Below are 72,089 nucleotides of genomic sequence, written 5' to 3'. Positions count from 1 at the left end.
CTTTATGATATAACTGGTGAAAATACAGTACAGTAGTCTACCTGGTAACAATTCCCAAAGTTAAATTTGCCAAAACAAAGGGAGCACATACTTTCTCTAAAGGGGTAAAATTCACTTGGCAATCTTTCATGCTTAATATTTTTTTATACCAAGTTTACTCAAACTGAAAATGGTTAATGAGACTCATCATCATCATGTTTGAGAGGTTAGCCGTGATTACCTGACGACAGTTATCTATGCTACGCAGTCCCTTGCAGTTTGCCAGGTTCTTACCTTGGATGTCATCTCTTGCAACTCCTCCCCCTCCACATTTAGGTTCATGCACCTCTTGACCCAATTGGTCTCATCCTATCTCCCCACATACCCAAACCACTTTAGTCTGCCTCTACTCAGAACCTTGGCAATATTCTAAAGACCCAGCCACACTCTTGGGTCTGAATGGTGTCTCCTGTCTTTCAGCATCACATTGCATATCCACCTCATTATATCAGCTTGCTCAAGCTTCCTTATGCCATCCTCTTTAACTGACCATGTTTCACTACCATACAACACACTTCTCACGCCAGCTACGCACGTCCTTCTTTTTATGCAAAGGGAAGTTCCTCTTACCATCAATAGTGGCAGGCACCCACTGCAATTGAGCAGACTTCAGCATCCACACCAGCACTACAGTAATTGTGTTTATCCAGGCTTGCTGTGGACACCCATCAAACAAGAACACCCCTATCTTATAATGCAGACAGTACCCTGGGCAAGGCAGCTCTGTCAGGGGAAGTATAATGCTAAGTTAATCACACAGATTACTGTATTGGTGAACTGACTTGTAGGCCATAAAATTGTGTACCCGTCAAGTTTAATTTTGCTACATGACAAGAATAATTGTAAATTCTACAATGCTTTTAAATATAGCACTCAATGTAAAGAAATCTAACAATACAATGAAACAGATTTATTAACAAAGCATGTGTATAATATGGTGAAAAATGAATTAGTGATGCAGAGTATATACTTAAGAACTAAAACATACAATGTGTCAATATATCAAAGCTCAGTAAAACAAATGGGTTGAAAGGTTATGGCATGTAATGACTGAAGGAGAGTCCAAGATCAAAAACTATAATTAAAGAAAGTAAAAATGATGAGGAATATGAATCACAAAATATATATACCCAGAATATAACAAGTAAGAGACAATCCTTATGGTAACAGTAATTAACACTCATATTTATATAAGCTTATAAAATTTACATCCAGTACAATGTGTCATACTGCATTAATGTACAAACTAACTTTTTATTTAGGGCAAACAAATTATTAGTTTTTATACTGTACTGTACATAAATTTGAGCATGTTACATACATTTTTTTAGGACCTCGTGTATGGGGTCTCTCTGTGCTGAACAATATAATTGTCAGTCAATTGCCAAATAAAACTATAGAAATGGAGTACTGTACAGCACTGGGGACTTGTTGTAAATAGGGAACACAATATCAGAAGACAAAAGTAATAGCAGTTCAAATGAATGAATATTAGAGAGGCCGTGTTGATCTTGATTCCAGCTGCTCTTTGCCAAACCTGGAAAGAACTGGAGTTAATGAAAAAAAAAATAATATGCAGTACAATATTAGCAGGCAACAGAAAATGCCTCTGTACTGCAGAATGTGATGAGCAACCAAACCAAGAATGAAAAATATAGATAAACTATTTCCTAATAATATATCATTCAACGTGAGGAAAGACATAATGTACAAGATTCTATTAATAGAGGTGTGCACAGGGACAGATCTACCAGCAGTGTATTAGTTTCATATGGACTCTCAAATTTAAGTTCAGTGGTGTATACTGTCATATGCTGCCATCACTTATATAACACTGTGAAAATGCCCAGGTAGAAATATTCTTTAAACAAATCCATTTGAGTATCATACAGATCAGTGGCATACTGTGGTTGCACTGATGAGTCAGTTATAAATCATTAAATAATGGGTGCAAAAATACTTACGGCAAAAGAATATTAAGCTTTCAGTGTGATCCACAGTAATTTAGATTTAAAATAGTAGTTAAAAAAATGACTAGGCATCATGCACAATGCTGGCCCTCTGTAAAGTTGTCAATGATTGTATTGCTCTATATTTGAATAACAAGTAAATATTTAATATATATCATCCGATTATTATTTCAAGTAAAACAAAAAACTGAGTAACTTTCCCAAGTGAAAAAAACTAACTGAAAGTGGACTGTTGGGTTATTTAGAAATAGCAAAAATAATAATGTGGACCAGTTTTGTCCAGCTGACGGAGAGCCACCGCCTCTTGACAAGTGAATGCAGTTTTAAAATTGCAGGCATTGGTACCCATTACATTTACAGAAACATCATTAAATAGCCACCGTATAACATAAGACTTCATGCTTATTAAGGGAAAACAGTATTAAATTTGACTAAAATGACTCAAATTCCTTATGTTCCAACACAATAAAGTTCATTTTAGAATGTTATTGTTAGGATGGTTATGTCTATATGTCCATTGAGGGCATGTGGCTTATCCTTCTGCATGCATTGAGTGATGCTGAGTCTCCTCGACTTTCCTGAGTGAAAACTGTTAACTCTAAATTAAATCTGTATTATTGAAGATCCTATTTTAAAATATATTTTGCTTTCTACTAGGCATGCAATGCCTGCCTTGCATTCATTAAGAATATGCCACTGATACACATACTTTCCAAACTTCTTAAATAGCAGCCATCATCAGTAGATGTTTCGTGTTCCTTGGTTTTCATTTCTGTGCTTGGGGAAGAGTAGAGAATCCTTAGCCACCAATTTAAGGGTTAAATAAAGATCCATACCTACTGTACATACTCAGTACATAAATATGGTGAATATCCTGTAGTGCTGAGAATAATCAACACAACCATGGCCACAGGAAATCTTTGAATGCTTGGCTAGTGCAACTTTAGAAATGCTGTTAGGTTAATGAGAAGGTTCCTTTGATGTCAATTTTCTTCACTAAATAACTCCATGATTACAATTAACTGATTTTGTGATGGATTGCCTTTAGTGACAATCACATCAATTTTGGTAGGAAAGACTAAAAACAATAACTTGCTAGCATTGTAGAAAAAATCTCAAATGAACTAAACTACAGGCACTTTATTCCCAGATCTTAGCTTATATTGCATCATAGAACTCAATCACACTTCAAGAGACAAGTGATACCTACTGTACCTGGAGCAAATCACCCACTGATCAATTTTGGTTGAAGCCTCACAAGTCGAGTACTATAGATAAACTAAGTGCTGGTTAAGTACAGTAAGTCCTCGCTTAGCGTCGGCCCGCTTAACTTTGTTTCGGTCCTAACATTAAGAGACCAAAAATTCGTTTAATGTCTCGGTACAACGTCGTTTGAGTCTTCACGGACTACTTTTTACCTTTTTCACAATATTTAAATGAGTAAAAATAAATGAAGAAAGTTACTATATCTACCGAAATATAAGTTGAAAAAACATGTACAGTACTTGAATGTACTTAAGGGACTAAAATTTTTATCTCTTGTGCAAAATATATGATGTCTATATTCACATTATTCACTATCTTGCAAGAATCCAGCAATTTAATTTATATTCTGCTAACTTTAGTCTGTGCCATTTTATAAGATAAAAAATTTAAGCCTAAACCACCTTCAATCTTGCCGGAAGTGCGGAGGGTGAGTTGATGAATTATGACAGCTGGTACCAGCCTGCCGGCCAACCAAGGTTACCTAGTGGTATTTATTTATCTGTCATGTAGAGGAGTTTTGAGTTTTTCTCTAATAAAATCTCAATGAATGTGACTTTATAGTACTGTAATGCACACAAGCACCTCACCAGGCATCACACAAGGAGTTTTGAATTTATGTATATGTAATGTATTTCATGGGGCAGAGAGGCTCAGGAACCTAACTCCCATATTTTATCTATTTCTTATGGGGAAAATTGATCCGCTTAACATTGTTTCGTATAAAGTCACATTTTCAGGAACGTAACCCTGATGTTAAGAGAGGACTTACTGTACACACATCCACGGAGTTCATCATAAATGCAAGGAATATCTTAAGCTTGATAACATATCTTACTCAGTAATCTGAATCACTATCATCACTATCTCCATTCCTTCCGCCCCTTATTGTCTTCTTCTGATGTACGTCCATTTTCTGTCCACCACTAGAGCCCAAAGTGGGAGGGCACATAAGGTCTCCATGATACTCTAATACATCTGCACGTCCAATTCTCCACTCCAGTGTGTCTGTGGAGAACTCATCGGTGTTTCCCAGGTCAGTGAAGCCAACAATGTAGTCTTTAGTTTTGCCATTCTTAACCAGACAGAGTGTGGGAAGCACACGGATGCTGAGTCGTTCTGAAAATACAACCATACTGTATACCATGCATTATGTGGGTGAATAAACTGTTCTATACACCGAAACCTCTATTTAATGGAATATATGGAGAGGAAAGTCCATTATGTAGTGGGTCTGTTGGATGTGAAACCCCATCTAACGGATGAAATGGAGAGAAAAGTCCATCATATAGAGGTTTCACTGTAGAAAGCAAAGTAATACACATAATAATGTCTTTTAAATAACCAAAACTCTTATACCAGTGTGACATTCATAACCCAATGATAGTACAGTACAGGTGTCTCATTTTTAGTGCAGTTTGTGTTCCTGAAAAACACTATGTTAATAAATATAACATCTGGTCTTTTGTTTTTCAAAAGCACCAGTTCTCCTGAAGAATTCACTAGTGCTCGAAACATTCCAAAATGAAAGACTTTGGGGAGAAAGAAAAAAAAAACTACTGTAGTGGTTGAAAGAGTTATGGAAAGAAAGTTTAAAAACATGACCTACAGTACCATAATAAATATACTTAAATGCTGAATTTGCAATATAAGACAATCACCTTCTGACTCATGATGGTTAAGTACAGTTAGTTTCACCTCTAAATCAACAGCCTTCCTCTTAGCAGCAGTGTTGATGACAATTTTCACTTAGGCACAATCAGGGTTAAAATTAATAATGCATATGAATCACAATTACTTCACAATACAGTGAGTTCTGCTATAACGCGTGTTTTGATAACGCGAATTTGCTCTAACGCGATTTATGAATTAGGAACGATATTTGTATAACGCGAACGCTTGTTTGCTATAACGCGATTTTTGCTTACTATTTCTCCAATATTGTGGTACAGTATTAACTGTGAATAGAGTAAAGAAGAATATCAACAAGAAGCGTTCTGGTGATAGAATTCCCGGTGATGATCGTAAAAGAAAGGATATAACACTTGAAGAGAAGCTCGATTTTATCAACCTCAAAATCACCCTTCTCCCCCATCAAGTAAAGTGTTACATTTACTGTATGATTTCATTATTAGATATGAATGTAACATTTATTTAGACTGTGCTATCCTTTGTGTTAGGCTAACTACTAAATTTTTTCGACTTCGAGTAATCTGCACCTAACCCTATTTTCTCCATAAGCTCTGTTATTTCTATTACGCGATTTTCTATAACACGATATTTTACAAGAACACAATTATCGCGTTATAGCAGAACTACCTGTACAGGTATCAATAATTTAACAAACGTTCACTTAACAATTTAAAATTTATAACACCCTTTCTCATTTAACACTCATCAATTTTCAGTTTAGCATTTTTCAACTCGCTGAGAAAAATTTGGGGGCTAATTGGAAAAACTGGCAATTCTGTGCACCAAGTGTGCATCATTACAATACTGTAATGTGGCTTAGAAATAAAGAAAATATTGTTTGTATACTATGTAACCATAAAAGAAGAAAAATGAAGAGCGTGGGTGTGAACTTCTGTAGTGAGGTAGTGAGCTGTAACAGTAGCCAGCCACTCTCTCTCTCTCTCTCTCCTCCTTATGTGATGTCACAGCATACAGGCAGCAGCCACACACACCTCTTGAGTTAGCTGGGTGACTGTCTGGATGAACTGTTACATGTACAGTGACCCCTCGGTTAACGAACTCAATCCGTTCCAAAAGGTCGTTCATTAACCGAAACCATTGTTTCAATGGGTTTTTGGGTAATTGGTTCCAGCTCACCGAAAATTTCCTAAATTCAACAAAAATGGTAGAAAAGTTCACTTACTTTGAGGTGTGTATGTAGAGGGCTCCTGGATGATGATGATGATGGGAATTAGAATGGGGGTGGAGGAGAAGGAAGAAGAGAAGGCATTGGGGTGGAAGAGAAGTCACCCCATGGCACCATTTCACCCATAAAATTTTAGTTCTCTTGGTGTATTTCAAGATTATTTTCTTTAAATCAACACTGCACTGCATTATATATTGTCAATATGTAAAATATATTTCAAAATGACCAATAATTTGCTTGGAAACACCGAAAAAAAGCGTTTAGCTGAAGAGAGTCTCAAGCAAGATGTTACCTCCACTGAAAACAGAGAGAGACTAACGCCTGTCTTGTGTGTTAACAGGCTGGATGGCGCGCCAGAAACTAGTTTCTTTACTTTCAATTATGTTCAATAATTGATAAAATGACTAGAAAAGTTAATATTAAACTTTTAAAATTATTGAATAGTATAAACTTCTTGATATTTACTAAAATAGTAAGGAATTTAAGCCCTAGAACCGATTAATGTATTGGCGGACTGATACTAAAGCTGGTTGCCCGGTCAGTGCAAGCGAAAACATGTTGAGGTCGGTTCGTAAGAAATTCGTTAACCGAATTGAAGATCCTTATGGAAGGCAGTTCGTTAACCGAAATTTCGTTAACTGAGGCGTTCATTAAACGAGGGGTCACTGTATACTGTACCAGTAAATGTGAGGAATGAAAATAATAATACAGTACATAATAAAATAAAATAAAAAATACTGTATTGCCACTTGACAATCATTTCATGGGACACAAGACACAGAACAGCCGAGAGAGATCCCCCCCCCCCCTTCCCTGTGGGCTAACTGCTGAGTACATAATAAATGTTTATTACCTTTATGTTTTTGACCTTGTAATTATTTTTTGAGGCACATTCTGTATGGTGTGTGCATGTAACATTGTAAAAGAAGATGAAAAAATTACGTACAGTGATCCCTCAATTCCTTACGAATTTTTCCCAACATGTTTTCGCCTGCTCACCAGCTATAGTATTAGTCCGCCAATACAGTAATCGGTTCTAGGGCTTAAATTCGTTACCATTTGAGTAAATATCAAGAAGGTTGTACTATTCAATAATTTTCCAAGTCTTATATTAAAGTTTTTAGTCATTTTAACAATTATTTAACATCATTGAAGTACAGTGGCCCCTCGGTTAACGAACTCAATCCGTTCCAGAAGGTCGTTCGTTAACCGAAACGTTCGTTAACCGAAACCATTGTTTCAATGGGTTTTTGGGTAATTGGTTCCAGCTCACCGAAAATTTCCTAAATTCAACAAAAATGGTAGAAAAGTTCACTTACTTTGAGGTGTGTATGTAGAGGGCACCTGGTTGATGATGATGATGATGGGATTTAGAATCGGGGTGGAGGAGAAGGAAGAAGAGAAGGCATTGGGGTGGAAGAGAAGTCACCCCATGGTGCCATTTCACCCATAAAATTTTAGCTCTCTGGTTTAATTCAAGATTATTTTCTTTAAATCAACGCTGCACTGCATTATATATTGTCAATATATAAAATATATTTCAAAATGACCAATAATTTGCTTGGAAACACAGAAAAAAAGCGTTTAGTTGAAGGGAGTCTCAAGCAAGATGTTACCTCCACTGAAAACAGAGAGAGACTGACGCCTGTTTGCTGTGTTAAGAGGCTGGATGCCGCGCATTAAACTAGTCACTTTACCTACAATTTTGTTCAATAATTGTTAAAATGACTAAAAAATTGAATATTAAACTTTTAAAATTATTGAATAGTATAAACTTCTTGATATTTACAAAAATAGTAAGGAATTTAAGCCCTAGAACCGATTAATGTATTTGGGGACTGATACTAAAGCTGGTTGCCCGGTCAGTGCAAGCGAAAACATGTTGAGGTCGGTTCGTAAGAAGTTCGTTAAGCGAATTTTTTTTCGTTAACTGAATTGAAGATCCTTATGGAAGGCAGTTCGTTAATCGAAATTACGTTAACCGAGGTGTTCGTTAAACGAGGGGTCACTGTACAGGGAACTAGTTTTTAGCGCGCCAAACAGCCACTCAACACACCCAAAATGGCGTCAGTGTGTCTCCCTACTCAGTGGAGGAAGCTTCTTTCTTGAGACTCTCTTGAACATAACTATTTTTACGCTTTTATAGTACAATTATTGGTCATTCTGAAGTTTATTTTACATATTGACAATATATAATGCAGTGCAGTGTTGATTTAAAGAAAATAATCTTGAATTACACCAAGAGAACAAAAATTTTAAGGGTGAAATGGCAGCATGGGGTGACATCTCTTCCACCCCAATGCCTTCTCTTCTCCCTTCTCCTCCACCCCCATTCTAATTCCCATCATCATCATCATCAACCAGGTGCCTTCTACATGCACACCTCAAAATTAGTGTACTTTACTGCATTTATTTTTAGTTTGCATGTAATTTTTGGTGAGCCGGAACCAATTACCCAAAATCCCATTGAAACAATGTTTTCGGTTAACGAACGACCTTCTGGAACGAATTGTGTTCGTTAACCGAGGGACTACTGTATATCTAACTGAAATTACGAGTCGAACAATAACACAGTTCAGCCTCACCCACTCTGTGTGTTACTGGGTGGGGAGTCAGCTACTTGGCAACACATTTACTTGCCATCTCCACAAATACTATTTCTCGTTATCCCTCGTTTAGTGATCCTTTTGCTTAACATACGTGTTTTTCAGGAATACATCCCAATTGTTAAACAAGGGACACCTGTACCAGTAGTAAACATATTCAACACAGGGCTTATTGAACCCTCTCAGCCTTGCATGACGCCATTGTGGAGCAGCATATTAAAAAGGCAAAAAAACTTACGCTCGGCCACGCGACGCCAACACGTCCAATGGGCTATATTTTAAAATAACTCAAAAACTATTCAGTGAAACTGACTACATGCTTTGTTCTTTATTTTGGTACATAGTACATATCAATGAACACCATAATACTGTACAAGGAAAATATGAAAGGAAATCAAGATGCTACTAAATATTTTCCTTCTTTTCAACTTATACTCGAAAAAGTGGCAATTTTTATTTTTATTTTATTTTATGGTTTCATACAATTTTTCATACAATTTTAAGCTAGAATAGATCCCATTATAATTAATAAAACAATTCCATGGCAGTGAAATCAGCCCCCCAAATAATAATAATTAAGATTTTTTGGCATATACCTCAGAGGCAGAGAGGGTTAATGTTTGCTTGCTATTATTTTGTCCTACAGGTTTTTATTAATACTGCACACTATACAGAATATTATTACTGTACCGTATTCATAACATAAATTATTTTGTCTGTTCTAGTCTCTCGATGAAAAGTTGCGACTGCTCTAAAAAGAGGGAAGTACAGTACAGTATCTAGAATGAAATAATTTTAAAATTAAAATGCATTACTCAAAATACTCAACATAACACTGAATCTCATCTCGGCTCTGAAAATTTTTTAAAGATCAGATCGTAGTTGTTGATGCCCATAGTATGTTGACTTCCACTGATCTATGACTTTGATCTTACCCCCAACAGAGTTGGTGCTTATGAGGCAACCGTTTTAAATGAGGTAAAAAAGTATGGTTCTCGATACGTAGAAGCCCTTTACAGTTTAAAATGTAATCTGCTACATCTTATAAACATGTCTTTTCTCATTTACATACAATCCCTCTCCATAGAAACAACACAAGCTGTCAAGCACATGAACACCTGATATGTGCAGTAATGTACAGTATATACAGTAGAAGAAAATCATATGATGATTTATATTAAATTAAAAGCATAAGATTAATATAAACCATTTCCCTTTCCTAAAATAAGAGGGAATTAATTTTTTTTTAATTTGCTTAAAATAATATTAAGAGAAACTCAGCTGTACCTGTTAAAAATGGTGCCTTCTCAGCATTAATTTTACAAAATTTAGTTTCAATATGCTTCTTTGCTAGAATCTCCAAATGCTTGTCAGCAATCTTGCATCGAACAAACTGGTCCCGGTAAAAGTGACACACAACATTCTCTGATTTCTTGGTGGTTTCAAAAAATTCCTTTTCATCAGACAGTTCAGAATAGTCTCCATGACCCTGCATGAGAAAGAGTTTTATTTTGGGAATTAAAGATATAATGAGTTAGTTTAACAGTTCACTAATTCTATTTCCAAGAAGATAAAGAGAATACTGTACTGTATATTGTATTGTTTTAGTTTCAATTAACAAAAGACTCAGGAAGTGTGAGTACCTGACGACACACTGTATCACGTTCTGAAGTTGAAAGACAACTTCTGATCATTAAAAGATTTATAATCAATACACTGGGATAAAAAAGTAGCCTGAAGATTGCTGTATAATAAGCCTCAAAAATCCATTACTAAAACCATAGGTTATCCATTTCACAACTCCACACACTAAGTAACAAGTTCATGCTTTTCTTGTTACAATACCTTACATTAAAGAAAGAATATTATACAAATGAATAAAAATCCAATATATAGTAGTAATCAGATTTTTTGTACCCCTAAAGATGAGGCAAAATTATGTCGTGGCGATTATTAAAAATCAAGAGGATAATTATTCACACTCGGATTCATTTATTGTTTTTAACTTTCTGATATGCTTCCAGCAGAACTATGCACAGAATCTACCAGAACCTCTTGATAAATCTCTTGGCCTGCTTGGCCCAGACACACATGAGAAGGGAATTTTTATTTGAAATTCTTGTGATACAGATGCCCCACAGGAAGAAAATCTTCTCCTAAAGCCACTAACCCAGATGCAACCTGAAAATTTTGTTTAACAGGAGTGAGAGGGGATGACACCAGGGTAATAATTAATCAAGAACAAAACAAATGAAGACAGACACAGAGAATGTGATATAATATTCACCAACCATATGATGACTTACGTTATTGATCCAATCTTGTTTCTTCTTCTGTCGCTCCTTCATGGCAGCTAAGCGCTCTCGTCGGATGGCATCCAAGTCATCTGATTCCAAGTTGTCCAATCTGTTTATTTCTGCATCTAGTTGTCGTTCAATGATCTGTGTAGCAGCAGTCAACTGTTTTTCCACTAGAGCTTGTGCATTCAATCCTGCCATTTTACTGAAGAGGATTAAAATTGTTCATATGAAGTGTGGGGGCAACAACAAACCTGAGACTTTTCCTTACCTCGTTTACAAAACAAAGGAAGAATATCATATACTGTATAGATACTCTACTGCAGTATGTTTGAAATTCAAGACTTGCAGAAAATGAGCGTCATATACAAGGTGATGGACGTCACAAAACCTGCCATGTCATTAAGTTGGGGTAACTAGTAGTAGTTGACAAAAGTATAAATACATGGTAAATATTTACAAAGAATTCAAAATACATTTGTCCAACAAAATATTGTAAATCAAAACATAACATGAAAGGGACAATTTCAAACTTAACTATAGATTCCAAGTACCTCATATACATACTGTAATTACATAATTTGGGCACATATACTTTTTCATTTAAGAGTTAACTGATACTGGAGAAAGTCAGCATATACCTTTCACGACACCATGCAGAGAGCGGAAAATCGATCAGCACTTGCCGTTCACTATGTACATGACTGTCGTCTCATTGATATACTCTCAACTCTGCTGGTGTGCGACTCCACCTGCCTGTCTCTACTTTAAGGTTGTGTGACATTAGTCACTCGCGCTGAAAATCCGGGATAAATTTCTTACCTACCGTAGGTATACCTCTATGCACTATCATAAAAGGGTTCAGGTAAGATAAGTATGTAACAAAATTTTTAGCGCCAGCTGACCTCTCCGTTACCAGATTCGCCACTTTGTTTCATGGGTTTGTGTTAGTCTAAGGTAATTGCTCTCGCAATGAATCTAAATCCTGGTGTATTTGCTATCCTACATAAATCATATACAAAATGAAGAGGTTGTTCCATGTTCCTAATCTCGTTTTTTGATTTCATAAACTTGTATCTCCTTTTTGTGATAATTTCTTGCACTGGGGGAATACCCGACTCGATCATGCACAGTTTCATACTGTACTCGTGTTTTTCCTCATGTACAGTACCGTACACTACAGTATTGTAAAGGTGATCCTCTGTTTCCAATCATTCAATCTTACACTGGAGCGGGTTCAGGTACAGTCAGGAGCCGGTGCATGCCCAGTACTTGCCAATAGTGCGTAACGGAGACGTGACCGATAGCCCAAGCGGCTAACGAGCCGATCAATAGTGAAGAGGATAAAAGTAAAAGTCAAGTAAAAAAGTAAAGTGGTATTATACAAAATACATTTATATTCCTCCTGCTCTTTCTGTCAGTGTCAACAGTATGAATTATTCCATGGAGAAAATTCCTCAAGTTGGTGGTAAGGGCATGACATAGTCTAGTATTATACTATACAGTATAGGTTGGATGCTCATATGAGCAATAGGGGTTGGGTGTAAACGGGACTGCCCAGTATGGGCCAATAGGCCCGCTGCAGTTTCCTCCATTCTTATGTTATTATGTTCTTATACAGTACCATGATGCTTTATGACAACACCACTAGAAGGAGTTGGTCAATTTCATTAATTTTTTCCAAAAATTTTATCATTATAGTAAGAATTATAAAAGAGGCGACATATACTAGCACATAATAGAACCTGACCTAACCAACCAAAGAAAAATACCAAACATTACCTAACTTCCTAGCCGGGGGAATTTGCCCTCGGACCCCCCCCCACCAAATTGGTAAATGTCCTCATTAACACCCAACTCCTTTTGAAACCCAAAATTGTCTTTTTCCTCAAGTTTGTAGTGTGACATTTGATTCTAACATCAATTTCTGTCATATACAGTATATATATATATATATTTTAATAGCCATTCCCCCCCATCTAACGAAATATGGTAAATTTGCACTTCCACCTCCCCATCTGTTAGAAAGTTAAAATTATATTTTTCTGGTGTATTTATGTGTGTTTCAACCGAATATGACCTTCATTTCCTTCAGAAATTGGCAGGGTTTTTTTTATCTATTTTTTGTCGAAAAAATTAATCGCAAATCGTATAAAAAATACACCAAAACACTAGAAAAACCTAACCTAACCTGACTCTCACCATATGATGGAATCACCTATTTCTTGCCTTAGTTGGCCTGGAGACCAGGCTCTTGTTCGTCATTGGATTCTGAGATTCTTACCCAACGCCACATATGTTGGTCTTTGCGATATTTACATTCAGTCTTGCTCTTAGTACACTTTACTGAGGTTGGAAGAACACTATGCGATAGAAAAAATGCTATTGTTTCTACGTTTTTTTCCCCAAAAACTCGCAATCAGCTCCATATACTTGAAGTAAAACCCATCGCAGACTTCCATGGTTGGAACTGAACTTGAATTTCTAAACATGAGACCCAAAATAAAAATCGGTTTTGATTGGTCCAAAAATACTGCAAATTAAACCCAAAATCATTTTAATTGGTTGCAAAAAAAAAAAGGGCTCTTGATTGGTCGCGTAACGTGTACGGGAACGCATGCGCGTGATGATTTATGATGGAGACACACAGTGTTGGAGGTGAAGTACGTGTTAAATGGCCGATGATTATAGACAAAATCGAGAAAATTTTTTATTTCCTATCTCCATTAATATACATTTCCGGCGGATATGCAAAAGATGAAAATGTTCTTATAATTAGACGTCTTATTAGAATATGATAATAGATTAGCGGTAGTAAGTGGGAATGTTTAAACGCAATAATACCCGAAATATGTCCAAATAACATACCAACCAACAAAACAAAACCTAACCTAACCTGGACCCCCCTTTGTTCATGCCCCCACATCTTGGTCATTGTTGGGGTGGGAATAACAAAAAAGAAAAGAAAAAAAAAAAAAAAAAAAAAAAAAGTAATTTGCCCCAAAGATAAATGTCAGAATCAACGATGATAAGCTGACGTTTCCTGACCATCTAGCTGAGAAAATCAACAAGGCTAATAAAATAGTGGGCATTATTAGAAGAACTTTTGTTCATCTGGATGCACCTGTATTCAAGGCTCTGTACACTGCTCTGGTTAGGCCACACCTTGAGTATGCTAATCAAATTTGGTGCCCATATCTCATTAAGGATATTGAAGCAGTAGAGAATGTACCAAACTAGTACCACAGATCAAGGATTTATCTTATGAGGAAAGACTAAGGAAATTACAGTTACCGACACTGGCCTACAGAAGATCTCGTGGGGACTAAGTGGAAACATACTAGATAGTGTGTGGCATTTATGACCAGGCATGTACAGCAGGAATGTTCCAGATGAGGGAGGCTGACACTACCCGGGGGAACTCAAAGAAGATCTACAAAACAAGAGCGAGGCTAAATCTCAGAAGACGCTCGTTCACGAGTAGGATTGTTAGCAACTGGAATAGTTTACCTGAGTGGGTAGTGAATGTGGAGATGATGGAAAAATTGAAGCAAAATTAGATAAATACTGGAAAAATCAACAAGTATATAATTATAGGGCACAATTATCCGCCACACACAGCCACAGTCTGAGTAGAGAAGAGGCTATTGAGCTGGAGTCACAGGCGTGAGCCTCTTCCAGAAGATCATCTGTGAGTATCTGTGAGTGAGAACATGATGAATTAAAAGGAAAATATCCATGAAAATCCCAGCCACCACAATGTATACAGTACGTAACTGCATATGTATCACGAAATAAGCAGCGACCCCCTATTTTTTCTTCACTTTCACATTATGCCATGACTTACGAAGAACATCAGATCAATCAAGCACAGATGATCTATTAAATTCACATATTCTTCTAAATAAATCTTCTCTATTATATACTTGACGTACGAATTACATTGTATGAGTCACTCGTCTCTAGTATTGATAATCCCAACTGGTACATTTCTACATTAATAAAGAATACTAACTCACAAGATAGCTAGTATACGCTTACCATAACACTAGACAATCTAAAACTACCAAATACTACTTATATGAATCACAATAAACCATTATATTCAACATTTTACCTGATGTATAAGTACAGTACACCCCTCAGCGCTGCCTCTGCTCAAGTATATGTCGCCTCTACTCGCCTTGGCCTTGCGTTTACTGGAAAATGACAATGCAGATTATAAATAAATCCAAATATTAGTTTCAATCCAATGTTTATATAATCCTAAAAGTATAAATATATTTTTTATTGCCGATAAAAGCCCGTAATTATTGTAGAAATCTTTGAACATATTGTGGTAATTCATTTACGAACGTTGTCCCTTTACTTATCCTCTTCACCGCTGATCGGCTCGTTAGCCGCTTTGGCGATCGGTCACGTCTCTGTTACGCACTGCCCCATTATTGTTTTCATAAAAAGTTACAGATATATTGTAATCAAACTATTCTAAGACATTTTATTCTCTGGCATTCCCGTGGGAAATTTATAATTTTCAAGTAATTTAATAGATAAATTTGCCAACAATATTACTTGTTTAAAGTGGGCGGAGCATTGAAGTCGAGAGAAATGTGGGGTATAATACTAAAAATAACACCAAACAAACCTAAGAAAACCTGACCTAGCGTTTCCTAACTCCCAAAAATCGTAAAACTATAAAAAGTTGACCTTATTCATGTTTTCGGTGTTTATTGGTAATGGTGTTGTTTTCGGTTAAGAATGTGTTATTGTTTTCGGTGTTCAGATAAGGAGGAATTCATGAACTCTAAAATGATTCTTTAGTTTTTTTTAGTTTAACAAATTTATTGGCAAAGCTTGTAGTACAGTTTGCCTATTCTGAGTAATTCCGTCAGGTCTTGACACTGAGGGTGGTATCACTTCTCACTGCCAGGCAGGACAGAGGTTCATACACAAAGAAATACATCATATTCATTAACAGCTATAAATGTATAGAGGTCAGATTCATATGGGTAATGTCACTGTTCACTGCCATGCGGGACAGAGGTTCGTACACAGAGACGCATCATATTCATTGACAGTACATATACGTACACACACACATATACATACACATATACATGTACATATATATACACATATGCACACATACATACATATACGTCGGTCAGATTCATGTGGGTAATGCCACTGTTCACTGCCATGCAGGACAGAGGTTCGTACACAAAGAAGGATTCTCAAAATTTTTACAAGTTAAAAAAGATTAGGGAAGTAGAAACATATATCTATATACTTTCAACTTCCCTGACTCCAGAAATTTGCTGCATGACATTAAAAATCCTATTATAAAATTAGACTCATATCTCGCAATTTCTAGGAATGCGCTGAAGAAAACTTAAGAGAATGCCAAAAAATATTTCCTAAAAGGACATTATACTACAGTACCTTGATCTAAAAATGGTCGATGTTATAAACGTAACAAGCCACGCATAACCAAAATTTAGTTATATTTCACATATAAAATTAAAGGATAACTATCAAACCTCATAAATATTACTTAATGATCATTTAATTAATTTAAAATGGTGATTAATTTGTAGTTTTCTACCTAAAACAAACAATACGAAAAACGGTCGTGGTAGTTTTTAAACATTGATCATCCTCAAGGTAAAGTTTTCCCCCTGATATAATATATAAACATTTACTCAGTAAAATCGGCATACAAGTTTACAATCGGTCTTTTATCTTATTTGCGTGTATAACTTATTTTAGGTGTTATTTTATTACTGTGCAGGGTAGTAATATATTTATGTGAGTGTTTCTATTTATATTGTACACGTGTAGTGGATTCCTTCCCTACAAACGCTGAAACTCCACACACGACCAAGATAAAACAATATTGATGGATTTTAAGTTCGCTAACACATTTTCATGGAGCGTAACCTAACATAACGAGTGATGTGTCTGTTTTATCTAAACCATTATGTATTTCCAGAAAACTTCTTGGCCAACCATCATTTAGAAACCAACAACGTTCACTCGGAAGTGATGTTTGTGTCGAGAGTCTACATAATAAGCCACAACAAACTACCTTCATTAAAATGTACATAATCAGCCACAACAACTACCTTCATTAAAATGGACGGCAGTATAAGTAGTCAGCTCAGCCAGTATTGTAAGTAATTTCTTGCCCTAATTATGTAACTTTTCAATGATGATTTTGGGTGTTTTTCTGTTATTCTGGATGCACTGTGATAAAATATATAACAATATTATATCCAAAGTCCTAGAGAAAACGTGTTATAATCCCCGAAGCTCTCTTGATGTCACCTTATAACCAATCAATACGTAAGGGCTGGCAACCACTCTACAGTACACCCAACTTTATAACACCAAATGATTAAACGGTTAAACACCCTAACATTACCTTAACCCCACTTCACTCCCAGGTAGCATTAGGGTCTTTAATCCTCAAGGGTTCACTTTACATCACAGTCTGTCTACTACTATATTGTACAGTGTAAGTGCTGCTCATCTCTCCTGGAAGCTGATTATTGAGGATGGCCACAGCTACCCCCCACGCCTTAATATTAATAAATAATCTTGCACTTTCTTTATTCTGCTTGACCCTTCCTGTCAACTGTACTCTTATATTTCCTTACTTGTTATACAGTATATATTATGTAACCTTTTTTAACATTTCTCATTACAGTTGATCAGTTGTTGGGAGATGCATCAGTAAATTGCCAAACCAATTCATCAAAAAGAACTGAAATTAAGAGGAACACTAAAGAGAAAAATGTTGGGGATGGTAGGGTGGAAATTGAGTATCAAGAACCTTTAATTCCAAGTGAAAAGAAGATGAAAGAAGACGCGATGGGTGGTATTTCCGGAAGAAACAGAAAAATACAAACAAACATCTTAGCGTTAGTGGAAGCTCCAGATATTACACTCGTGAAGAAATTACCCAAAGGAAGAGAAAACCAAAGAAATAACAATGGTACAAAGAAAATTGAGAGAACACACAATACCCGCAAAGCACAGAAAAAGCGTAAAGAAGATCGAGAGCAGACAAACACCGTGGCTGAAAAAAGAGCGACAGACGACGGCTTTAAGATCGTGTCCGAGATCCCCGATGACGACTCCGATATATCAGATGCTTTTGAATATAACAGTGAGGAGGGTGAAGGAAACACAGATATTAATTACAATCAAGATAGTCAAAAAGGGAAAAGAGATGATGTTCATACTAACTCAAGTAAGACAAAAACAACTGAAGATGGATTCAAAGTAGTTACAGAAATTCCCTCCGATGACAGCGATGTTAGTGATGCTTTTGATGATGAAGACTTTGAAGATACAAACCAAGACTTGGTGGTCAAAGGAACACATTTCAATGGACAGAAAAGTATTAAAAAACCCATTCTTCAAATAATGGATGATTTTGGTAAGTTGTTGTTAATTGTGTATGATTTTGTTAGGTTAACCTTATCTAACTTTACCTAACCTTCCCAAATAGCATTAATGTGTTTAAGTGATATAAACCCAAGAAATGTCCAACTAACTCCATCAGCTTTAATCTCTCTCTACATATATTGTTGTTTTGGGTTTTTTATGCTTTTTTAATCTCTCTATATACCGTATTGATTATTTTTTATATTTCAGGCTTTGACGGCAATATTCTGTTCGAGAAATGGAAGCAAACCCCAAAAGAAACAAATAAGTGCTGTAAAAAGGTAAAATATAAGAAAGGAGCTTCAATCACCTTGGCTGAGGCAGCCAGAAGGAACCAGCCAAAAGAGGACTTGGTAATACTGGACTATGCCAAAAAAAGAGGAACAAACAAAAGGAAAAAAGTTGAACCCAAGGAAGAGGAGGAAGAAGATAACAACACCATTGACCAAGTTAATCAACTACCATCTCAAGTGAGGATTTTTTCTTATCTTGAAAGTTCACTCCTCATAAATAACCAAACGAGGTGACAGTGTGTGTGTGTGTGTGTGTGTGTGTGTGTGTGTGTGTAGTTTAGGTTCTGGGTAATACTATAGGAAAGGTTGTCATGGATGCGAAAAACTAATACTGTATTATTATTGTTATTAAGAGTCAGGTGAGTAAGTATTATTGTATATTATTTTTGGGAAAGTTTTTTGTAAAATTTGGACCATAGTCTCTTCTTATGCTCGTGACAGTGAAGTGTTTCATATACAAACTAAAGCAGAGAGGAGTCCATAGATATACCAACAACGATGATGCAATGACTCAGAAATATTACCCCATACATTCACTAACAGCAACACTCGACCCCTCAGAAATTTATCCTCATTGCTTTATGGCCATTTATCACTGCCTGGTTTACTGCCATGTGTCTTTGAATACTGAAACATAGGCGGTCACTGTTTATGATCTTAAATATTTGTAGTGTGGCAAAAATAGTCTCAGATCACCTTCTTCCAGGGGAATTAATGCTGTCGGCTGCTCACTGATTGTTATGTGGTTAAACTGGAAGCCATGTTTAAGTTTTATTCCCTCATTTTAATTTTTCAGATAATTCAACATAGAATCCATTCCATATATTGTACTGTATGATAAAGTAGTTTGACTAAATAAGAAGTTTATTTTCTGATATTTTAGTCTCTGAGAAGGAATATTTTGTTGGAACTTATGATTATTGTAATTTTTCATCTCATTTTTGCAACCTCTTTATCTACAATGATTTAGGATGTCTGGAATCATGAATAAAGAATGTTATGTATCATTTTTCTTCAGAAAGTTCTTGATGAGAAGGAGTTAAAACGTGTAAGGTATGACGTCTTCAAGTTGGGGATGAGCGGCTTTAACAAAGAGAAGATACAGGACACAAGACTGGCTCTGGCTATTAAACTGGGAGCTAAACCGCCAAAGAATAAGGTAGTGAACTTTTTGAGCATTAGGATCCCATGTTTATATCACCCTATGTTGCACCTCCCTCATGCTAACCAAATCTGAAATGCATAATAAGGATCACAGTATGAGCATTTATACACTGAAAGAGATAGATACAGTCTCTTCCCCGACGGGACGGGATTAGGGTTCCAAATCCGGGTCGTAATTCGAAAATGCAAAAAATTATACATAGAAAATCTAAAATGAAATACAGTACAGTAAAAGTAATCAATAATGAAGAATGAATACAGTGTTTCTGTGCACTTACCTTTAATGTAGTCAGCTGAATGCACACAAGGCACCCATAATTTTCGAATTAAACATGGAGACTACATTAATTGGATGAAGCAGAGGAGGAGATAGGGCTGGGTGGGTCATCAATGTCACTTTCTTCAAACAGGTTAACATACAGAGGATACTTGCTTGTTGAAGGTATTGGATCATCTTTAGGGAGTGAAGAGGCAGCACTGTTGGGGCATGAAGAGACAGCAATGGGGGACTTTTTAAAATATATATCCAATTTAGACTGCACAGTTTGCCTTTTCTTTTCATTGTAAATTTCCCTGTAGCAAGCAAGTACCGGTAAGTGCATCTTGGATCTTTCGGTCAACTTTTGTAAAACGCTCAACATTTTGATCCATTCCGTCAAACATTTGCATCCCCTTATTAATAGTAGCAAATGCCTCTGCCATTTGCTTCACTGAAATTTTTTGGGGGGTGCAGGTTCTTCTCATTTTGACTCTTCCTCTGCAATTTTCTGTGCCTCCAATTCAATAAGATCCTCGTTACTTATTTCTTCTGCTACACTTTTCACCAACTGCTCAACATCTTCATTATCAATTTCTAACTCCAGCTGTTTACCCAACTCCACTATCTTGTTACTAATCTCAGAAATTACGTCATCTTCATTAAATCCTTTGAAACTGTTCACATATCTTTTCGGGACTTTCTTCCATATTCCATTCATGCACTGACCTGTAACCTCATCCCATGCTCCACTAATGTTCTTTATACATTTCAAAATGTTGTCATCTTTTCAAAATTCTCTGAGCGTTTTCTCACCTTCAGTAGCAGCAACAGCCTGAGCGAAGGTCGTTCGTAAATAATTCGCTTTAAAAGCAGCAATAGCACCTTGATCCATGGGTTGGATGATAGAGGTAGTGTTAGGTGGAATGTAGACTACCTTAACATCAGGGTGCAGGTCATCCGGGTGTGGTGGGTGTCCCGGAGCATTATCTAAAATTAATAAAATCTTGAATGCAATCCCTTGTTGCAGACAATACTCCTTGGCTCGTGGAATGAAACAAGTCGGGAACCAATCCTCAAACAGTACTAGGGTCATCCATGCTTTCTTATTACTGTACTGTAATAAAACACTGGCAGTGTGTGCTTGCTTACATTTTTAAAAGCCCTTGGGTTTTCTGAATGATATGTCATGAAAGGTTTTACCTTGAAACCAGCTACCGTACATTCCCTCCCAACAGAAGTGTGATTCGGTCCTTGAATCCCGGCATGGTTTTCTCCTCTTTGTGGATGTATGTCCATTCTGGCATGCGTTTCCAGAATAAGCCAGTTTCATCCACATTAAATATTTGCTCAGGCAAATAATTTCCCTCCACGATGACACGAACTAGCTCCTCCTTAAAAGCTTCAGCAGCACCCACATCAGCACTTGCTGCCTCTCCACTCACCTTTACAATATGCAAACTGTAACGGTTCTTAAACCTTTGGAACCACCCATGACTTGCTGTGAAGTTTTGGTCGCACTGATCTCCTTCCTGCTCCTTCAGGCTTAAGGGTACACGCTTTTGTATCTGATCTTCCTTCCATATCACAAGTAATTTCTCCATCTCATGAATAGGACCTTGTTTTTTTTTCGTTATTATTGTTCCCTTTATAGGCGCTGATCTTTTCAGTACCTCACGAATTCGTTCCCTGTCATTCAGAATTGTCGAGATCGTTGAGCGAGAGAAGCCAAGGTCGCGTGAAATGGTTGCTACCGTTTTCCCATTTTCATATTGCATTATTATCTTCATTTTCATCTCAAAAGTAATTGAAAGTCTCCTTTTCTTCTAACCACCACCAGAACTCTCACTTCTACACTTGCCAGTCATTCTAAAGTGAATTAGAAACGAAAATATTATCAGTACACAGCGCTATCACTATCGACAACAATGACAGCCAAACACCAACTGAGCGCTCTACAGCGTGGATGTTGTAGCCACGAGACGACCCAGCCCACCCGATGCTCTCGTTTGGGAAGGAAACGTTTTGGTCTAGAAAATACGCGCGTCGTTTGAATAGATTTTGGTACCTACTGCGGCTGTCGTATATGCGGGTGGTCGTGTGTCGAGTAGGTTGTAAGTCGAGGAGTAGCTGTATTGCATACATTTAGAGTTAAGTAGACATTCTTCCCTTAAGCCATGGATAATTTGTGAACCAGTTGGGATGTTACAAGAAACGGGTTAAGGTATTATTAACTAACCGCCCAAATAACTAGCAAGCTGATGAGTGGTTAAGTGATAAATTAAAATTATATTCCTGTACTGATACTGACTCATCATATACAAGGTATTGCCAACAAATGGTTAAGCCAGTACAGTAAAATAACCAGCCAACACCCTCCACCAGACAAATAAATTTAGTTGGTATGTTTTTCCAATATTGTGAACTGTAATTTAAAAATTTTACTTTACAGGCAATAAATTATAAGGATCTTCTTAAAATGAAAAAAGAAGAAAAACAAAAGATGTTGGAGGAAGAAGCAATGACTGGGCGGACAGGACAGAAGGTATGGGTTAATAAATAGCTTACAATATAGCAAAAAATTTATTCTTGTAGGATCTTGAGAAACTAGTGGACATACAGTCTGCCTTCGGTTTACATAGTTTCCATTTGAACAGTATTTTTTATTTCAATGATATAACCTTTTGTGTCAGATGAAGGTTGGCTGTATTATGGTAAGGGTGTGTGTATGTGTGTAAACTTATCCTTGTTTAATGTAACTTGTATTGCCGTAGATATTATGTAAAGCCAACAAATTCAAATGTATGTGCCAACATTATGGTCAGAGGTGACACTTTTTCCCATCATAATGAAACTTAACATGGCTTATTAATGGCTTTAGTGTAGAACTCTTTTAGGTCAGGTATCTTGTCCAAAACCACATCCAAAGTATAATTTTTGTATCATAATTTGATGAAACTCTGCATGAATAAAGACAAATAAGGTGACTTCACTCCTGAGCAGTTGCTTCAAGTATATAAGGGATTCATTCGTCCTAACTAGGAGTACTGCTCTCATATCTGGGGTGGTTCTTCTTCTGTCCAACTGTTAGATAGGGTGGAATTAAAGGCATTTTGTCTTGTTAACTCTCCTCCTTTAGTTGACAATCTTTCTTCCCTTTCACTTCACCGCAATGTTGCTTCACTCTCTCTCTTTTACAGGTACTTTAACGGGCAATGTTCGGTGGATTTGCCATCCTGTGCACCGCCGGCAGGGCAGTGGGCTCGTAATACTCGTCTTGCCCGCGGTGCCCACCGTTTCTCTGTGGATGTCGGTCACACTAGAATAACCCGTTATAGTACCTCCTTCTTTCCTCACACAGCCAAACTGTGGAATGCTCTGCCTTCTGTGTTTCCACACATACAATGTCTCACTTTAAAAAACTGGTTTTCCAGCATCTTCGTGGTGTAGATTAATATAACCTTTTCCTTTTCTTTCTTTAATTTCTTTCTATTCTTATTTTTGCCCCCTAGGCCCCGTTGTGGGTCATTGACCTGTGTCCGGGTGGGCTAATCCCTGTAAAAAATAAAATAAAAAAATAAATAAGAAAAAATAAAAACAAACGATGCACATAATGTTTGCTGTGTTCGTCCCTTTTGAATTTATGTTTCAGCACTAATGTACTATATGTAAATAATGATGTGTTTTTGCAGATAATGAAACCTACAAAGAAAAAATCGAGAGATACTAACAGTGACAGAGGCTTCACTCCACAAGTTGGCACCTTCAAGAATGGTGTTCAGGTGCTGTCAAAAAAAGATTTGGCCAAAATCAATGCTTCATAAGTAATTTTTATCTAATACTTTATTATGTTTAAATAAAATGGTAGTTGAGTATCTGGTAATGTTTATCCTGTGTGTGTGTTATACAACTTGTCTCAGCTTGATGTATGGCAAAGATATTGTGTGTAGTTACACCAACAATGTATGAAGACATGTAATGACTTGGTCAAAGTTAATTACAGTAGTTTTACAACACTACTTACTCACCTCTTTTAATTCTTTTTTAATGAATTTTTGTGTCATTCTGTATTTGCTAAAGTAGTTAAAAAACACAATAATTTCTAATTCTGTTTGTAAAAGTGTTTTGACCAAGAGAAGTGAAAATGTAATGTTGCTCAAAATCTCATTATTGGTAATAATCAACACCAGTTGTGTGGCATAAAGGTTAGGGTTGCCATACGTCCATATTTTCCCGGACATGTCCTCCATTTAGGTCTCGAAATCTCCATCCGGAAGGAATTTTTAAAATTCTTCAAAAGTCCGGAATTTCAGCATCCATCATTTTCTCCACAGAAAAAAAAACATGAAACTGTAATGACGGGAGAGAGAGAGAGGGAAGGTGGGAACCGTAGAGATCTCGTTCAGTTTTCGTCAGCTGATAAGTCACTTGTATGCCTGTACGGTGTTGTCAACTAAGCTGTCAAATATTTGACCAAGTTAGTAACCTGAAACAGTTTGTGGAAAATTACAAGTGATGAAGAATTTAGTAATCTGCCAACACAAAAAGTAGACCAGATACTTTGAAAAATCAAAGAACATTGAATGCCACTCAGAATTGCTAAGAATTGCACAATTCTTCTTTGCTATATCATCTCACAATGCAAACGTAGAAAGAGTTTTTTCACTGATGCAAAGTCAATGGACAAAGGAAAGAAACAAATTGAGTGTTGAAACAATGAAAGGCATTCTGACTGTACAGTACAACTTCGAGAAACACCTTGCAGTGACTTTTATACCCCTTTATAAAAAAGCAATCAGCCAATACTGAAAAAGTTCCGATCTACAGAAAAGTATGCATGGGCACATCGTCACACACAGTGGGGGAGACTGCAGCGAAGGGAATGAAGATGTTCAGCCTTAAGCAAAGGTAATTTTTGTTTTATTTAAGATTTCAATACCATGTATGTTGTATATTAGCCTGTGTGTGCCGGGCGGGGGGGGGATGTCTTCGGGAGCGTCCTCTTTTTGGAGTGTTCAGATTTGGCAACCCTAATAAAGGTAAGCAATGTGGTCATTTGTCATCAGTGCTGAAGAATGATTAAGTAAACAAAAAGTGACAGATGCCAGGAATCTGGAAAACTATAAACAAAACAGTGTTATTCTTCACAACATGACACACCACTACTATACCTGACTCAAAAGAAAGCTTACTGTATACCAGCAGCTTTATATTTAGTACAATATTCTTTGAATAATAATAAATACAAAATTGCCACAAGGCTTATAAACAATTATGACAATAGAGGAAAGGAAGTAAAATTTATTCTATAACAGAACAGCCATAAGCTGTACCAAACTGTTTAGGGGTGAAAGTTACAGTACAGGGAATACTTGGCATTGTTTAAGAAGTGTGTAACAGACAAGAATCAAACTTGGTTAAAGAAACTAACAAAACATAATACTATACTGTACACACCATCTCTGGTGTAAAGCAGCAACAGCATGGGAAGAAGTAGCACCAGCAGCATGGGTAGAAGCAGCAGCAAGGGCATAAGCAGGTACAAGAGAAATGGGTAGAGGCAGCAGCAGCAACATGGGTAGAAGCAGCACCAGCAGCATGGGAAGAAGCAGCACCAGCAGCATGGGTAGAAGCAGCAGCAGGGGCATAAGCAGGTACAAGAGAAATGGGTAGAGGCAGCAGCAGCAACATGGGTAGAAGCAGCAACAGCATGGGCAGAAGCAGCACCAGCAGCATGGGTAGAAGCAGCAGCAGGGGCATATGCAGGTACAAGAGAAATGAGTAGAGGCAGCAGCAGCAACATGGGTAGAAGCAGCAACAGCATGGGAAGAAGCAGCACCAGCAGCATGGGTAGAAGCAGCAGCAGGGGCATATGCAGGTACAAGAGAAATGAGTAGAGGCAGCAGCAGCAACATGGGTAGAAGCAGCAACAGCATGGGAAGAAGTAGCACCAGCAGCATGGGTAGAAGCAGCACCAGCAGCATGGGTAGAAGCAGCACCAGCAGCATGGGTAGAAGCAGCAGCAAGGGCATAAGCAGGTACAAGAGAAATGAGTAGAGGCAGCAGCAGCAACATGGGTAGAAGCAGCAACAGCATGGGAAGAAGCAGCATGGGTAGAAGCAGCAGCAGCATGGGAAAAAGCGACAGCAGCTTCCAATGTTTTTACCGTCATATAAACTTATTGTTACAGTCGTCGGCGTTTGGAATTCATGCTTCCTGACTTGGCCGTATCATCTTCAGAACTTTCCAATCTTGCATGGGTCGGCTGTGATTACCTGAGGGCAGCCCTACAGGTTGCACTCCATGGAATCTTGCAGTCTCTTGTCAGATTCTTATGTCTTGAGTTCATGTCTTATAGCCTTTCCTCGTGTCATTCTTGACTTTTCAATTCTATTATTAATTGGTTTAAGTCATCTTTTACACGAGTTTGACTTAAAAACATAATTACTTAAGTTTCACGTATTTTTAAAACCAGGTGAAGCCTCGATGTTGTCCACTCGGGCATTATACATTGTTAGTATACAAGTTGCAGTTCATACTGTCAATACTAAGACACCAGCAACTCTAAAGTTACCAGTACATGGATAATAAGCCAACACAAATGCTTCATCATTATATTTATTCCAGTCAGGTGGATACTGAATAGTGGTGACAACAGTGGGATTGATAAATATTACTTACTCATTCAGTAGAATATTTCACTCCACTCTTATCGTCCTAGTAACTGATGGAAAGTGGTTCCTTTATATCCTATTTCTGATGATGGTTTGTCAAAGAACTGGATGTACATTCTGAAAGTAAAAAAAATGCAAAATCAATTAAGTAATGCGAGTATATTCAGATCACTAGAAAATTACCCCCCCAAGTTTATTTCACCTGATGATTAAACACCCTAACAGTACCTGGGGGTTAAAAATACACAAGACTCCATAATATCATATTCAATGTCACAAAGTGTAAGGCTGCACCCGGGTCAAACCAATGGTAAGGAGACGTATCATATGTCCCAATGGGACGAAGAAACTGCATTAATAGAGACCGAAAGCGAAAAGGAACTGGGTGTGTATGTTGACAATGAACTGAAGTTGTCGAGCCATTGTGAGAAGAAGGTGAATCGAGTAACTAAACTAGTAGGTCTTATAAGAAGGTCGTTCAGATAACTAGACGGTCCGTCCCTCTTAACGATCTTCAAGAGTGTGGTGTTTCCCCGTCTAGAGTACTGTCTGGTCCCCAAGATATGCTAGGGACTCAGTTAATTGAAAATGTTCAATGGAGGGCCACCAGACTGGTGCCTGCACTTCGGCACCTCAGTTATCCAGAGATTAGAGCACCTGCAATTGCCTAGCTTTATACTACAGACAGGCAAGGGGTGACCTAAATGAGATGTATAAACCAGGCAAGGGGTGACCTAAATGAGGTATAAACATCTCAAAGGGCACTACTCAGTCGAGTGTCAATACCTGGAGCGGGCAGACACTTGCTCCACAAGGGGTCACAGCACAAAGTAAAGAAGCCACAAGTCCAGAAAATTGTGATGGCAAACTTTTTCGGAGTGAGAGTTGTGAACTCTTGGGACAATCTACCAGAAAGTGTTGTGACGGCACCGAGTGTGAGTTCTTTCAAGACCGATCGGCCAAGGAGAAACGAGCCGATGAGTGGTGAAGAGGATAAAGGTAAAAGTAATAATTAATTCTAATCACAAATGAAATATCCTCTTCAACACGCAGGACAGTATATAAAGTCAGTGCAAGTTATGCAGAGATTGACTGTATCCTGACTGGTTTATAAATAGAATAAAGTATATTTATAATCTGTTAACCACTCAGTGTAGTATTACAAGCTGAAGAAAGTAACACAGGCTGGGTGAGAACTAAATGATATACTGTATTTTAAACTTGGGTAAAATTCATGAACAACATCCTATGTGAAATTCAGAATATTCCACTTGAAACTTTCCCAGGAGTGACAAACAATTAGCTGTTAGAATACAAGCAGTGATTGGTGGGAAAGGGGCTTACATTGAACATGTGGCATTAAAGTAAACTTACAGGCTTTGGCATTAACATAAAGCAAACAGAAATGAAAAGTTTTGTGTAGTGTATTTTTCTGAGCAAAATTATTTTAGGGACATTTTTCTGGGACACCCTCTATATACTACTCAACATACATCATACTTTATACTAAACAATACACATGTATGAAGTAAATACAGTACAGTAGAAGTGTTATTGTAATGGCCTCTATTTTATAAACAGAAGAATTATATAAATGGGTTAATTACATTTGATTTATAAACAGGTTCACCCCCTGTAACTTTCCACTAGCTATTAGGTGACATGTTCAGTGCACATGATAACGTGTGTCCACGGGAAGCTGCATCATATGCCGAGTTAAGGCATTAAGTAGTCGGCTCCCTGGCCACCAAAAGCCGGCAGTAGTTTGATATCCTTGACTAGAGGAAGACGTTATTTGAGAGCCATCGTGGATGGTTCCGTCTTCCCTCGAGGGAGGACGACGTGCCTATTCCGATCTCCCTCGATGGGTCACTTCTCATATAAGTCCCACTCATAATCTCACATCGAAAGGACGTGATTAAACGGTCTATTTACATAGCCGCCCTCCTCTCTCTTCACACTCATAAATAGTGGAAGTTACAGTTGATCTACATCTGGACGTGTATCCGAAATAGCTTCTCAAGTGATTGTTGCAAGTGGTGACAACCCAGGAAGGTTGTTGCATATATGAGAGTTTCACAAGTAACTGTTATATCACACTAACAGTCATCTCACCATATACACAGTTGGTAAAGGTAGAGGTATTATGTTCTCCCCATTACTGTGGCATACTGGTGAAGAAGAAGAACCCATATATGGAACGTGAACGTAAATATGAAATAGCAATCAAAGATATTGTTATATGTGACATTTACTACTACAAGGAAGAATTGTTATATACGTGGCAGCGAATCTACAAAGAAACCGTTATATTACTGTTACAACGATCAAAGAAATCAATAATGGGTAACAACATTCCGGTCTATGAGATTATGAGTGGGACTTATATGAGAAGTGACCCATCGACGGAGAACGAAATAGGCACGTCGTCCTCCCTTGAGGGAAGACGGAACCATCCACGATGGCTCTCAAATAACGTTTTCCTCTAGTCAAGGATATCAAACTACTGCCCGCTTTAGGTGGCCAGGGAGCCGGCTACTTAATGCCTTAACTCGGCATATGATGCAGCTTCCCGTGGTTATCAACTGAACATGTCACCTCATAGCCCTGGTAATTAACCCATTTGTATAATTCTTCTGTTTATAAAACAGGGACCATTACATTATGTGTCAGTTCGTTCTCACTTGCCCTGTACTTTACAGTACAGTACAGTAGTTACAAGGCTTCATCTCACAAGACCATGTCCTCTCACCTGTCACCTGGTATCCCGAGGGAGTTTTCCACAAACTCGTATATCTTGGCAGCGTGACCCTTGTTCTCCTCTACACCTAACTTGCCCAGGCTTATTAACAAAGCGGTGGCGCAGGGGTCAGAGCTGCCGCCAAAGGTCATCAGCTGGTCTGGGATGACGCGCACCACACAGTACTGTAAAAGTTTGACAGGGTGTTAGTTGTACTGTACAGCAGTGGCATACGTACGTCCTGGGTTCAATCCCGGCCCAGGACAGATGCGAGAAGGAAGCTATCCAATGTGACACTACTAAACATTGCAAGATTTCTTTATGTTCTCCAGTTTCCTCCTGTGTTAATACTGGACAAGGTGGGATGTTCTCATGAACTATGATAAAACAGGAGAAGAATTTTTCCTTAAGTCTGAGCTGTGAATACAATAGACTAGAGGTATTGTTATTCACCCATTTCAACTGAAGAAATTTCTCTGACATTATTGCAGATCTCATGAAGATTAAGCTCCCCATCTTATTTCACCAGATGATTAAACACCCTAACCACTACTACGGGAGTTAGGTTAGCATTAAGGTGTCTAATCATCAGGCTTATTACATAACTAAGATCAGTGATATGAACCTTTTAATGTTAAATACACAATAACACACTGGCTATGTACAAGTCGTTACAAGAAATGCTGTAGAGTAATAACGTCCAATGTGAACAGTATCAATCATGGTACAGTACTGCTGACAGTTTACCAGCTAACATTTTTATTTGTGAAACACAATGAAAAAGTAGACATTTTGCAAGATGCTTCCTGAGGTAACATATGAATGACAACAAACCAGTATCAGTGATGAGATGCTTTAGTGTTAGAATATTAATAATAATGGTTGCCCCTCATGCTAGATGATGGCCAGCCCTTGGGCCACCCAGGTATGAATTTGTTTAAGCTGTAATAGCTGTTGCTAACACAACAACAACAACACCCTATGTTCACAAGTTGCATGACCCAGTGTCAAGGAATAGTCCAAGTAGACTGGACAACTCAGTAACTGCACTGGCTAACCATTACCCTAGAACACAAACTGCATATCAATTAACATCCAGGTTCCCAATTACTGCTGGGTAGACAGAGGCAAATGGCATAGAGAAACTTGCCCATAGTTTCACCCTGCCCGAGAATTGCAATAGTAATACAGAAGTGGGTAAGAGGGTGCCATAAGCATACAGCAAAAGGAATATTATGTCCCCAGTACACAAGGTAGCAGTGCGGCTGGCACTATATTCAACCATGTTCACTTCCCAACTGGTAAATTAGGTACCCATTAACAGCTGGGTTGGCCGAGGGTGCCCAGGGTACAAACCAAAGATCCTCAGGTTAGGAAGCCCAGTATTGTGTTCACTCTGCCACCACAATCCATTACACAGTAATTGTAGCACTGTACAGTATACAAGTTAGTTTTATTTCAACAGGAAAACCAAACATCAGTGTACAGTCAGGGAAAAAGCTTCGCTCTCTCCCTAAATGAAGCAGCATCAACCCCAAATGAGATAAAACAGCACACCCACACCAGATGACAGTATGATTAGGTCAGTTCGGAGACTCATTCCCGTGACTCGGTTTACCACGGGAGCGAACTTTTATCTGCTACTGTACATGACAGGTCAAATAGTTTTACACGCTGCCTCAAAAGGTCATCAACAACTGGCAATATATTTTATATAAAATAATATGATTCAAGCTATTTTTAAGTTCAACATCTTCATCATCATCACTTGGAGTCACCAGGCAAGTTTTATGGCTGGAATGCCTTCCATCGTCAAACTAATCTTTCAGAATGGGAACCGAGTATTAAATGTAGGACTTCCAAGTGCCCTCTTAGCTGGTGAGGCAAGGTCGCTATTCTCTGAGGTAATCAAACCTATCCATTCAAGGTCCTTTTTCTATTCCAAAACCACACCAAATTTTTAATAGGTTACAGTAATTAGTCATAACTAAAACTTCCCAAGGATCACTATTACAGTTTATATAATCTTTTTTTAATAATACTGAGGTTCTGTTTATGAAGTTTATTGGAGCGTTGTCCAGCTCAGCTTATTTCACGAGGTAACCTAATTTAATGTTACCTCTCTACATAGCATGAGGGATAGTGCAGTGATATACAGTATATATATATAGAGGGGGACATGGCCCTCCCTCTTAAATACGCAGGTGTTAGCATGTTTACTGATCATCACGTGAATTAAGCTGGGGTGTCTAAGCATCAAGTGATATGAATATTCTTTCTCTATGAAACCTACACAAAAATTTCTAAGGATTTGAAAATTCAGTCAAGTGTTTCAAACTACAGTACAGTACAGTACAGTATTGTCTATTCTGACATTTGAAAATACAATAACTGAAATCTTACATACAGAACTGTATACAGTACAGTACTTAAAACTTTACTTCAAAATTCACAATTACCTGTTCTGCCTTGCCCAGTATAGCACTGAGAAGCTTACTAAGGTTAGTCAGGATCTCTGGAGTTATTTTCTCCTTGGTAAGATTGGTGGCAATCTCCAGGTACGGCATCGTCACTCCTGCCAATCAAAACAAAAATTACCGACGTTACCTAAATTTCTGAAATCTTATCATTCTAAAAAATAAAGTAAAATACATAAACTAATAACAAAAAGAACATCCAAAGATCAGCCACCTCAGCTTATTTCACCAGATGATTAAACACCCTAATGCTACCTGGGGTTGGGTTAGTTAAGGTTAGCATTTGGGAGTTTAACCTTAAGGTGAAATCTGCTGGGGGTTAATATTTGTGCGATTCCAAAAATGGCTCTTACCACTGTAAAACACACCACATACCACACAGAGGGTTATCAAACAGTGCAGCAGCAGCAGCAATAATTAACACTACTGTAAACTATGTAACGTCCAAAATGTTTTCACCATTATCAGCAATAACATTTGTGAACCACCTGCAATATTGCATACGTTTATCATCGTCTCTTTCTTTTGGTTCGTGCACCGACGTTAATTTATACGGGTGAAAGAGCAGGTCTTTCCTAAGAGCTCTCTGTACACTTCCATAAGAAACTCCGGCTTCTTGTGCCAATTTACGAACAGAATTTTTTGGGCTCTGTAATATGTGATCAGATAAATCCTCTAATTTTTCCTGTGTGAGCACTGACGGCCTGCCAGATCTTGGTGCATCAGCGACTGAGCCGGTGTCACGAAACTTTTTTATCAACTGCCTGACTGTGTTGCGGTGCGGTACCTGAATGTTTGGAAATTTTTCTGCAAACCTTCGTTGCACTTCCTCTGTGTATTGTCCCGCACTTCTAAATACAAATTCCACTATGAACGTCCTTGCTTCGAGAGACAGAGCCATTTTCATCTACGAATTCAACAATCCTGTGGGAACAGAAAAATACTGCATTAATTAATTTTTGCAGGTGCGAAGGGACTTTTCGGACAGAATCATCAAAATGACACAAGTGGATTAATGAAAGCAAGTTCTTGGATACCATTTTTTATATTTACTGTAAGTGGAACAAGGTTCTGTAATGCACTGTATTACATTAATGTACAATACAGTATAACAACCACTTTGTACAATAATATAAAATACTTCATTCAGGTTAAGACAGGAAGGTTAGGTTGATTCATCTTGTTATATAAATCATATAAGGTAACAGTTGATGGAAGAATTCGTATATCAAAAGGCACCTGCAAGTGTGTCAGGTATATAATAAAAGTATAATCGTGTCGTTATAGATGGATAAAATTTAGTGTTAAGGATAATAATAAAGTTGACAAACAGAAAATACTGAAACTGCAGTTCCCCATCATAAAAGGTAATTGCGATTTGTTTAAGGTAAGGAATGAGTCATTTTCAGTTAAATATATTTCCGAAAGTTAGTGATTTTAGTGCAAATTAAATCATATATCAATGCAGTAATATTTCGTAATGTCTCTATTTTAATATGAAGTAGACAAAGCAGTGCTTAGGCTCGCCAGTATTTTACATCACATAAACCTGGAGGAACGAACTACTGAAAAAAACTAACCTAACATCCTTAATTCTAATGTATTAATATCAAAAGGTTCTGTAGGTCAGGTTAGGTTAGGTAAGGGGTAAAGATTAGGGAAAGGTTAACCACGGAACTCTATAGCATATTTTTTGCTCGGTCTCTCTACATACAAATCAATATAGAGTTCCGTGGTACACTTTTTCCGAATGTTTATCAGGTCAGGTAAGGTTGTTGATATACCTGTAATTAATGTTTGGCTCTAAGCGGCTAACGAGGATAAAAGTAGGGTAAACATATAACCCCAATACCTGTGAATCATAAAAAACAAAAAGTATATAAAATAGTCAGTAAATTTCTCCCACTATAGAAATTTACGTCTTAATAACATAAATAACAATAACATTAAATAACAAATCATGAACAAAATAAGACATGACATAGTGATAATAACAACATATTAGGTAATGCTTACATGCCAGTTACCATCTGTCTAACACCTGTCATTATGATAAAACCTGATATACTCTAAAATATGTAAGAATAATCATACCTGAGTAAATAAATGAAGTAAGATAACGTTAGATGAGTAATTACTCTGTTGCCAAGACAACTGGAATGAGCTGCTTGATGTTTGTTACAAAATTACCACGACCATCATCGCTTTATATTAAAAAACACAATTAGATTAAACTTAACCCTTTACTAAAATATTCTAAGGTATTTTTAGTCAAGTGAGTTTATTAAAATAAATTTTTCTCGCGATTTTTTTGCCTCCCTTTACTTCCTTTTTTTATAGCTTAAAACAAACATATTAAAAATTAACACGAAAGAGATATTAAAAAATAAATTATTTAATTATAAAATTATATCTAAATCACTAAAGGATCATTAAGGGAAAATACGGTCATTTGATTAAAAAATTTAGCGGTTTTGTTTTAGTACTATTTTAACATGACATCCATCAGATGTTTAAAGTTACTGTACTCTATATTTTACCTCCTTATTTACTACACCTAATTATCTATAAACAGTATCTATACTGTATATTTAGTATGTATGTGTCTGTTACTTCCTATTTATCTACGTATATTTTTATCTCTTAGTTCTATTTTCCAGCAAATTAGTGCAAAAAATTAGTTGGTGTTGGTTGTACAGCGGTAAGGCGTCTAACTCACTAATTTGTCAAGGGCCTAGGCTGAGACACACGTGAGAAGGGTGTTGTCCAGTGTGAGCCTCACTCACTAAATTGATGGGTACAATGGAGGAGCAATTTTTAGGAAAAGCGCTGGAGAATCTACAGTTCTACACCACATATTGACCGTTGTTGTTGTTTGCATAGTTCACCTATCTCGTCTGATATTGCAAACAAGTTGCAGAGTTTGTTGAGGACATGTTGAGAGAGAGGCGAGATTCCCTCCATACAACCATCGCAGGTTCATCTACTATATAATTGGAGGCTCTTGACTGGCAAAACAATGTACCAATAATTATCGTTCACATTCGTCACACAAAGTATAAATTGCCATTACTACATACACTATTGGACGAAGAAATAAGACACAGTTATGAGGTGTTGTTTACATTGGTGAAAAGACCAATTGGCAACTTTCACTCAAGGGAGACTTGCCAACACGAGGAAATATTTCGGGAAATGTCTTCGTAGAGAAATATTTTGGGAAATATCAAAGTACGAGACATTATAATACCTCTGTGAAAATATTTTTGGAAAATCTACAACAATAATAATAATAATAATAATAATAATAATAATAATAATCCTTTGTAGTGGATCCCATCCCCTACAAATGACGACGAGCTCCCGCGCGTCTACCAGCGTACAGCCAGCCACGCTGGTAGACCCAAGGTAAGTAGACACCTACCTTGGGTAGACCAAGGTAGGTATCTACCTACCTTGGGATAGACCTACTCCACAATGCAGACACACACGTAGCAACGCCAGGATCAGAGTGCCGGGTACCTCTGGCATTCTCCTCTGTGATTGGCTCTCGCGCTACGCGCATCCCAAATCCTGATGTTTCAGAATTGTATAAATACGGGCGTAGCTGGCCAGGGAGACGATTAACCACAGACTCAGAAATTTTCTAGACCAAGAAAACAAATATAACCCGAGACAGCACGGCTGAAAGAGAGGAAGTGAGAGAAAAGGGAGGTAGTGAAGACGGGAGGGAGGGAAGGAGGGGTAGTGAAGACGGGAGGGAGAGAAGGAGGGGTAGTGAGAAGGGGAGGGAGGTAGTGAGAAGAAGAAAGAGGGAGTGTAAGGGGGAAAGGAAGGTATGTCAGAGGGAAGATGTTACACACACGACTGACGTATAGATCCCACGAAAGACAAACACCATTAGCCACGACCCATTAAAAATCACCCCACCCATTATTAACCGATCCTCACCCCATTAACACGAAAGAAAATAAAGTCCATTATCTTCAACTCTACCTGACTTTTACTTATTTACCTGTGATACCTGTAATTAGTGACAATGAAACTCACCTGGAATTATACCTAGGTGTCTGCCACGGAAGGTTCGAGGGCAGACTGAAGTACCAAGGTGTCTGCTACGGAAGGTTGATGGCAGACTGAAGAACCAAGGTGTCTGCCACGGAAGGTTGCTGGTCGAAACTCAAATAGGTTAATTGTCTGCCAAGGATATCCAATGGAAAAAATGAGATTAATTGTATGTTTCCCAAGATCAGTGGATGGCAGACATGCAAGATCTTACGTGTCTGCCATGGAAGGTCGATGGAAGACATGCAAAAGATCTTACGTGTGTGCCATAGAAGGTCGATGGAAGACACTAAAACCTAATAGTCTGCCAGGGAAGGTCGATGGTAGACACTAAAACCTAATTGTCTTCCATGGAAGGTCGATAGCAGACACTAAAACCTAATAGTCTGACAGGGAAGGTCGATGGCAGACACTTAAACCTAATTGTCTGCCATGGAAGGTCGATTACACATACTAAAACCTAATAGTCTGCCAGGGAAGGTCGATGGCGGAAACTAAAACCAAATAGTCTGCCAGGGAAGGTCGATGGCAGACACTAAAACCTACTAGTCTACCAGGGAAGGTCGATGGCAGACACTAAAACCTAATAGTCTGCCAGGGAAGGTCGATGGCAGACACTAAAACCAAATAGTCTGCCAGGGAAGGTCGATGGCAGACACACTAAAACCTACTAGTCTGCCAGGGAAGGTCAATGACAGACACTATAACTGTCTGCCGATAAGGTTACTAAGGGCAGCCACTTACACTTTTAAAATCGAAATGTACTGTACAACAGCTAAACCGTAATGTACTGTACAGCAACTAAACCATAATGAACTGTACAACTTAACCGTAATGAACTGTACAGCAGCTAAACTGTAATGTACTGTACAACAACTAAACCGTAAGGAACACCCACAAAACGTAAAGGAAACCAAACAAATTTTACAACAAATCTGAAAGCATAAATTTAATAATGTACACAAAGTCGACTAAGTACTCTACAGTACTAACACCTGTAAAAAATGCATTGTCACATTGAAAGAAATACATATCGGTTAGTACTCATCTTCATCTGAAATAAGAAAAAAATTAATACTAAAATTAATACATGAACTTTACCTTAACCTTAAATAAGCTTTGCATATGAAATTAAATAGAAAAAATACTTGTCAATATTATTTTCATCTGAAAAAAAAAGAAATAATGCACTAAAATTAATACATGAACCTTACCTTCACTTTAAATAACCTTTGCATATGAATTAAATAGAAAGAATTACATCTCAATATTATCTTCAACTGAAAAAACAACAATACATATTGCAATGAAATACACAGCTATGTATTTTATCTAACTTGAAAAGAAACTTTGCATTTAAGTTGTATTGAATAAAAGACTTGAACTAACTTCATCTAAAATTAACTTTCCTTTTGTGGTGAACAGAAAAAACACAGCTATGTACCTCATCTAAACTTGAACAAAAAAGTTACATTTGTACCATATAAAAACCTTACCTCCACCTGGAAAAGAAGCTACGGTGCATCTACAATATAAAGGACTAGTTGTGAGTTAGTGATACTAAACAGGGAGCCCTAACCTTATCTAACCTAACCTTAAACCTATTAGGGCTACAAGCCTTGATTCGCCCCAGTACCTGACATTACCACCGCAAGGTTCCCAATACTGACGGGCAACATGTTAATAAGATGCATGCAAAAAAATATATAAATAAAGATTGCTCCCAGACATATCAAGGCTCGGTATTTACAGTTTTTGGCTCAGTAAAATAATTAATGAAACCCGAACATTTACTTATTACATTTACGTTATTTTTAATTTCAAATGAAGGCAAAATTTATATAGCTATCCAAACTGGACCCTAGAATAATGTCACCTATCACAAATCTCTGAAATCAACAGTTTACTTACCTTACAGCCTACAGCACAGACCAGAACTCCGAACCTGTAAGAAACATAAATTAATGTTAGATACAAGGAGGTTTGGCGCCCCGTAACTATACATAAAAACCTAGAGCCTATATAAACATTGTAAACTGATACCATGAAAAGAATAAATCATAAAGACTCAAAGGAAATAATTCCACCAAGAATATTTTGGCTACTAAAGTTTTAATTCATTATATTTCGGCTAATCTGTCTTTCTATTTCAAGAGAAATGAGGAGACGGAGAGGGAGGAGACAGCCTGTCCGGTGTTTTCACAGTTGGGCAAAAACTGTAAGATTACCCTTACATAGTTAATAATTATCCTTTATAAACAATAATTTGGCCTAGAAAAATTATGCTCTATATTGGATCAACAACTTATTAAAATAGGACACGCTGCCCTCTCCTGTAGATCCGTTATTAGTCAACAGACAAGCGGACGATATGTTAACATATCTTTCCTACAAGGTTTTACTGAATACTTATTAATTAAGAATTATTCACGATTCTTTATTTTCTAAACTCAAATCACTAAATTTCGCTTAACACAACTGAATAACCCGAAATTATATTAAATAATAACCAACTTCATTTTTATTACTACTAATTTCAGCAGATAATTCCAAACCACTTACTAAATTATCTTCATATCACAGAAACTAACAAGTGTAACATAAAATGACCCAAATTAATGGTAATAGTTTTGTTGTTAATTGTAAATATTGGTTAAATTTTATACGTAATTACTTATTCAGCTAAATCCATTGAAAAATAACCTACTCATATTAAGTAGCACCCTTGGAAATTATACAATCTATTATATTATCAGATTATTCATATTCTTGTAATATTATTAAGCTTTTTATTACGTTTAAATATCTGGAAGGGACGTGTTTATCACTAAAAATAAATAAAACAATGGCGTATAATACTTACCGAGGCTGAAGTCGTCAAGTGTCACTTCTTAACTCTCATCACCACTTAATTCACTTCAATAATCACTTTACATCACTTATAACACTTAAATAATAATCACTATTATAAAGTACCTGTAGTATTTTATCATTAAGCACTTTATTATGTCGCGACACTGTTATGATCACTGTTCCATCACAAGACACGCTCAACAACACTTTAGTTTTCCTATTTTGATAATTTTTCTGATCTTTCCACAACAAAAATTCCAACTCTGAATTGTGAACTCTAAATTTTCTAAAGTAATATTAAAAATAGAAAGTCAAGGAAAGCGTTAAGTAGAAATCGAGAACCAAAGTTGTGGCTCGTCTTAGCGGCGGCCCACTCCGCCTTCTTGTCTTCTTCATTTTCCCGCGCCGCTTGACCAAGTTATTTTCACCAACCGAAATATAGACAAGAAACAGAAAGTTTCTCTAAATCCTACATCTACAGGAGAGGGCAGCGTGTCCTATTTTATTAAGTTGTTGATCCAATATAGATCATAATATAGAGGGAGGAGACAGCCTGTCCGGTGTTTTCACAGTTGGGCAAAAACTGTAAGATTACCCTTACATAGTTAATAATTATCCTTTATAAACAATAATTTGGCCTAGAAAAATTATGTTCTATATTGGATCAACAACTTATTAAAATAGGACACGCTGCCCCGTTTGCATGAGGGAACATCTGATGAAGACAATTAGTCTGTTTATTTAGTTTTTCTGTTAGTGAAGAATTTCGTGTGTGTGTGTGTGTGTGTGTGCATCTATCTATCACACACACACACATCTGCAGAAAAGTCCTTTATACTGTACGTGGCTGCAGTAACACACACTTAATCTTCACCATCTCTTAAGTGCCTCCTTCTCAAGTCCTACTCGAGGGTCTTCATAGACTTGGCACATGAGGGCGTGGTTAATCTCCATGAAGATGAGGCCTTAAAGGTGTTGGTAGTTGGCAGATCCTGAGTGTGTGTGAGATAGATACACACACACACACACACACACACACACACAGAAACTCATTCTACGTAACATTACTACACATCACAACGTCAATACACACCTCACGACAGACAATAACTTATTATGAGTTGTATAACCTACTGTGAGACTTAGAGAGAGAGAGAGAGAGAGAGAGAGAGAGAGAGAGAGAGAGAGACCGTACACATAAAACATTATACATACGAAATAATAAATGTTCAACTCACGAACAGGAATCCGAGTTCACTTACAAAAACGTCAACACAAGTTTATCCCAACACAAACATACCTCTCTCTCTCTTTCTCTCTCTCACCTTTTCACTCTCTTTCTCACTCTGCTCTCTCTTTCTCTCCTCCCTCTCTCTCAGTAAGATAACCCACAATAAGTTACACTCTCTCTCTTATTCTCCCTTACACCTTTTCTCCCTCTCACTCTCCCTCCTTCTCCCACACACACACACACACTCTCTCTCTCATCCTCCCATTCCTCCCTCACACTCTCCCTCTATCCCTCCCTCCTTCTCTCTCTCAAAATACTTTCTCCGCCATTAAAGAAATTTGTGGTAAAAGTTGAGCCCTTTACGCGAGTCTACCTCTCTCTCACCTCTCCCTCCTCCCCCCTCACCTCTCCCTCCTTCCCCCTCACCTCTCCCTCCTTCCCTCTCACCTCTCCCTCCTTCCCCTCACCTCTCTCCCCTTCTCATTCTTCCTTTCCTGATACTCAATCTCTCCTTCCTTCCTTCCTCTCCTCCCACTCACTCAACCCTCTCCTTCCTTCCTTCCCTCCCTCCCACTCACTCAACCCTCTCCTTCCTTCCTTCTCTCCCTCCCACCCACTCAAACCTTCTCCCTCCCTCCCACTTTCGCGTCTCGTTCGTACTAGGAAAAAATAAATGCTACTATTACCAAGGGTTTTATGGCATGATTATATTGGTGGGTGTCCGCAAGTGTTTTTTTTTCCAGGATGAATGTTATATTTTTACGACGGGGTGTGTGTGTGTGTGTGTGTGTGTGTGTGTGTGTGTGTGTAGAGAAGATGTTTTTCTGCGTGTTTTTGTTTATTTGATTGTTTACATGTGTTTTCTATCCCTGTTTGAGTGTTTGTTTTTCTCCTGTTTGTTTATGATAGGTTATATCCCTTTCTTCCTTGCCTGTTTACGTGTACAGAACATTGCACCGCCACAGCGGCTGTTTGGCTAGTACTGTAGGTAAATTTAAAAATTTCAGTAGAAAATGCGGCAGACTAAACCTCGACATATCAGCTTCAAATTTGGCATGGAGTCTTAGATATGTATAAGGAACAATGCCTGAAGAGTGCAGCTTTGAGCAAAATTTCACTGCCCCCTAACGTAGATATCTTATGAGTGAAAAAGATAAAGTTTAAAAACGATCAGCGGTGTTTCCTGTCATCACCCCACCACCAGTAGACCTTTGATTTAACCTTGTTGCTAGCTCAGAGTGAACAAAGTTGAGATATATACAAAATCTTCTTATAAATTCTACAAGTTTATTTACCACAGTTATTTTCAGTTAATGATATTTTTAACACCAAGACCTACATGCATCCTCTGACCACTCTTGAAGCCGATATATATTTTCCTATAATATTTCACATTAAGTCAGTTCTATTTTTAAGTGTCCTGGCTACAGCTTGGAGTTGTCTGTATTTGTGAAGAAAAAAGCTGAACTGAATTGCATTGAGCATATTTTTTTATGGAACTAACGAGCCACATTAATCCCATCACACTGCTTTTGAGACCTCATTTATCATGGACACACAATTGACGATTTTGCGCCATTAATCATAGCATACTAATGGCAGCCATGAACAAATTTGCCTGAATTCTCCTCCTTTTTATTTAATCGTTCAGCCCTTTTTGCGGTTCTCTATTAAACGCCTGAGTAGAGTCAAGGTATATACTATAGGCTACAGGGTCCTTAGAATGATGCAGGACACATTCATACACTAGTAGAACGATATGCTCGACTTTTATACACCAGTAGAATAATATACTAGACCATCACACAGCAGTAGAATGATATATTAGACCAAAGGAGGGCCACCAGACTGGTGCCTGCACTACACCACCTCAGCTACCCTGAGAGATTAGAGGGCCTGGAACTGCACACGGGCAAGGGGAGACATAATTGAGGTGCATAAACATCTCAAAGGGCCGATGACGCCAAGTTATTTCGGGAAATTAAGAACCAAGAGGACTGTGAAGAGCTGCAGAAGGACCTCTGTGGGCTCCAGGAATGGTCGAAGGAATGGCTGCTGAGATTCAATGTCACGAAGTGTAAGAGGATGCACCTGGGGCGTACCAACGGTAAGGAGGCATACCATATGTCCCAACGGGATGAAGAAAATGTACTAGTTGAGACTGTGTGTGAGAAGGACCTAGGTGTGTATGTTGACAATGAGCTGAAGTTCTCGGGCCATTGTGAGAAGAAGGTAAATCAGGCAAATAAATTATTGGGTCTTATAAGAAGGTCGTTCAGATATCTAGACGGTCCGTCCCTCGTGACGATCTTCAGGAGTGAAGTGCTTCCCCATCTGGAGTACTGTCACCCCATCTGGTCCCCGAGATATGCTAGGGACTGTCAGTTGGTTGAAAATGTTCAAAGGAGGGCCACCAAACTGGTGCCTGCACTTCGGCATCTCAGCTACCCTGAGAGATTGGAGCGCCTGAACTTGCCTAGCTTATACTACAGACGGGCAAGGGGGGACCTAGTTGAGGTTTATAAGCATCTCAGGGGGCACTACTCAGTTGAGTGTCCTTACTTGGAGCTGGCGGACGCTCGCCCCACAAGGGGTCACAGCTCAAGATTGAAGAAGCCGCAAGTCCAGAAAACCGTGAGGGCAAACTTTTTCGGAGTGAGGGTTGTAAACTCTTGGAAAACCTACCAGAGAGTGTTGTGACGGCACCGAGTGTGAGCTCTTTCAAGAGAAGACTTGACCAACACTGGAGCGGGTTCAGGTACATTCAGGAGCCGGTGCATGCCCAGTATTTGCCAACAGTGCGTGACAGAGATGTGACCGATCGCCCGGGCGGCTAGCGAGCCGACCTTTTGGTGAAGAATATAAAGGAAAAGAGACGTGACCGATCGCCCAAGCGGCTAACAAGCCGATCAGTGGCGAAGAGGATAAAAGTAAAAGTATATAACTTCATTACTATATCACAAATTCCATTTTGACAAGAGTTCAAGAATAGAAATTATATCTTTGAGTTATAATAAAGTTCATCTATACTTTCTTATACTTTATTTTGCCTTATACATGTAGTAGTAGTAGTACAGTAAAATTCCAAAAATCCGGATGCCAGAAATCCAGACTTTTCAAAAACTCAAACTTATATATATATATATATATATATATATATATATATATATATATATATATATATATATATATATATATATATATATATATATATATATATATATATATATATATATATATATATATATATATATATATATATATATATATATATATATATATATATATATATATATATATATATATATATATATATATATATATATATATATATATATATATATATATATATATATATATATATATATATATATATTTAGCTGGCTTTTGTGTATGTGCGCATGCGTGAGCGCCACAGCTGCACAGCGACAACAAACGACCTCGCGGTCGCCACTTTAAAACAAGCAATCAAACTGACGACGTATGTGATTTTGAGTCCTATTCTTTCCATTTACAGAGTACTGTACAAGCCCATAATAATGGCTCCTAAAGTAAATAAACTTCGTTGTGTGAAGAGAAAGAAGAACACGTTGAAAATGAGTGACAAACTTGAAATAATTAAGAAACTGGAATGTGGAGTGAGCAATACTGCTCTAATAGAAACAGGCGACATTGGAAAGTCTACAATTTATGATATAAAAAAGGCAAAGAATAAAATTATAGAATCCACAGCTTTTTCTTTAAAACTGCTCGTTTTGATAAATGAAGCATGCTATATTTGCTAATGAATAAACTATCAAAATAAACCTAAAAATCTCTTCTTTATTCCTCCTTAAATTTGAATTTTAAAAGTACTGCCCGAGAATCTGGAAAATCCGGACCGACCCAATCCCCAAGCAGTCCGGATTTTTGGACTTCTACTGTAGTAGTAATAATAACAAAAATAAGATGAAAAATTAGACCAACAACACCACCACTCAGAAAAATAACAAGAACACACTGGCCTCACACACATACCCATGTCAGGTGGACCACCAAAGGTACACCCCATAATCATCATTGATTCTTCACCACATAGCACCAATTGAAAGTGACTGGAGACATGGATCTGTCATTAATTTTTGTACTAGAAATATCATCTTCTAAATCTGAGAGGCTCTTGTTGGCTACTGGCTGATTTCTAGAATAATCCACACCACTTCCTTCCCCATCACTCATGTGTGACCTTTCAATAACAGTTATATCAATATTTTCTCCAGAGTTACTATGTAAATTTTCCTCTTCTAGGGATATATCTGCTCTAAGTAATGACTGTTCTTGTGGACTATGAGGGCTCTGTTCTTGTGGTCTATGAGGGCTCCTTGCACTAGCCTCATCTGAAGTGCATTTCTTTTGTTCCTCTTCAGAACTTGAATTGATTCTTCTACTCAAGAATTTATGTTGTATGATGGCACTTCCAACTCCATTCCTAACGAAGAGAGCTTGTGGAGTAAGTTTTGCCACTTCACCAAACTTAAACAACTTTCTCTTTGCCACATATCTTTTTAGGTTTCCTTGTGGTGATTGGATATGATCAGTTCTAGATGGCTTACAGTAATTGTCCCTAGACCGTTTCTCTCCATCTTTATTTTTCCTTTTAATTTTTTCCTCATTTTGACTTTCAATTTCTTAATCTCTCTTAGTGTAAGTCATGGGAAGTGCTTCCGATCTTAATTTACCTGGCTGAAAATAGAGAATTTAAATTAGGATAAATGTGCGGTGAATTTTCTTCACATGTACCAGGATACACACACAGTGGTCCCTCGGTTAACGAGCACAATTCGTTCCAGAAGGTTGCTCGTTAAACTGAAAAATTTGTTAACCGAAACCATTGTTTCAATGGGTTTTTGGGTAAATGGTTCCAGCTCACCGAAAATTGCCTAAATTCAACAAAAAAGGTAGTAAAGTACACTTACTTTGAGGTGTGTATGTAGAATGCTCCTGGATGATGATGCTGATGTGAATTTGAAGTGGGAGGAGAAGGGAGAAGAGAAGGAAGTGGAGGGGGAGGAGAAGCATTTTACTGCTTCTTGGAAGGTGAGTCACCTTCCATGAAAATGTCAGGAACCTCTGGACTGACAGATTCTCCACCAAGAATATCCTCTCTCCTCCTTGAAGTGGAAGGCTGAAGGCTAGCATCTTGTTCCCTCTACCTTTTACTGAAGAAAGTGTCAATTTTTGCCTGTGGGGCATCTCTCCTCATCATTAACTGATGTTTGAAGGAGACCATTGAGTCCTCAACATTACACAAAGCTAGTTCTGATTTTTCAACATCTGGGTGCCTTGAAGCCAGTTTCCTGAACTTCTCCCAGTGGTGAACAACATCTTTTAAATCATTGTCAGCCTCTAACATCTCATCCAGTTGCCGCAAGTCATCAGGAGTAAGTTCCTCCTCATGAGACATCACAAGCTCTTCTACATCATCCTCCTCCACTTCAAGGCCCAATGACTGACCAATGGACACAATCTCCTGGTCCAACTCTGCTTCTTCCTCAAATCCCTCAAAATCATGGACTACTGATGGCCACAGTGCTTTCCATGAAGAATTGAGGGATCTAGTGGAGACTTCTTGCCATGATGACACAATCAATTTTACAGCCTCCAGGATGTTGTATTGTGTGTTCCAGAACTGTGACAGTGTTAGATCAGGATCAGTGGAAGTTGCCTGATGACACTGTAGTGGCTCCTCTCCCCTACAACTCCCAACTGAGCTCCGGCCGCGCGCCAACCAGCCAATCAGCGTACAGCCAGCTACGCCGAGAGACTAGGTCTATGCAGTGGACGTAGGGGTACGATCGCCGACCTAGTCTCGACCTTCAACCTCCAGCTCAGAATCAGAGCGTTTCACACCTTACACTTAAGCCGCTGTGATTGGCCCTCTCGCTACGCTCACCCCAAATCCTGATCCTCGTAAATTGTATAAATACGGCCATGCCTGGCCAGGGAGACCATTCTACACTCGGCTACCGGACCAGCAACATCTCTCACAGCTCCTCACCACCCAGCTTCCTCAGAAACCTCCTCGCCCTACAAGACCTCTGAGCAAGCTTCTCCACCTAGTCACTCCTAAGCACTGCGCTATACAACAATATATATACAAAAAGTGCATTGTGAGTTTCTATTCTAACTCATTCCTGAGTGTGAGATGTCTACATGTACGTACGTTTGTGAGCCCATACTAAGATAATTGACAACTGGCCACATACGGTACGCTACAACAACACCTACACATTTTCTTCATGTACAGCTTCTTGAAGTCGCTGATCACATTCTGGTCCATTGGCTGTATGATTGATGTAGTGTTGGGAGGCAAAAACAACACTTTCACAAAGTCAAATTGAGACTCCAAAGTGCTGGCAAGTTGAGGGACATGACCAGGGGCATTATCCTTAAAGAGAAGAGCCTTTAAAGGGAGTTTATTGGTGGTTAGGTAGCTTTTCACACAAGGGCAAAACACCTCAACAGCCCATTCATTAAATAGCTGTCTTGTCACCCATGCCTTACGGTTGGACTTCCAATAAACTCCAAGCCGTCCTCTCACCACTTTCTGTTGCTTGAACACCCTGGGGTTCTCAGAGTGGTAGACAAGCATAGGCTTCAGTCGGAAATCCCATGAAGCATTGGCACCAAGCAATAGAGTGATACGGTCTTTCATGGGTTTATGCCCAGGTAAAGAGGCTTCAGCTCTGGTGATGAATGTTCTTTTGGGCATTTTCTTCCAAAACAGCCCACTTTCGTTCACATTGAACACTTGGTGTAGAAGATAATTTTCTTCATCCATCAGTTCTTTAAACTACTCTAAAAATTTGGCTGCTCCTTCCTTAAAAGCACTAGCAGCCTCACCATGCCAAACTACATGAAAAATGTCACTTCTTTTCTTATTTTTTTTAACCAGCCCTTGCTGGCCCTAAAATCTTCGAATTCTGTGCCTCAAGAACCAGGTTGATCTGTCTTTAAATGTTCGTAAATCTCCCTGGATCTTTCACAAATAAATTAGGTAAAAACTGAATCACCTTTCATCTGTTTTTCCCTAATCCAGATGAGAAGTAACCTCTCTGTTTCTGCTATTAGGGATCTACCTTTGAACACTCTGGTAGATTTGTCTCTCACTTTCACTTCATTGAATTTGTCTTTCTGTGCAGGAATTGTCGACACAGTTGATGTCGACATGCCATATTCTTTATTAAGCACATTTGTTCTAATGCCTTCTTCATGTTTCTTAATAATTTCCTGTTTCACTTGGATTGAAATCGTTTTTCTTGATTTCTTGGGACCCATGCTGGATTAAAAAACAATTTCAACACGTGATATTTTAAGTTTAATTGCTGTAATTAAAGACTATTTTCTTTAAATCAACACTGTACTGCGCTATATATCATCAATATGTAAAATATATTTCAAAATGGCTAATAATTTGCTTGGAAACACAGAAAAAAAGCATTTATGTTGAAGAGTCTGAAGCAAGATGTTACCTCCACTGAAAAGACACAGAGACAGACGCCTGTACGGTGTGTTGACAGGCTGTTTGGCGCGCAAAAAACTAGCTTCCTATACTTCAATTATGTTCAATAATTGTTAAAATAACAAAAAAATTTAATATAAAACTTTTAAAATTATTGAATAGTACAATCTTCTTGTTATTTACTAAAATAGTAAGGAATGTATGCCCTAGAACCTATTACTGTATTGGCGGACTAATACTACAGCTGGTGGGCCGCCAAATGCAAGCGAAAACACGTTGAGGGGCGCTCATAAGAAATTCGTTAATCGAGGGATTGCTCGTTAACCGAGGGATCACTGTGCGCGTGTAAATATATATATATATATATATATACAGTCAACCCTCGGTTTACGAGGTCCCACATTACGCGTTTCCACGTTTACGCGGTACCCTGCCGAAACCGGAATGCTCACTTTCCGCGGTGTGTGTACCCATTTACGCGGAGAGCAGCGCGAGCAGGGTGCGCACAAGGTCGCCCCGTCATCAAAACATTACCAAGTTCTTCACCCGCCACCCACCACAGCCGGCCCAAGTCAGTGATAGTGAGGATATGGACTTATATGGACTTTGAGGGGTTTGACAAAGACGCCCTGCAAGCCTCTGTGGTGGATAGTGATACAATTGATACAAGTGATACAGGTGAGGGCCAATAATCAGCCCTCTACCTCGGAACCAACCCCCCATCCCCATGTGCCTAGCCATCTTTTCTACTAATGTAAGTGTTAAAAAACCTAATATTATTGATATTTCTCTTAATTATTAATTGTGTGTGCATACCATCATAAAATTAAGAAGCTATTTTTACTACAACGTAGGTATTGTGTCTGAAAAAGTGGAGTTTGGGGGTCGGCCCGGTCTCTATTTCAATTAATCCCATATGTTATGTTTTCACTTTACGCGGGCCGCCGTGGGTTGAATTAACTGCGTAAAGTGAGGGTTCACTGTATATATATATATATATGCAAGTAAATCACTGTAGGTGCGCATGATCCAGGTATATGCTGATAACCACAAGGAAAAAAGAAAACACGAAGTTCTCACACACACACACGAGACACTACAACCAATCACTGATGCACGCACACACACACACAGGAGACACTACAGCCAATCACTGATGCACACACACACACACACACACACGAGACACTACAGCCAGTCACTGAAGCGCGCGCGCGCACACACACACACACACACACGCGAGACACTACAGCCAGTCACTGATGCACACACACACACACACACACACACACACACACACACACGAAACACTACAACCAGAGTCAGTCATTGCCACCACTTAGCTGAGTCAAAAGTTAAACAACTGATATATTGACAAAAAGTCTACATAAATAGTGAGGTTCTAGTTAAATGATATAACAAGTGGAAGTTGACCCTAATTTGAATGAATTTCAAAATGCATATGCCAACAAATATACATAGCATATCAAGATACTTTAGCATTATTTTATGCATAAAAAATAGCTCCTTCCATGTTCGAAACATCCTCTGTATGACGTGACACAGTTGAGCCAGGCAGACGTGTCTGTGCCGGCCTAACCTGTTCGAGGGCACACTAATCGAGTTGAAGTCAGACCACAAGACCATTTACAAGAACTGACATCAATCACAAGGTAAGTAAAGATAGCATTACTCTGTGCATAGTACACTAAAGATTTTGACTTATATGTTTACCCATAACCCAGCGATCAACATTTTAGTATAACGTACAGTATGTATCTGATATCATATACGTATAGCAAATTATTCTAATATTTTTTCTTCACGGAAACTACATTTGATTTGGTTGACGAGATCGTGTAGATATACAGTACATATACTCTTCATTTAGGCAGACAATTGAACCCGTGGAGGTCCGCGTAAAACGAGAAACACGTAAACGAAATAACAGAACCCGAGATTAATTGAAATAGAGACTGGGCCAACCCCCAGACTACACTTTTTCCGACAAAATACGTACGTTGTAGTAAAAATAACATCTTAATTTTATGATGGTATGCACACAATTATTATTTAAGAGAAATATCAATAATATTAGGTTTTTTAACACTTACGTTAGTAGAAGAGATGCTGAGCACACGGGGATGAGGGGTTGGTTCCGAGGCAGAGGGCAGATTATTGGCCCTCACCTGTATCAATTGTATCACTATCCACCACAGAGGCTTGCAGGGCCTCTTTGTCAAACCCCTCAAAGTCGACTGTGGTGGGTGGTAGGTGAAGAACTTGGTAATGTTTTGATGACTGGAAGACCTTGTGCGCACCCTGCCCGCACCGCTTCCCGTGTTAATGATGGAATGAACCGCGTAAATAAAAATTGGCGGTCTGGCAAGGTGCCGCGTAAATGACCAAACGCGTAAACCAAATCCGCATAAATCGAGACTATACTGTATAAATAATTAACATAGATAAACAGTGTGGTTATAGGTATCACTGTAACGTGTCATACTCTGTCCTGATGCTTAGGTTGTGTTACAGTTAGTCCATATATGGTTACTGTGTTTCTTGTATATTTTGGTTTCTTTTGTTATATTCTTTGTTTAATAAAACCTAGAAATGTGAAACAGATTTTACTTCACATCTCACACTGTGCGAAGAAAGGTTGAAGTGCAGTATGATGAGGGATATGTTTGTTTACATCGGGTGGCGCTCACGGTAAAGAAGGGTCGAGCAAAAATGAGTGTGTTGGCTAATAATATTGTAAACCTACAACATAAAAAATTTGCAATAGTTACTTACCTCACCTAGGTTTTAAACATTTCTATTTCTTTATCAGCCAGTTGAAAATCCTCGGTTAACAAGATTTCGGTTAACGAGTTACCTCCCATAAGATTCTTAACTTCGGTTAACGAGCAATCTCTCGATTAACGAGTTTCTTACGAGCCTCAACATGTTTTCGCTTGCACTTGGCGGTCAACCAGCTGTAGTATTAGTCTGCCAATACAGTAATCGGTTCTAGGGCTTAAATTCCTTACTATTTTAGTAAATATCAAGAAGTTTATACTATTCAAAAAATTTAAAAGTTTGATATTAAATTTTTTAGTCATTTTAACAATTATTGAACATAATTGAAGGTAAGGTCACTAGTTTCATGCGCACCATCCAGCCTGCCCACACACCATACAGGCGTTAGTCTCTCTGTCTTTTCAGTGGAGGTAACATCTTGCTTGAGACTCTAACTAAATACTTTTTTCTGTGTTTCCAAGCAAATTATTGGTTATTTTGACATTTCTTTTAAATATTGATAATATATAATGCAGTGCAGTGTTATTTAAAAGAAAATAATCTTGAATTACACCAAGTTTAAAATTAAAATATCATGTGTTTAGATTTTTTGAATCCAGCATGGGGCCTAAGAGATTAAGAAAAGCGATTTCAATCCAAACCAAGCAGGAAATTAAAAAAAAACATTACTTTTTTTTACTTTTATCCTCTTCGCCACTGATCGGCTTGTTAGCCGCTTGGGCGATCGGTCACGTCTCTTTTCATTTATATTCTTCACCAAAAGGTCGGCTCGCTAGCCGCCCGGGCGATCGGTCACGTCTGTCACGCACTGTTGGCAAATACTGGGCATGCACCGGCTCCTCAATGTACCTGAACCCGCTCCAGTGTTGGTCAAGTCTTCTCTTGAAAGAGCTCACACTCGGTGCCGTCACAACACTCTCTGGTAGATTGTTCCAAGAGTTTACAACCCTCACTCCGAAAAAGTTTGCCCTCACGGTTTTCTGGACTTGCGGCTTCTTCAATCTTGAGCTGTGACCCCTTGTGGGGCGAGCGTCCGCCAGCTCCAAGTAAGGACACTCAACTGAGTAGTGCCCCCTGAGATGCTTATACACCTCAACTAGGTCCCCCCTTGCCCGTCTGTAGTATAAGCTAGGCAAGTTCAGGCGCTCCAATCTCTCAGGGTAGCTGAGGTGCCGAAGTGCAGGCACCAGTTTGGTGGCCCTCCTTTGAACATTACCAACTGACAGTCCCTAGCATATCTCGGGGAACAGATGGGGTGACACTACTCCAGATGGGGAAGCACACTCCTGAGGATCGTCACGAGGGACGGACCGTCTAGATATCTGAACGACCTTCTTATAAGACCCAATAATTTATTTGCCTGATTTACCTTCTTCTCACAATGGCCCGAGAACTTCAGTTCATTGTCAACATTCACACCTAGGTCCTTCTCGCACACAGTCTCAACTAGTGCATTTTCTTCATCCCGTTGGGACATATGGTATGCCTCCTTACCGTTGGTACGCCCCAGGTGCATCCTCTTACACTTCGTGACATTGAATCTCAGCAGCCATTTCTTCGACCATTCCTGGAGCCCACAGAGGTCCTTCAGCAGCTCTTCACAGTCCGCTTGGTTCTTAATTTCCCGAAATAACTTGCCATCATCGGCAAACATTTGTATGGAGGAGTGTACAACGTCAAGCATGTCATTTATGAAACAAACAAACAACAGCAGGCCCAATACACTGCCCTGTGGTACCCCACTTGTTACAGGTACAGATGGCGATTTCGTGCCATTAATCACCACACACTGCTTGCGGTCATGTAGAAGGTCTTCTATCCACGCTAGGACATTTCCCCAAATTCCGTACCCTTCCAGTTTGATTTTCAGCCTTTCGTCGGGTACACTGTCGAAAGCCTTGGCAAAATCTAGGTAAATATTGTCGATATTACCACCCCGTTCTAGAATATGGGTCCAAATATCCAATACCTTGAGCAATTGTGTTAAGCAAGAGCGCCTTGGCATAAAACCGTGTTGGCAATCTTTTACAAGGTTGTTTCGGAGTAGATGTTCCATCGCAGCATCTCTGATAATACTCTCAAGTACTTTACATATTATGCTGGTCAGGCTCACCGGTCTATAGTTGTTCGTGGAGTGACTATCGCCCTTCTTGAAGATAGGACTCACATGAAGAAGGCATTAGAACAAATGCGCTATGCAAAGAAAATGGCATGTCGACATCAACTGTGTCGATAATTCTTGCACAGAAAGACAAATTTAAAGAAGTGAAAATGAGAGACAAAACTACCAGTGTGTTTAAATGTAGATCCCTAATTGCAGAAACTGAGAGGTTACTTCTCATCTGGATTAGGGAAAAACAGATGAAAGGTGATTCAGTTTCTACTGAATGTATTTGTTAAAGAGCCAGGGAGATATATGAACATATAAAGACAGATCAACCTGGTTCTTCAGGCACAGAATTTGAAGATTTTCGAACCAGCAAGGGCTGGTTCAAAAAATTTAAGAAAAGAAGTGAAATTTTTAATGTAGTTCGGTATGCTGAAGCTACTAGTGCTGATAAGGAAGGGGCAGCAAAAGTTTTTAGTGGAGTTTAAAGAACTGATGGAAGAAGAAAATTACCTTCCACAGCAAGTGTTCAATGTGGACGAAAGTGGGCTGTTCTGGAAAAAGATGCCCATAAGAACAGTCATCACCTCTTTACCTGGGCATAAACCCATGAAAGACCATCTCACTCTATTGCTTGGTCCCGATGCTTCAGGGGATTTCCGACTGAAGCCTTTGCTTATCTACCACTCTGAAAACCCCAGGGTGTTCAAGCAACAGAAAGTGGTAAGAGCAAAGCTTGGAGTTTATTGGAAGTCCAACCGTAAGGCATGGGTGACAAGACAGCTCTTTAATGAATGGGCTGTTGAGGTGTTTTGCCCTTCTGTCAAGAGCTACCGAACCACCAATAAACTCCCTTTAAAGGCTCTTCTCTTTAAGGATAATGCCCCTGGTCATGTCCCTGAACTTGCCAGAACTTTGGAGTCTCAATTTGACTTTGTGAAAGTGTTGTTTTTGCCTCCCAACACTACATCAATCATACAACCAATGGACCAGAATGTGATCAGCAACTTCAAGAAGCTGTACATGACGAAAATGTTTAGGAGGTGTTATCAGGCAACTTCCACTGATCCTAATCTAACACTGTCACAGTTCTGGAAGACACAATTCAACATCCTGGAGGCTGTAAAATTGATTGTGTCATCATGGCAAGAAGTCTCCACTAGATCCCTCAATTCTTCATGGAAAGCACTGTGGCCATCAGTAGTCCATGATTTTGAGGGATTTGAGGAAGAAACAGAGTTGGACCAGGAGATTGTGTCCATTGGTCAGTCATTGGGCTTTGAAGTGTAGGAGGAGGATGTGGAAGAGCTTATGATGTCTCATGAGGAGGAACTTACTCCTGAAGACTTGAAGCAACTGGATGAGATGGTGAGGAGGAAAAAGAAAGTGATGACCATATGTCAACTAAAGAGTTGAAAGATGTTATTTACTACTGGGAGAAGTTAAGGAAACTGGCTTCAAAGCACCCAGATATGGACAAAACTGAACTAACTTTGTCATGTTGAGGACACAATGGTCTCCGTCTTTAAACATAAGTTAATGATGAGGAAGAAAGATGCCCCACAGACCACAATTGACACTTTCTTCAGTAAAAGGCAGAGGGAACAAGATGCTAGCCCTCAGCCTTCCACTTCAAGGAGGAGAGAGGATGATGCTAGACCCTCAGCCTTCCACTTGAAGAAGGAAAGAGGATGTTCATGGTGGAGAATCTGTCAGTCCAGAGGTTCCTGACATTTTCACGGAAGGTGACTCACCTTCCAAGAAGCAGTAAAATGCTTCTCCTCCACCTCCACTTCCTTCTCTTCTCCCTTCTCCTCCTCCACCTCCACTTCCTTCTCTTCTCCCTTCTCCTCCTCCACCTCCCACTTCAAATTCACAACAGCATCATCATCCAGGAGATTACTACATACACACCTCAAAGTATGTGTACATTTCTACCTTTTTTGTTGAATTTAGGCAATTTTTGGTGAGTTGGAACCAATTACCCAAAAACCCATCGAAACAATGGTTTCGGTTTACGAGCAACCTGCTGGAACGGATTGTGCTAGTTAACCGAGGGACCACTGTATTTGCTTTTGATATCTTTCTTTGATGCTTTGCCAGGATCTATTCAGGACTGGCACAGTAGCAACCATTATCACCCACATAGTCTTACCTTTGACCTGGTAAAGATGGGGGCATTAAAGACATAAATACAGGATATATGAAATATATATATATATATATATATATATATATATATATATATATATATATATATATATATATATATATATATATATATATATATATATATATATATATATATATATATATATATATATATATAAGGAGAAATACCTAACAGTATATATATATATTCTGATAACCACAACCAGTCAGAATTCTACTTATTGGGCTTTTTGAGTTACAGTGGATACTTGTTTTGGAACGTAACCTAATTAAGTTCATTATAATGTCACCTCTCATTTATTTAATCAAAATGAAGAAAGTAAATGTTACCTTTTCTGTGCCCTTTAAACCTTTTCACGGCCTCCTCCGAGAGGCCGTAAGTGTCGATGCGCGGAAGAATACGCTTTTGAAAGCGCTCTTTTAATCCGTACATGGTACGATCTGCAATAAATTTTTTTTTAAGATTTAATGAACAGGACAGAAAATGATGAGTGAGTCTAAGTTTGACTAGTACCCAACATTAAGAGGAGAATGGGTTATAAACCGTTTTTCAGACCACATCAACATTGCCCCCTGTAATAAAGTTATGCTACACTTGAACCCTTGTTGTGTGTGTCCGTACATATGTTATGTTTTTATCATTGGGTTTTGTTTTGTTTGGGGTTTTATTATTTTAATAATTTTCTTTATTCCATACACTTACGAGAACATTCTTTTCTTCTCTTCCAGATGCCATACTTCCCTTGGTCAGTTATATAAACAAAAAAGCCTAGAAAAAGGTCGACTCTAGTCTTCTTTCACCACACCCCAAGTTTACTTCACTTGATGATTACTGTACTTGCCCCTAATGCTACCTGAAAAAGTTAGGTTAGGTGAGGTCAATGTTTAACCCTTTCACCGCGTGGCCCGACTTTATTCACATTTCGATTTTTGTCCTTCACCGCATAAATCGACTTAGTCCACATTCATAAAACAAATTTCAGTTAACACATAACTTGACTACAGTCCTTTGGGATTTGAATTATGGGCCGGCCCAGTAGATGCTACTGTAGTGGCTCCTCTCCCCTGCAACTCCCAACTGAGCTCCGGCCGCGCACCTACCAGCCAATCAGCGTACAGCCAGCTACGCCGAGAGACTAGGTCTATGCAGTGGACATTGGGGTACGATCGCTGACCTAGTCTCAACCTTCAACCTCCAGCTCAGGATCAGAGCGTTTCACACCTTACGCTTAAGCCGCTGTGATTGGCCCTCTCGCTACGCTCACCCCAAATCCTGATCCTCGTAAATTGTATAAATACGGCCATGCCTGGCCAGGGAGACCATTCTACACTCGGCTACCGGACCAGCAACATCTCTCACAGCTCCTCACCACCCAGCTTCCTCAGAAACCTCCTCGCCCTACAAGACCTCTGAGCAAGCTTCTTCTCACCTAGTCACTCCTAAGCACTGCGCTGTACAACAATATATATATACAGAAAGCGCATTGTGAGTTTCTATTCTACCTCATTCCTGAGTGTGAGATATCTACATGTACGTACGTTTGTGTGCCCATACCAAGATAACTGACAACTGGCCACATACAGTACGCTACATTACCACCTCGCGGTGACTGGAGCTAGCTAAAGCTCCTGCCATCAAAACACTATAGTACAGGTAAAGTGATTCCTCGGTTAACGAGCGCCTCGGTTAAGCGAGTTACCTCCCACAAGATTCTTAACTTCCGTTAACGAGCAATCCCTCAATTAATGCGTTTCTTACACGCCGACCTCAACAAGTTTTCGCTTGCACTTGGCGGTCAACCAGCTGTAGTATTAGTCTGCCAATACAGTAATCGGTTCTAGGGCTTAAATTCCTTACTATTTTAGTAAATATCAAGAAGTTTATACTATTCAATAATTTTAAAAGTTTAATATTCAATTTTTTAGTCATTTTAACAATTATTGAACATAATTGAAAGTAAAGTCACTAGTTTGTGGCGCGCCATCCAGCCTTTTAACACACCAAATAAGCGTTAGTCTCTCTCTGTTTTCAGTGGAGGTAACATCTTGCTTGAGAGACTCTTCAACTAAATGCTTTTTTTCTGTGTTTCCAAGCAACACAACGATCCACGGCGGCCATTTCCTATGGTCACTAACACGAGCACTTAGGGGCACGTCCTTCTCCAAGCTACTGTAGGTCAGGTAGCATCTTAAGTCCATCAAGTGATACACGGGAGTGTATCACTTTCTCAGTTCACACCAGCACTACTTTTTCTCTGTGCTCTTATTTGCATTGTGTGTTTATCAAGTACCCTTTTAGTGTTAAACGCTGTTTCCTCCATCAAGCATGTCTGGAAAAGGTCCATCTGCCTCCTCTGGGGCGTCTAAAGCTAAAAAGGCACAAAAAACAATCACAATGGATGTGAAATTAAATGTGATCAACCACCCTCAGAGAGGAGAGCGTGTGTCGAAGGTTGGCCGCATGCTTGGTTTAATTGAGAGCACTGTTCGTACCCTGTGCGGTAGGCAGTAGGTATTAGGCAGCTACCAAACAGGGAAAGATATTGGAAGCATAATGTGGTCTATGGTAGACCCTACTGCTATATGGCATCACAAAAATTGTGACCAGGTTGCTGATCTAACTTTCTGCCTCATTTACATACAATTGCAGGGTCTCAATTGTTTCTCTTACTGTTGACAAAACACACATATATTGTTTTTCACTTTTGATCTTTTTTTCATTTTTGTATTTCTTTATGGTTCTTTATTATTATTATTATTATTACATTTTTGCCCCCCAGGCCACGATGTGGATCAGTGACCTGTGCTTGGGTGGCCTAATCCCAAGAAAAAAATAAAATACCCCCTAATCTGTAACATTTACATGTATTCTTTTAGGAAAATGATGTTTAATTTGTGTGATTTTTAATTAAGCGGTGGTTTTCAAGAACACAACCTCGTATAAAAGAGAGGTGGGTGCACTTATCAATCCCTGTAAATGGCAAAATATTAAATGATCTAATTATGACACAAAGATTGCAAAAGGATTTATATACAGGTATTTTAATTACTCACTTTGTAAAACACCTGCATTCTGCATGGTGCGCCACATTAACAGGCCACCCACAGCTGTGTGCAGCCGATGTTTATCAATCCACTTTAATATCACCTCATCCTCGAAACGAGTATAAGGTTTATATGGCCTGTGAAAGACAAATGAATGTATTACCCGCCTAATAGTACAAAAAGAAACAAAATTGTTTATTCATATTTAAAACTAATCAAGTTAAAATCAACACCAAAACCTTTAAGCTGGTAGAATGTCTATCAGATTTCTTTTACACTATTCCAAGCCTTTTTTCCACTGACAGCAAAGTGGCCAGTGTCAAGAGAAAACACTCACACATTATCACTGCTGTAAATGATGTAGCTGTCAGGGTACTTCACTTCAACAACAAGCCAATTCTGGTTTACTGTCACTTCACACAACCTGCATCACAAACCACCACCAGCATACCCTTCCCCAACCACCACTTGATGCCAATGCTCTCCATCAACTTAATTATTTTGTCTGAATAACAAAGACTAAGGTAGAAAACTCAAATACCTCATAGTATTTAAATGCTACAGAGCAAACATTATCACACTACACTATTGGTAACTTTGTTTGGTTAAACATAAAGTATTACTATATTACATAAACCGACATCCAACTTACTTGATTTTTCTTGGGGATTTTTCATTTCTTTTTTGATCTCCTAGTTTACTTCCAACTGTGGGAAGACAGTACTCCTCTTCACTCTGAAAATCACTCATGTCATGCATGTCATATAGTTTTGTTAGTTTCTTTCTCTTCTCCAGAGAAGCTGCTCTCTGTAACACAAATTATCATAAATTATGCTGCTGATTGTATCAAGAGTTAAAGCGAGCATTAAACTGATATTTATTACTTGTACTGGACAATGAAGTGTGGGACAGAATGTTGTAGTAAATACCCTTCTAAGTCTCCTCAATGTGCTCTACCTACTAACTCTACTCAAAGCTTCTTTTGATGTAAAAATTATAAATATAAACATACAGTAAAACCCTAGTAAGGCACACCCCACTAAGCCGAATATCACTTAAGCAAGCCAAAATCTGCCCAAAAATAATTCACAAATTTAAATATGAAATTAAAAAATTAACAAGCAACGCCCTCGATAGCATCCCTTCAGCTCTCTCACTCTGTCGATAGTGTTTCATTGCTATTTAGACATGTTGAACTTCATTTTCAAACTTATTTGACATTGCCAGTAATGAGGTTACATTGTAAGTAGAAGTAGCATACACATTTTTGCATTTTATTTAAAAATTAATACAATAACCATGGCCCCTAAGAAGGTGTTTGGTATCCATTAGGGTGGTGAGAAGGTTAAGTCTAAGACCTTATCAGTGACCAAAAAGTTAAAGGTGATTGAAAAACTAGAAAAGGGTGCTGTTCCCTCGCAAATATGTGGTGAATACAGAATTTCAAAAGTTGGTGTCGGATATACGAAAATACAGCTCATCCCTGACTTACGTCCATCCGCACTTATGACCTGCCTCAGTCGTACCAAAATTTGGTCAAATTACGTATTCTCGAGTCCCAAAGTCAGGACGCAGACAAAATTTTCATCTGTAATTCACTTTAAAATGGCTGGCAAGCTTAAAAGTGAGTGTTTTGTGGTGCTGAGAAGAAAAAGAAACCCCCATTTTCGATTTTCTATGTATTATTTAAGCATTTCCGATTTAAGACCATTTCAACTTACGACCTGGATGTCGGTCCCTAACCCCGTCGTAAGTCAGGAAGCAGCTGTACAAAGATAAGTTGCACAAATATGCTATGAAATTTAATGTGGACCAGGAAAAATCTGGCATTAGAAGAATGAAGGAGGTTGGGAATGAGGATTTGGAACAGGCAGTGTATAAAAGTTCGTACAGCAACGTGAGAGTGGAATACAGTGACCCCTCAGTTAACGAACTCAATCCGTTCCAGAAGGTCGTTCGTTAACCAAAAAATTCGTTAACCGAAACCATTGTTTCAATGGGTTTTTGGGTAATTGGTTCCAGCTCACCGAAAATTTCCTAAATTCAACAAAAATTGTAGAAAAGTTCACTTACTTTGAGGTGTGTATGTAGAAGGCTCCTGGATGATGATGATGGGAATTAGAATGGGGGTGGAGGAGAAGGAAGAAGAGAAGGCATTGGGGTGGAAGAGAAAATTTTAAAATTATTGAATAGTATAAACTTCTTGATATTTACTAAAATAGTAAGGAATTTAAGCCCTAGAACCGATTAATGTATTGGCGGACTGATACTTAAGATGGTTGCCCGGTCAGTGCAAGCAAAAACATGTTGAGGTCGGTTCGTAAGAAATTCGTTAACCGAATTTTTGTTCGTTAACCGAATTGAAGATCCATATGGAAGGCAGTTCGCTAACCGAAATTTCGTTAACCGAGGCGTTCGTTAAACGAGGGGTCACTGTAGCAGCAGCCACAAGTGCGGAAATCCAGGTGCCACAATATTGTGAGAAAAAAATTGTGGTGAGAGGCTGCGTGCTGATATTCGCACTGTGAAGCCATTTAGGGAAAAATTTAAGGACTTAATGGATGCCAAAAACTTTCAATTATGCCAACTGTACAATGCAGATAAAACTGGACTCTTCTGGAGAGCTTTACCAAAGAATATACAAGCCTTCAGAAGCAAAAAGAGTGTGCCCAGTAAGAAACTTTCAAAAGAGCAGTGTCTGCAAATGCCAATGAGAGCCATATGCTTACACATGTGGTAGTGGGGAAGAGCAAGAAGCCTCGTGCAGTCAAGGACATTATGCACAGGCTCCCAGTCCACTACTATAACTCCCAAAATGCATGGTATACAGTACCCATAACCTCAGACTGGTTTATCATACATGCTGTGGTGGAGATCAGGCATAAGCAGGTGGAAGATCTGAAAATCCCTGCTGATGAAGTGAAGGCTATCATCCTCTTGGATAATGCTCCCTCACATCACAACATTGAAAAACTGTGTAGCAGGGATGGAAGGATCAGGTGCCAGGCATTGATACCCAACACCACCTCTGCCATACAGCCAATGGATCAAGGTGTTATTTATGCTACAAAATGGCTGTACAAACGCAAAATTTTGGATGAGGTGAAGGTGGTGGAAGAGACAAGCGAGGATCAGGTGGAGGACACAGGAAGGCAGAGGACCTTCAGAAATCTTAAGTTATACAACTTCAGGTCCAGCTCTCACAATTTTGCTGCTTCTGCCAAAGAAGTCAAGGCAACAATCCTCATCAAATCCTGGGAGAAGCTGCTATAAGACATTGATGAGAAGCATGATTTTGAGGGCTTCACATCAGAAGAATAGCTCAGAACCCTTCTCTGAGAAGAGAAGGATGCTACAGTTGAGGATGTGGAGGCTTGGCTGGAGGTTGATGAAAATGATCCTGAATACTGTACAGTACCACAATTTGACAGAAGAGATTGTGGACCCTGTACATGGGGGCTGCAGATGACTTTGATGGTGATGAACAGGAAGATGAACTACCAAAAATAAAAATGGCAGAAGCTAGGGACTGCCTGGACACCCTTAGAGAATTTGCCAATCAAACAAAAATAAAAAAATTGGGGCCTATTACGATCACTTAAGGTACAGGAGGGAACGTGTCTTACAGGAGCAAAGAAGGAAGATCACTCAAAGATTGACACTTTTTCAAGCCAAGACCCTCCAGCAGTGCCTCCTTGTTGCACTAGTTTTTTGTTGATTTTTTTTTGTTTAAGGTGGACAACCTGTTATCCAGGACACCCATTCCCCCCATTTAGCCCTCCTAAGCGAGGTTTTACTGTACTGTATACATTTTATTAATCTTTGAGGCCTTCTCCTGTTATACAGCATGGTGGCCAGAACCATGAGCAGCTGCAACTATTTCTCCTACCTGCCAGTCAAGAGGTAGCAGTCGTACATCAACCTTTGTCGTTGTCATAATGACATGGCTAGTCTGTTAAAACCTAATAATTCATATTACGCTCCACGCCCACAAAACCTGAAACCTTTTGAGTCTCCCAGTTGAAACATTCGTTCTCTAACCACTTCAGGAGATCTGAGTCCTCCGTTTTCCATTCTGCATTACGAGAGAAACTCAAGTATACATAAATTCTGCACAGGGTGTTCATGCATTTGAATTGGTACAACACCCTTACTTTGCATCAACTTAGAGATATCTGATTGCAGATGAAGCATTCAAGATCCATTGTGACTGATGTTGAAAGCTTCAATTGTATTTACTGTTAGCGTAATTGTCAATATAAGTCAGGGTAGAGTCGGCAGTGAGAGTGAGGTATCATTGACGTCGGCCCTAGAGATGCCAGTGATTGTTGACCGAGGCTGAAGTCACCTCTTTTTCACATATGAACATCAGAGAATTTGATGTTCATGGTGAAATTGTTGTAAGGATGTTAATTACGAAAGTAATTAATTAACCTGAAGGGAACTGTCAGACCAGCTATCTTTGAGAATTTAACGGGTGTAATCGGACACTACGTCTTAGGCTCCAACCACCAAGGACTGCCATCCTGAACCTTGAAATCAATTTAATTCTTGTCTTTGACAGCTCAGTCAGAGCATAGATTGAAAAGGAAATCTTAGGAAATGGAAATGAGTTCGTAGTCTTAGTTTCAAACGTGAACGTGTACAGTAACGTAGTACATTTAAATAGTTGGGGTGAGTGGAATTCGAGCTGAGCGGAGGAGGAGGAGTGAGGAGCACCGACGCTCTCGGGCGTCAGTCCAGCGTCTGAAACCTCTCCACCCACAGGTAATGTCTAGCTCCATGTTACACCTCGCCACATTAAGTGATTTTGACTTAGTTAATAGTTTGAATATGCAAGTGATACAGTAACGTAACTGATGTGTTTTAATTGAAGTATTCTTATGCCCCACTCTGGTAAAGCGAACCAGATCATTGGGACCCCACCCACCAAGGTGGCTCCCAGTGAGGGGGACCTTACAGAGAATGAATTCACCCCAGAAGTGACAAGACTTAGCTATACTTTTTCTACCCGAAACCAAATTTAGCACACAATAGCCTCAATAATTGTAAGTGCTGACTAGTTACTCAAAGTTCTAATGAGACCTTTCAGATTTTTGGATAACAGCTGTCAAAGTCCCCTTCATGAGACAGATTGTACAGTGGTAGGAAAAGTAATCCATATATCCAAAAGGAGTATCAGATCAACCCTGGGGTACATTAAAGGGGGCTGATGACTTATAACAACCACAAGAAAGCTGCCACATATTAAAGTTACTTGACTAAAAGTAGACTACAGAAAATGTCTTACCTTTGTAGTTCTGGTAGGCTTCACACTTGAGGCTCCTTGAAGGACATGATTCCCATCAGGATTTGTTGATATTGACCTTTGGATCACTATTTTACTTTGCGGTGAGCTCATGTCACAAGCAAATCTTGATCTTTTCTTATTTTTCAATGGTTGGAACCGTTTTCGTGGCTGGCGATTTTTTTCTTCTGGTGATGTTGAATACTGTTCATGTAAGGCTCTTTTAGGGTATTTAACTGATCTATGCTTGGTTTTGGACTGGCCAGTTGCCATATATGAAATTTGCCTTTCTTCAGGGCTACTATCTACATCTGAAGAGTCTTTTTGTATGGGAGCCTCAGTGTTGTCATCTTTCAAGGGCGAGGCATATTCTTCAATACTTGTACTTTCCCCCGATTCACTTGCATCCTCCAAGTTTTCTACATTGCCCAAATCTCGTGTTTCTGGTATAATAGTTATAAGTTCATCATTTTTTGGTTCTCTTTGTGTGTGATCCTGCAGTTCTGAGGCCTGTGTTTCTTCACAAACATCCACCCTTGAATCCGCCGACTCTAGTTCAAGCTTCCGTTGTACCATCCCCTCCTCTTCTGAATCACTTTCTGTGCATAAATCCGTTGACTCGTCTTCCCGATAATCTACATCTAAGGGTTGGAAACCTTCAGGCATTGCATTTTCACATCTTCCTGTACCATGTATAAATATTGGCAAGTTTACAGGAACTGGTTCTGAACTATTCAAACATTTTTGTCTTCCTGGAAAAATTACATGGGGCTCCTGTCTCTCTTCTACATTTATAAACTTAACTCCAGTGCTTCTAGTGCAAAGGTCCATGTACCTGGAATAACAAAGGAGAACATATAACATACACAACCTCCACAAAGTAACAGCAACACTGTACAGTACTTGTCAACTCAGTACAACTACTGCAGCACCTTTTTCAAAACTGTGACCCTAAGTTTTGTCCAAGTGTAAATAGGCATCTGATGACATTGCTGGTTATTCTTGGCTGAACTGTTTACTAATGTTTGTAACTTTGTACATCTGGGTGGTTTTGAAATGATGGAATTTGAATTGAAGTGAAAAAAGTATTGTCTCAAGAATTGTTTATTACTTTATAATGCATTCTGTTCTTCACTGTTTGGCTTTCTATTGTACTACAGTACTCAAGTATATCCTTTGTTTTTAGTATAAGAGCATTAAATATGTCTTCAATGTTTAATTCCTTAGAAAAGCTTTAAATACTCTAAATGTTTCACTAAATATGTTTTCAATTATCAATCAGTTAAGAAAGTCTAAACTGGCTAAAAACATTTATGTACTACATATTGGATTCGTGACACTCACGGGTTGGCTCCACAAGACTCGGGTCAACCATAATTTAGTATTGTAAGTGTTTGAAAAAATAGAATTAAATGTTCAAATAAGAAAAAAGTGGTGTCTTAAGGAATTCATTAGTGAATGTTTTGGTGCTGTAGTACCCTGTTCTAGCTCTCTCTCTCTCTCCCCTTCCAACATGCATCCCTCATCATTTACATGCTTCCATTCAATGGCTTGTATCAGGATTCATTTAGCACAAATTTGCCTGGCACAAAACTTTTTATGAACCTTTCTCTCACATCAAGTGTGGACTACCCGTAATTATGTGGTACTGTACAGTACAGTTGAGTCTGAATTTACGCGGTTTTGGTTTACGTGTTTGGTCATTTACAAGGTGCCTTGCCAGAATTGAAATGCTTGATTTACGAGGTAAATTTGGTCATTTACGCGAAGAGCATCTGGCAGTCCTGCCTTGCCGCGCCAATTTTGGATTCAAACCTCCTGCCATCTCGCCATGCTTGGGTAAGCGGCGCGAGTAAGGTTGCGCAGTGTATGTCTCTGTTGCGTTATCGGTGACGTCATATGACGTATCGGACTGTGATTGGGCCACGCATCCTTACCTCCCTCCGCCGCCAGCTATGATTGGTTTAATGTAATATGACGTGCCCTGTCACGGGAGGGAAGAAGCCGCTTGACCTAGCCGCGTCAGTTGCTCTCCTCCTAGTCACTCTGTGTAAACTGTGTTCTATTGTGCCCGATAATCTCGTAAGAATGGCTTCCACTGGACCCCCACCACCACAGAAAAATCTTGCATTACCTGGACCCAGCCGCCCTAAGCCAAAGAAGATACGACGTGCCCTAAGTTACGAAATGAAGTACAAAATCATACAAGATTTAGAAAAATGAACGACACAGGTTGATTTGGCGCGCCAGCATGGCGTGAACGAATCTACGATCAGGACGATCAAGAAGGATGCAGCTAAGATAAAAGAACACATGAACATCACAAAGTATGCAGGTGCTTCAATGGTGAAGTACTGCCAGAACAAGGTGCTGCTCAAGACGGAGAATTTAATTGTGAGCTACTTGATTCGTTAGGCAAGACGGAACATGGCGGTGGACACGTGGTCGGTTCAAGAGTACGCATGTAAACTGTACGTAGCAGTGGCACGTAAGATGGGAATTGCAGAGCACAAACCCTTCAATGCTTCCTCTGGATGACTGCAAGGGTTTAAGAAGAGGAACAAGATCACCAACAGCTAAGGTATTTTTGAGGCGCAAGGCTGCTAGCAAAAAAGTGTATGGGTATAAGCTTTTTGTCATAAAATCTGCTCTAATTGTGTTAGAGAAATATATTTTGTACCGTTGCATACATGGAAATGCATTCTTGATGACGTTATTTTTTACCTATGATATACAGTATATACAATATATTATATGAAGTGTACAGGTATTAATGGTATTTTATGAAAATACCATTACCACCAGAAGAGGCTATTCGAATTCGTCCATTTTTTCCCACAGATATTCTTGTCACCTTACCAATGTACAATATTAAGTACAGGCACTGTATTTTTAAAAGGTAATAGCTTTTTATTTCAATTATGCCCCCCCCCCCCCTATTACGATCATAAATCACCCACAGTGGGCAGGGCATGAACGATGAGGGAAATTGCAGGGCAAAACAGTGAAAAACTGTGACTGTGATCTCCTGTAATAATCTGGTTGATGGTGACGTTGGTTAGGTTAGATTTGGTCTGGTTTGGTTTGGTTAGGTTAGCTGTACCTAAGATTCACTCATGGAATGGGGGGCAATTGTCCCATGGGGAGGGGGGGGGGGGAGTAGCAGTTGTCCTAGAACCCCAAATGTGTTCACAAATGGTAAGCAGACCTATTATTATCTAAAATAATGTTAAATAACACCCCATTTGCATAATGCAAATCATTTCAAGGCATTAGCACTTCAGAGAAGGTTAGAAAATTATTGCATATTTATTATAAAAGGTCGGATATAAATACGTGCCTATATACACACAGTCCAGGGAGGAGGTAAAATGCTCGGGGAACCAATCAGCTATTTGTAGCTATAGACGTGGCTCACAGGCCAGGTTAGTGTGGAAAGGGTACAGTGTAGGTGGGACCTGAAGTGTACCCCTGGCTGTGACACCACTGACTGGTGAACATTTACAACACTGTACCTGTTTGAACATTATAAAATGCATGCCAGCATTTCAACCAAATGTCTCATTCCCAGAGGCAATGTTCTCCTTATGTTGTACTCTACAAGAGTACTGTTTTGTTTGATTCTGTTAATCCTACACATCTTGGTGTAAGTTAAAGTGTAAGTGCTCTGTATAACATAGCAATAGACATCCAATTACACTACAACTGGTTTTCATGAAAACTTGTGTATAATTCTCCTGAAAGTGACAAAATACCTATTTTGACCAGTTTTGGCTTACTTGACCATCAAAATTACCTTTAAAGTCCAAGTTCAGGGTGGCATCCACCCACATATAATAATTCACAAAAAATAAATAATTTTGTATCCATTTATTTATCAAAATGCAAATTTAAGGCAACATACTTCCTAAACCTCCTTGCAGGGCCCGGGTCGGCACTTGAAGGGCCAGGGTCGGCACTTGAAGGGCCAGGGACGGGACTTGAAGGGCCCGGGTCAGCACTTGAAGGGCTCGGGTCGTTCCTTGGATATATAAACATAATTAGGTAAACCTATACAGTACAGGTTGACAATCCCTTATCCGAAATCCTTGGGGCCAGAGGCATTTCGGATTCGGAATTTTTCGGATGTCATAGGCCTAGGTCGTGTTTCTCACTTTTATCATTTTTCATTCTTGTATATTTCTTTATTATTATTAGTATTAGTATTATTTTATTAATACAGTATTATTGTTATTATTATTATTATAAATTTTATTATTATTATTATTATTATTATTGTTATTATTATTTTATTTTGGTGTATTTTTTAATTAAAATTTTTATTTACTATGAATAATTAGCATTAATATAATTATTACTATTATAATTAGTATTACTATTACATTTTCGCCCCCCAGGCCCCGATGTGGGTCAGTGATCTATTCCTGGGTGGGCTAATCCCTGTTTAAAAAAAAAAAAAAATGCTCCACAAAAAACTTTCGGTTTTCGGAATTTCGGATAGAGGGTTGTCAACCTGTACTGTATTAGGTACAAGTGAGCACAGTACAGCATGCCCTTAAAATTCGTAGGGGGTTAGGTTCTCAAAATGGTCACGAATCACCAAATCCGCTAATAACATTTGCTGACCAGGAAAGGGGGAGGGGGGAGGAGAACAATTTTACTTGTGTACTAAGAAATGTATATTCCCTTTATGTGTTTGTTCTTAGGGCAATTCTTTCTTTTAACTGTATTATACTGTATAAATGTGTGTGTGTGTGTGTGTCTATACACACACACACACACACACACACACACACACACACACACACACAAAACACACACACACACACACACACAAAACACACACACACACACACACACTACATCCTTGACCACCGAAGGGTCAAGACGTACCTGGCGCTCCTCTCGGAGCAGCCAGGTCAACTGTTAAGTTGGCCCATACCAACTCCCTCCCCTGAACCCTCCTCCCCACCGGAATATCTACAAGTTCTCGCCAGAAGTTACTATTTCATTTAGGAAAGGAATGGAACCAGTGTTAAACAGAGGTGAACAATGGTGAACAGTGCTTAAGTCAGTGAGAACAACTCAACAGTAACAGTCGCACCCAAGTTAACCTTCACACAGTGAGGTCCCAGGTACCCAGTGATAACGGCCCGTGAGACCCAACAACCAGCGATGTGTTAATCCGTCTACGATAGGAAGGCCTGGGACCACACCTCACTCATATAACACCGTCTGTGAGGGAATTACTACACCACGTGAGGCCCCGCATAACACCATCTATGAGGGAATTACTACACCACGTGAGGCCCCTCATAACACCATCTGTGAGGAAACTACTACACCACGTGAGGCCCCTCATAACACCATATGTGAAGGAGTTACTACACCACGTGAGGCCCCGCATAACACCATCTGTGAGGGAATTACTACACCACGTGAGGCCCCTCATAACACCATCTGTGAGGGAATTACTACACCACGTGAGGCCCCTCATAACACCATCTGTGAGGGAATTACTACACCACGTGAGGCCCCTCATAACACCATCTGTGAGGGAATTACTACACCACGTGAGGCCCTCATAACACCATCTGTGAGGGAATTACTACACCACGTGAGGCCCCTCATAACACCATCTGTGAGGGAAATTACTACACCACGTGAGGCCCCTCATAACACCATCTGTGGGAATTACTACACCACACCATCTGTGAGGGAATTACTACACCACGTGAGGCCCCTCCTAACACCATCTGTGAGGGAATTACTACACCACGTGAGGCCCCTCATAACACCATCTGTGAGGGAATTACTACACCACGTGAGGCCCCTCATAACACCATCTGTAAGGGAATTACTACACCACGTGAGGCCCCTCATAACACCATCTGTGAGGGAATTACTACACCACGTGAGGCCCCGCATAACACCGCATAACAGCTTTTCCTATATATTTCCTATGTAAACAGAAGGCCCTCTAAATGAAGGTGGGGGGAACAATCATGCATAGCTACATAAATATTACAAATTACACAATAATCATATGTCAGCATTTAGCCATAGGAAACAGTTTTCCTCAGGAATTTTTCTGAATAATTTTGTAATTTTCCAATTTTTGTCTTATTTTCAGCTGGACACTCCCCTTAAGCTAGGATTCCATTCACGCGGTTGCGATAGAGCCCCAAAAGATCATACTGAAATGTACATAGTTGTTTCCATTGGCATGGCATGATTGTGTTAGCGTTATGCGCTTCCAGTACATTTCAGTCAGTCCGTGCAGCGAGTGAAAACGCAACTGCATGGAAACGGAAGAGGGACTCCCACAATGTGATGTCACTAGTTCTTGCCATAGCTATGCAGTTCACAAATAAGTAATGGGAAATGAGACCAACTAAACAATTTAATTTTATACAGCCTTTATCTGCTGTGTTCTTAGAAAATTAGCAACTGTTTCATCAGTTCACTCAGTATATATCCCAACAAAAATACCTATTTGTGTAATGCATTTAGAAACCTTGTACTGTAAGTGGTCTTTAATCAGGTAAATAAGTATATATCATTTTACTATATCCATACATTTTTGACGCATTTGTTCTAAAATGAAAATTCATGGTCTCAATAAAAGCTTTTTTTGGAATACTTGTACAAATGATGTTATATAAAAACCAGGATAATTAATAGCAAATCATCCTGTTTATATAAATGGCGCCATAGCTTCAATGGGCTGGGAGCCATTTTTCCTGTCCTGTTCCAGCTGTATAGACAGATTATGCAACTGCAACAGGAAACAGGGGTGTCCATTTTCCAAGGCAATTTAACACAAAAGCATACTGTATATGGAATCCTAGCTTTAGACAAATTAGTGTATTACTGCCCATCACTGACTATACTGTACACCCATTGACAACTTGGAATTCTACCAACCCTTCCAATTCATCAAAAAGTCTCTACATAGCAACTTAATATTCTTAAGCACAAAAAAAAAAGATGCAAGAATTCATGGGTGATTAATAGAGAACCCACCCTTTGAGCTGACAGTCTGACCATGAGGCTTTTTGAAGCATCACCTCCATTGCTGTTATGTTTCCAGCATAGCAGGAATTTTTGTTCACTCTGTAAGTAAAAAAATAAAATAAAAGACATAGTAAAGTTTATTTAAATATACAGTTTTGAAAGCAGAGAATGTAACTAAAGTATGATACATGGAGGCAGATCCCAGGTTATCTTCTTGAAAATATCTCATAAACTGATTCATATTTACCCAAACACTTTCATTATAAAACAAGGAGGAGAAAAGAGGAGGAGAAACGAGGTTCAGGATAAACTTCCACATAACATCCTAAAATAGAAGACAAGAATTGTTTACCCCAAATTCCCAAAGCCAAAAAACTCTGAGAACCGAAGAAATTTCTAGACAGTAAAAGTGATGTCCGTTGGGGTAGATTGTAAGGCTGTAAGTTTAGTATTGTACTGGAAATACATTAAATCCCTGAGGGTCCGGACCCCACAAGTCCGGACCTTTTCCGGGCAAGAAACATTCGTCCAAACCCTTAAATATTTGTTGTCAGAAATTCCTCAAGTGATCATTTGAAATTGCCAGCAGCCATCAATCCCTTGCACACTTTATTCCTCTCGGACCTGTGAATCAGCAGTTTTAGTCCCCCAATCTTAAAATAAACTCGTCCATAATGCTGTACTGTGATTGGTTAGCTATAAGTTCAACACACATTAATCCAGAGAAAAATGGTATGATTTTAGGTAACAAAATTCAAACAATGGTGATGGTAATCCTCCTGGGAAGGGATAAAAAATCTACTACTACTACTACTTTGCTGTCACTGGTAATCGAGTATGACGATCATCCAGCTATGATAAAATTATACAAGTCATTAGGGATGACACCTTTGTTGCTGAGCACTGAGGAGACTAAAGAGGCCGATATGGGACTGTCATGGTCGTCCACAGATGTTGCACATATGGAGGGCTACATCTAGTGTGGGAGGGGCGGTGGCAGTGTCTTTCTGGCATTGGCGCTTGTCTGCCTCAGTATGCAGTCGGGCTAACACGAAAGTATTGACACCTTCTTGTGTGGTGCTCCTCCAAGAGTTACGGCATGGAGTGATTGTCTCCCAGGTGAAGGGGTCGATTTGGGACTTTTTCAGGTTTGTCTTAAGACTATCCTTATACCTTTTCAGTTGCCCACCAGAGTTACGTTTACTATTCGTAAAGTGACTGTAAAGTAGCTGCTTTGTCAGTCTACTGTCGTTCATGTAGGTAACAGGGCCAGTCCAATGTAGTTGTTCATGGATAATGATAGCCTTGATGCTCCTGCAGTTGGTATCAGCAAGAATACTGGTATTTATTCTCTTGTCTTCCCAGCGAACTCGGAGGATGGAACGTAGACTACGTTGGTGAAAGTTTTCAAATGCCTCGAGGTGCCTCCTGCATGTGACCCATGTCTCGCTGCCATATAGCAGGGTGGGGAGGACCACTTCTTTCGATGTATGTGCAACTTTGAAGATAATTGCAGATCCCTACAGCTGAAGACACGGATATGGAGTCTGCCAAAGGCTTGAGATGCACATCTGATCCGATGCTGAATCTCTTCATTTATGTCCACGGTGGTGGAGAGGTGGGAGCCGAGATACTGAAAGTGGGTAACATTAGCGAGGGTGGTACAGTTAGGATGAATGGATGGTGAAGGTGTGGCTGAACCAAGGACAGGCTGAAAAAGAATCCAAGTCTTACGTACATTCACCTCAAGGCCAAAGTGTGCATATGCATCTGCATAGGTGTTCAGGTCGCGTTCAGTGTGAGCGACAAAGGTGAGGTCGTCTGCATACTGAAGTTCTGTAATGGAAGCTGCCGACACCTTTGTTCGTGCCTGGAGTCATCTTATGTTGAAAAGACTCTT

At 38.9% G+C, this 72,089-nt stretch overlaps 4 protein-coding genes across 19 annotated transcripts; 1 reads left to right on the top strand and 3 right to left on the bottom strand.

Moving 5' to 3' along the window:
* Positions 1-934: 934 nt before the first annotated feature.
* On the bottom strand, positions 935-15,275 carry LOC121856209 (thioredoxin domain-containing protein 9-like). 11 transcript variants are annotated; one of them, XR_006086921.1, is made up of 6 exons: positions 15,171-15,275; positions 11,063-11,258; positions 10,044-10,245; positions 4,111-4,391; positions 2,719-2,786; positions 935-1,586 (listed from the first exon to the last, which is right to left on the bottom strand). XR_006086921.1 is itself a non-coding variant. In XM_042351561.1 (5 exons), exons 2-4 carry the CDS (start codon positions 11,252-11,254, stop codon positions 4,111-4,113), a joined length of 675 nt encoding a protein of 224 aa, XP_042207495.1. In that variant the 5' UTR covers positions 11,255-11,258; positions 15,171-15,275; the 3' UTR covers positions 935-2,786. The 11 variants fall into 11 exon arrangements, 5 of the variants coding, with proteins under 5 accessions (XP_042207495.1, XP_042207496.1, XP_042207500.1 ...); XR_006086919.1 differs by having other exon boundaries at positions 935-1,576; XR_006086922.1 differs by having other exon boundaries at positions 2,719-2,781.
* A 1,494-nt stretch (positions 15,276-16,769) lies between these two features.
* LOC121856208 (transcriptional activator SPT7-like) lies at positions 16,770-24,091 on the top strand. The gene is made up of 7 exons (XM_042351559.1): positions 16,770-16,861; positions 17,046-17,225; positions 17,763-18,497; positions 18,716-18,975; positions 19,817-19,957; positions 22,671-22,763; positions 23,911-24,091. Exons 2-7 carry the CDS (start codon positions 17,189-17,191, stop codon positions 24,040-24,042), a joined length of 1,398 nt encoding a protein of 465 aa, XP_042207493.1. The 5' UTR covers positions 16,770-16,861; positions 17,046-17,188; the 3' UTR covers positions 24,043-24,091.
* Positions 24,092-26,818: 2,727 nt separating this feature from the next.
* LOC121856207 (macrophage migration inhibitory factor homolog) lies at positions 26,819-35,689 on the bottom strand. Of its 5 annotated transcripts, XM_042351557.1 has the most exons (5): positions 34,204-34,266; positions 32,897-33,033; positions 32,092-32,207; positions 29,645-29,817; positions 26,819-27,009 (listed from the first exon to the last, which is right to left on the bottom strand). In XM_042351557.1, the coding sequence occupies exons 3-5, from the start codon at positions 32,197-32,199 to the stop codon at positions 26,928-26,930; spliced, it is 363 nt and encodes a 120-aa protein (XP_042207491.1). In that variant the 5' UTR covers positions 32,200-32,207; positions 32,897-33,033; positions 34,204-34,266; the 3' UTR covers positions 26,819-26,927. The 5 variants fall into 5 exon arrangements, with proteins under 5 accessions (XP_042207491.1, XP_042207487.1, XP_042207489.1 ...); XM_042351553.1 differs by lacking the exons at positions 32,897-33,033; positions 34,204-34,266 and adding an exon at positions 35,581-35,689; XM_042351555.1 differs by lacking the exons at positions 32,897-33,033; positions 34,204-34,266 and adding an exon at positions 35,565-35,659.
* Positions 35,690-44,188: 8,499 nt separating this feature from the next.
* On the bottom strand, positions 44,189-70,287 carry LOC121856259. Of its 2 annotated transcripts, XR_006086944.1 has the most exons (8): positions 70,199-70,287; positions 67,077-67,193; positions 63,176-64,007; positions 58,538-58,620; positions 57,895-58,022; positions 55,171-55,281; positions 44,571-44,980; positions 44,189-44,522 (listed from the first exon to the last, which is right to left on the bottom strand). XR_006086944.1 is itself a non-coding variant. In XM_042351655.1 (7 exons), the coding sequence occupies exons 1-7, from the start codon at positions 70,246-70,248 to the stop codon at positions 44,973-44,975; spliced, it is 1,329 nt and encodes a 442-aa protein (XP_042207589.1). In that variant the 5' UTR covers positions 70,249-70,287; the 3' UTR covers positions 44,189-44,972. The 2 variants fall into 2 exon arrangements, 1 of the variants encoding a protein (XP_042207589.1); XM_042351655.1 differs by having other exon boundaries at positions 44,189-44,980.
* Between the last annotated feature and the right edge of the window lie 1,802 nt (positions 70,288-72,089).

This window comes from Homarus americanus, unplaced genomic scaffold (assembly GCF_018991925.1).
Source record: "Homarus americanus isolate GMGI-L3 unplaced genomic scaffold, GMGI_Hamer_2.0 scaffold48016, whole genome shotgun sequence".
In the NCBI taxonomy this organism is placed as follows: domain Eukaryota; kingdom Metazoa; phylum Arthropoda; class Malacostraca; order Decapoda; family Nephropidae; genus Homarus; species Homarus americanus.
Note: the sequence above shows the minus strand (reverse complement) of the source record. Positions and strands in the feature narration are given on the sequence as shown.

What these genes read in the sequence shown, in the direction of transcription:
- LOC121856209 (XM_042351560.1), bottom strand. Translation starts at nt 11,254, where the DNA reads ATGGCAGGATTGAATGCACAAGCTCTAGTGGAAAAACAGTTGACTGCT. An exon ending in AACAAGATTGGATCAATAAC is followed by an intron (nt 10,246 to 11,062) that starts GTAAGTCATCAT and finishes TTTCTCATGCAG; the next exon opens with GGTCATGGAGACTATTCTGA. An exon ending in GAAGGCACCATTTTTAACAG is followed by an intron (nt 4,392 to 10,043) that starts GTACAGCTGAGT and finishes TTGTATTTTCAG; the next exon opens with AACGACTCAGCATCCGTGTG.
- LOC121856208 (XM_042351559.1), top strand. Translation starts at nt 17,189, where the DNA reads ATGGACGGCAGTATAAGTAGTCAGCTCAGCCAGTATT. An exon ending in TAGTCAGCTCAGCCAGTATT is followed by an intron (nt 17,226 to 17,762) that starts GTAAGTAATTTC and finishes TTCTCATTACAG; the next exon opens with TTGATCAGTTGTTGGGAGAT. An exon ending in TCAAATAATGGATGATTTTG is followed by an intron (nt 18,498 to 18,715) that starts GTAAGTTGTTGT and finishes TTTATATTTCAG; the next exon opens with GCTTTGACGGCAATATTCTG.
- LOC121856207 (XM_042351553.1), bottom strand. Translation starts at nt 35,674, where the DNA reads ATGCGCGTAGCGCGAGAGCCAATCACAGAGGAGAATGCCAGAGGTACC. An exon ending in TACTGGGCAAGGCAGAACAG is followed by an intron (nt 29,818 to 32,091) that starts GTAATTGTGAAT and finishes AAACTTTTACAG; the next exon opens with TACTGTGTGGTGCGCGTCAT. An exon ending in CTCGGGATACCAGGTGACAG is followed by an intron (nt 27,010 to 29,644) that starts GTGAGAGGACAT and finishes TTTTACTTTCAG; the next exon opens with AATGTACATCCAGTTCTTTG.
- LOC121856259 (XM_042351655.1), bottom strand. Translation starts at nt 70,248, where the DNA reads ATGGAGGTGATGCTTCAAAAAGCCTCATGGTCAGACTGTCAGCTCAAA. An exon ending in TCAGACTGTCAGCTCAAAGG is followed by an intron (nt 67,194 to 70,198) that starts GTGGGTTCTCTA and finishes TATATATCCAAG; the next exon opens with GAACGACCCGAGCCCTTCAA. An exon ending in AAATCCCCAAGAAAAATCAA is followed by an intron (nt 58,023 to 58,537) that starts GTAAGTTGGATG and finishes TGTCTTTCACAG; the next exon opens with GCCATATAAACCTTATACTC.